Raw genomic sequence first — 72089 nt, 5'->3', positions numbered from 1 at the left:
TTGCCTTTGCATTCTAATATTTACTCATTTGTTTGATGTCTTTATAGATTTGTAAATTTTTTTGACTATTTTCTAATATTTATATTAAAAATTATAATGTTTTATATTGAATATATGCATTGAATTTGTTTACTTGTTGAAATCTGAAATATTATTACACTGTTGAGAGTTTAAAATTTGTTTGATTATTTGAATATTTCTTTAAATTAACTTGAATAATTTCTTTACAATTATTGATAGTGGATATTTTTTGGCATGACTTTTGGACTTTTCTTGCATCTCTTTTAATTAATTTCATATCAAATCTTGAAAATTAGATATTGATTGATTTTGTTGATAAAAATTTTGAAAATCTTTTTATCTCCTTTGAAATTGATTGCTCTCTCACTGACTTATCTTGCTAAAGTTTGAACTAAAAATCTTTTCCAGCAGAGTCGTCAAGCTGTCGCACTGTTGTAATATCCCCTAAAAACGTTGTATACGATGTTTCAATTTTTGCCTAAACATGATACAGTCTCTGTATTTTGGTCATAACTTTTCATAGAAATATCCAAATTGAGTGATTCAAATTTCTGAGTAACCACAAGATCATTACCTACAACCTTTATGAAGACCATATTTTAAGATTCGGAGGTTAAGTAGGTCAAATAAATTAATCTTTGTAAGGTAGGATGCTGTTACGGAAATGAGTATTTATAGAAGAAAAATCATATCTCACTGTAGGTTTATCCAAATTGGTTGATTCTTGAACGATATGAAACTAGACTTCCATATCTACAATTCTTATGAAGACACCAAATCCTAATAAGGAATTTATCTTATTCAAACGCAGCTCCCAAAAAGAGTATTCTGTCAAAGATAACTCATTTCACCTACCATAGAAAGATCTAGATACATTTGACATCACTCATGACATAAATTGTCCTCCATTTAACATCATCCATGACATCAATATATTCCACTAAATTTTCAGATTTTTATTTATAATTATTTTATTTATTGTTAGGTCATCTTTCCCTTCTATAAATACCCACCTTATTTCCTCATTTTATTCATCAAGCTTTCTCAAGCAAATCTTCTCTCTATACACATTCTCAAATATAGTTTTAGTTCTTAGTAGTGAAGAAATACTATTCCGGTGATTCATATATTCCGGGTAGTACACAAAACGTTCCGGCAAGGAGAGAAGCTAGGACTCAAGAGTGTTCATTAAGTCTTCCGGTACCAACTAAAGCTTCGGTTTCCAGGTATGTAAGATTTCAATGAGAGTATTCCTTCCACTCTCATGTCTAAATTATTTTGATTATATGATAAATTATATTTATTTTTTTTAAGCTCTACTCTAAGTTATGTGGGTGTTTATCCATGGGTTCTTTCACCCATGTAGTCCAAAAAAACTCTTTCAATTAAGTCTTTTGATTTCAAGTAATATTTTCTTATGGTAATTCTTATTTTTACTTAATAGTATGAATCATGGTTAAACTAATGATTATTGGTCTATTTTGATGCAACATAATTTTATATATATGAATTGATGATTTACAAGTAATTCCTCTATTTATCTATTTAAAGGCTCTTGAAATTCATGGTGGGTTGTTTAAATCATGATTTTTAATTAATGGATTTCAAAGTATTTATGTATATTTATTTACATACATATTTGCAAGTTAAAGTGATTTGAACCCACCTAGTTTTACTATGTTTTTTTTATAAAGTTTGACTTGAAAGCTTTGACTCCAAATAAATGTTTATGAAAACAATATCTATGATCAAAAAGGGAGTCTTATGAAATGAAAGAATGATGAAATGATATGAATGATGGATTCTTTATGCAATAAGTACAATTCTTGCATATTTGAATTATCAAATGTTTTAATGAGCTATTCTACCTAATATGATGTTTTAATTCTCAAGTTATATGCTATGAATATTTTGAAGTATTAAACTATTCCATGGGATTGACTTAGCACCGAATGAGGCATTGAGGTGGGATTCGGTAAGGGAATCCTAGTAGCAACCCCTTGTCTCATTAACTATGTGCCAACATAGGAGCCCTTGTAGGCTTAGGCTAATGGATCCATAAATAGCCCTTAAAGTTAAAGTTAAAGAAATGAATGAAATTGACGGAGTTCTACCTGGCAAGTAGTCTCCCCGGCCAACGTAGGGGGTTATGTTGGATTCTATGTAATAGCTCGCATGGTCTTAAATGTCGGTTATGGTTAGCTTCCCACAAAAATGAATGTTTTAAAGGATATCCATATGATTTATTATGCATGTATTACATTATGTTCCATATTACATAAATGTTATAATATTTTCTCAATGTTCATGCATCCTTACATACTTAGTACATTCAAAGTACTAACGCATACTCTTTTGCCTACATGATATCACCATGTAGGGATCGCTGCTACTCCTCGTTCTCCTCCACGTGGCTAGTTGATATTCCATTGAAGACTACTTTTGGTGAGTTCCCATGTTCCGAGAACAATACTCCTTTGTCTTTCTAGCTTATGATATGTTAAGATATTTTATTATGGCATTTCTTCTATTATGATTGAGGGTGAGCTAGGAACTTGTCTTAGCCCCATTAAATCTAATAGTTAGAGGTATTGTTGGACATATGTAAGTTGAAGATTTATTATTATGATTTCCGCTTGTCTATTTATCATCATTACCTATGAAAGGCTAAAAGAATGCTAAGAGGCTTGTTTGAGGTACTTTCGGGTTCCTCATTCGCCATGTCACGTCTAGGCCCTAGGCTTGGGTCGTGACAACTGTATTTCGACTAGTCGAAAATAGGGTGCGACAGAACCCACAAATATCTCTCTCCAATTCCATACATCTAAAAATGAGGTATCATTGTATTGTAATATTTACTCATTTATTTGATGTCTTTATAGATTTGTAAAAAATCTGATTATTTTCTAATATTTATGTTAAAAGTTGTAATATTTTTATATTGAATATAGACATTTAATTTGTTTACTTGTTGAAATCTGGATTATTATTACATTGTTAAAATTTTAAAATTTATTTGAATATTTAAATATTTTTTTACAACAGAGTCACCAAACTGTCGCACCCTATTTGGATCAGTTAAAAATAGGGTTTGACAGAACCCCACAAATCTCTTTCTTCAATTCCATGCATCTAAAAATGATGTGTCTTTGTATTATTAGAGAGAGATCAGGCCGACAAGTTCTCTACATTGGTCGAACTTGTCTTTTGATATCACATCGATTATCATATCAACAGATTTTTCACTTGCGTGAATCTTTTTGAGTGAAATAATTCATTCCCCACTTGCTCATAAATCCAATGATATTCGACGTCGATGTGTTTTGTCCTTACATTATTCATAAAGTTCTTGCTCAAATTTATTACACTTTAATTATCATAATCGATAACATGCTTCATTAGTGAGAAATGACATAATGTCCATTGATTTCCCTAAAAAAATATAATTATTACAAAATCAAAGCTCTGATACTGATTTGTTGGGAAAATACAAATTAAAACAAAAATATATATGGTTAAAACAATAGAAATAAAAAAAATAATGACACAAATTTTTTTACCCAAAAATCTTTTAAATAATGAAAAATCACAATCAAAACTATAGACAAAAAATTACACTATTTAGTATTGACAATACTCTAAGTGATTATTACACACTCAAAAGAAAATTACTCACTTTTGATTTTTCACCTTACTAAATTGTCTTTCACAGTCTATTTTTCCTTTAGAAATTAATTTCTTGTAGAGTATGATATAACTCACTTTTCTTTCTAATATTGTTTTTTCCATTTTGGTGTATTTAAGGAGTTGAGGGGCTCCTTTTATAGGTGAAGTTTTTGTAATGACCTTGAAGGTCATTTTTTAAAAATTTATATAAAATTACTATTTTACCCTATCATTAGTGCCCTCGAGTATTATTTGATCGATTTGTATAGTTGAAAGTATCAAAATTCTAATGGTTGGTAAATTGTGCAAATTCTTGAGTTTTATAGAGTTAAAAGGTGAAAAAGTGATTTTTGATACCAATCGGAGCTTCAATCTCTGAATAGAATTTCGTCAATTCCAGAAGCTCCAGAATATTGAAATTGGTCTAGGAGAGTTTATGGAATTAGTTTTGAAGTTGTAACGAAGATTTGAGGTCTTGAATTGAGAATTTAAGGAATTTAAACCAAGGTTTGACTTTGGTCAACTTTAGGAGTTTTGATATTCAGAATGAAATTCTGAAGACTCCGTTGGATTCGATGGATGATTTTTGGTATAGAATTAGTGTTGGCCAAATTTTTAGAGGTCACAAGCCCATTTTGTTATTTTGAATGCCTAAGTTGGTTTAGTTGCGACTTTTTGAGTTTCGGGACAAAGAAACCTCGAATTTGAATTCTAATGGTTCCATCAACTCGGAATGTTCAAATTAGGGTAGTAGCATTATCTTCATGACTATCGAGGCAATCGATACGAGTTTGGGCTAACGCTTTTGGCTTTGAAAGTTAACTTATAATTGACTTTGGTCAACATTTTTGAAAAACGTACTTGGATAAAAAATTTGACAGTGCAGTTAGTACGGAATGTCAATTTTGTTCTAGAAAGATCCTTCATTTTCTTTCCGAAGTTTCTGGTCTAATTCTGAGGCCCGTAGTGAAATTTGGCTTAAAATAACACTTTGATGTGGGATCCACTTTTTATTAAAATGATCTCGTATGATAATTTTGAATGCTCCATTGAGTCCGAAATATTGAATTTAGTGGGGTAGCATATCTGGTTTATTTTTACCGGGTTTCGAACGAATTCCGAAGGTCCGTTCGAAGACTTTATATAATGCAAAAATCATAACAATCTGATGCAAAAGTGTAGATGTTTCAGATTTTTCTCTCAACTTTGAATCCTCATTTTTTGAGCTTTTCAAATCCAAATATGGTGATTCAAGAGGCTATCTGTCACGCCCCGAGAGGGTACCCTATGCGTGGCCGGCACTCAGAAACCATCTCTGGCTTCCGAGAGAACCACTTGGTCTCATTACTCATTTGTTCATCAGCGGAAGACTTAATAATACTAATGTGGGATTGTCATAATCAAAGGAAAAATAGATAATTCTTAGAAGAAGTAGTTTCTAATGAGAACTACTCCGATTACATCATCAGACTCTGTCTATGAAGCCTCTAATACTCTTAGATGGTGCCAATGACATGTCCATGGCTACCTCAAAAGAAACATCACACTCAATAATAATAAAAGGATAAGGAGTTCCTTCGAATACAAGAAGGACTCACCAAATAGCTGAAAAGAAATGATCTTCAATGATGCGCCTGTTGAGGATCTCTAACACCTGTATCTGCATCATAAAACGATGCAGGTCGAATGACGTCAGTACGTGGAATGTACGAGTATGTAAAATGGCAGGAAGGTAAGGACAGATATCAAGAAACTCCTCTCAAGAAAACTCAGCTCAGAACTCAACATCATCTCAACATAAATATGTAATGCAAGTTTAAAATATAATAATAAAAATAATAGTAATAAGCAATGCTTACTCAGTTGGGAGTTTCTCTAACCGACAACCATCACTTATGAGCTAGCGATGATACAACGAAGCGATGTCGTTGCCACATCCATCCAATACCTTGCCAGGGTAAAGGACATCACCATCTTGGATCCATTCATCAAAGTCCTCTTTTTGGGACTTAAGAGGCATAGCCTCCATCCTACGCTGGCTACGTAGTTCTGGAGTTTGAGTCAATTAAACTCTTACCCAACTCGGTGCTCAATACTACTCCCAAAATATGTGCTCATATTAAACTCATCATCTAGTCTCATTGGACTTTAATTTAAATCATCAAACTCATCTCATTTCATGTTCATCAATCATTATACTTCCAAAAACATCATTTACATCTCATCAAAACATCTTGCTCAAAATATCATTTTCTCAAATTCATTCAAATTCAACTCTTTTACTCTTTCAAAACTCAATAAAATACATATATAGTATTAATTCATATAACTCTCTTTTTATCAATAAAAATAATAAAAAGCCAACATCTTTACTCAAAACATATGTAAAAATATTCATGAACATCAAATCAATTAGAATTCATGGGAAAGTAGCCATGAACAATAATTCCAATAATATGAGAGATAACAATAATAATAATATTAATGCATAAATATATCAAACTCAATAGAAGAAGAATTAATTCATCTAGAATTCAAGATTTGAATAAAACTCAACTATAACTCAATTATAATAAATTTAAATATTGGGCGCATGGACGAACTCAATCCAATGCTATGAAAGCCTTACATACCTTAAATCCGAAGGTTTACTCTGAATTGGAATACTCTTGGATCCCTAGCCTTTTCTTCTCGCCGGAGCGTTTTTTGTACTATCCGGAGTATAAGAATAACCGGAGTAGTATTTTTATACTACTAAAACTAAAACTATATTTGAGAAGAAGTATATAGAGAGAAGAAATGCTTAGGAAAGCTTGATGAATAAAATGAGGAAATAAGATGGGTATTTATAGGTGGGAAAGAGGGACCTAACAATAAATAAAATAATTATAAAGAAAAATCTGAAAATTTAATGGAATATATTGATGTCATGGATGATGTTAAATGGAGGACAATTTATGTCATGCATGATGTCAAATGCATCTAGATGTTTCCATGGTAGGTAAGATGAGTTCTTTTTAACAGAATACTCATTTTCGAAGCTACGTTTGAATAAGATAAATTCCTTATTAGGATTTGGTTTCTTCATAAGAATTGTAGATATGGAAGTCTAGTTTCATATCGTTCAAGAATCAACCAATTTGGAGCAACCTACAGTGAGATATGAATTTTCTTCTATCAACACTCAATTCCGTCATAGCACTATATCTTGCAAAGATTAATTTATTTGACCTACTTATACTCCGAATTTGAAGTTATGTTCTTCATGAAAGTTGTAGGGAAGGATGTTGTGATTACCCAGAAATTTGAATCACCTAATTTGGACCAACCTATGAAAAGTTATGCCCAAAATACAAAGGCTGTATTATTTTTGTCGAGAATTGAAATACCGACATACAACATTTTAGGGGTTGTTACACTATCTTCAAGAGAATTTCATGGGGATTCCATTAGTACTCGGAATCTTGATTAGAAGCTTCGTTGGAGGTAAGATTAGATGTTTTAGATGCTGCCTCGACTATTTTCGAATTAGAGTTTTGTAAACTTTGGAAGATGATTTCTTGGCCATCTTAGATCCAAATTTAGTGATTCAAAGCTCTAAATTGTGTAGTTTTTCTGTAGGAATCTAGTGGTGAGTTCAGAAACTTAATTAGGAGTTTCTTGTGAGATAAACCCGCTAATCTAGCTGTTGCCTTTATCATTTTTGAGTTGGAATTTTAATGGATTTTGAAAGATTGTTTCTTGGCCATCTTAGCTCCATTTTTAATGATTCTTGGGTCTAAATTGTGAGTTTTTTCGCTAGAAACATCGTGGTGAAATTATATTTTATCAGTTTCGATAATTATTATCTTTCAAAATATCTTTAAATCAAGATTTCAAAGGTGGGTTATGAGGCTTTCTTCCAAGTTAGAAAATTATATTTTAAAATTTGGAACTCGATTCTTACTCAATTTTAAGGGGGTTTTTAGCCACGAACTCTACTCAATGTGTAGAATATATTTTTTAAATAAAATTCTAGATTGAACATTTTTAAAAATAATTAATTTTTGGACCATTTTACCCCCGATTCTGAAATATATCAATATGGGTGTCGTTGGACTCATTGTGATGTGTATGTTCCATTTTTGATAGTGGGTTGTCATTTTGAGTGTTGAATTCGAGATTTTCTTGTCCGGTGGAGGTGTTCGAGTGCGGTTTCAGCAATTGAGGTAAGTTTGGTTGTCCTTCTTTGAAATTGAGATGGGGTAATTAGTCATTCATATGTTATAGACTTTGGGATGGAATTATAGTATGAGTTGAGAATGTTATATATATATATATTGTGATGCCCATGTGGAAGTTTATTTATGTGTTGCTGTGTAGGGGCTTATTTGTATTACATAGCCCGTGTGAGAGTCTTATTTGTTATCTTATTTGCGTTGAGAGCATGTGATTCATGATTTGCCTGGGAGAGAGGCTTGAGGGTATTATTTGACTATGATGCCCCTCTAAGGGATTGAGTTGGGGGTTTTGAGTATGTGTGAATATTGAAATATTATTGAAAAAGTGGTGAACACTTAAATTAAAATATTTCCTTCTCATTTCTATTTATTGAGGGTGAGTATCATGTGTAGGTTAGGTTTTGAGAACTTTGAACCTTGTACTACATGTTGAGTTGAATATTGCTTCCATGCCATAGGTGTTTTGATGCATTCATCCTCATTTATCATATCATAAAACATGGAAAGTTGAGAAATATGGAAATTCTTTTTGAAAAAAAAATGAAACACCTTTATACCTTTGTATCTTGAGTCCCTAACCGAGACAGTTTTACGGTAGGGTAGTGGATGCATTGTGATCCCTTGACCACAAGGAGGTGGCAAGGATAATAAGATATTGTGATTGAGGTATATGGTTTGCGAGACCCCCATGGTTCCTGCTTGGTAGCACAGCTCGGCAGGTGTATACGACAGGTTGTGCGACAGTCTTGATTCCATCTACCACCACACCATTGCATCATCATATTGCACTGCATTGCATTGATATTTGTGCTGCTTGAATTATTTGATTAATTGTGATTATGAGCTGTTATTATGAGTTTACTTTACTCGCCCCATTATATATATAAATTGGCAGCACCGATGCCGAAGTGGGACTTTTCTGTATGCAAGTGGAAGCGTTTCTTAGTTTATTTCATAGGTTTGATTAATTTCTTATACTTAGTCGGCTAAAACCTACTGAGTACATATGAATTGTACTCACCCCTACTTCTGTGGCTATTTTTGATGCAGCTACTAGTCAGGATACCTCATGTGGCAGTTGATATTCTAGCGAATTGTATATTCTCAGATTAGTGGTGAGGTCTCAGAATTTGGATCGTCACTAGTTTATCTTTATTTCTCAATCTTTTGTATCATTCAGAGACTTTGTTGTATCTTCAGACTCAAACCTTGTATTAGATGATCTTTATACTTATGACACCAGATTTTGGGATAATTTCTTTATTGTCTTTCTTTTCATTTAAATCATGGCATGACTTTTCCTTTGGAAGTCTCGTATGAGTTTTACTTTTAGGATTACACATCAGGTTGGGTTTTGGGATGCATGTCACCATGACCTTGGTTTTTGGGTCATGACAAGTTTGTTCCCATCGATGCTATTAGTGACATCATGGTAACAACAAAGTTTCAACTTTAAAACTTTGTAGCACTTATTGACTTTAAAAATGGGTTGGACTTAGAACATTTGTTGACTTAAAAAATAGGGTTAAACCCTATAAATCTCTCCCTCTAATTACATGCACTTGAAAATGAGGTGTTTTGGTCTTCTTAGAGATAGCTCATGCCGACAAATTCTTTACATAGGTCGAACTTGTCTTTTGGTATCACCTTGATCAATATAACTACAGAATTTTCACCTCTTTGAATCTTTTTAACGTGAAATGTTTCATTCTCCACTTGCTCATAAATCCAATGATATCTGACGTCAATTTGTTCTTTCCTTGTATGGTACAAAGAGTTTTTGCTCAAGTTTATGTCACGACCCAAGTCTAGGGCCTAGATGTGACATGGCGAATGAAGAACCCGAAACTACCTCAATCAAGCCTCTTAGCATTCTTTTAGCCTTTCATAGGTAATGATGATAAATAAACAAGCAGAAATCATAATAGTTAATCTTCAACTTACATATGTCCAACAATACCTTTAACTATTAGATTTAACGGGGCTAAGACAAGTCCCTAGCTCACCCTCAATCATAATAGAAGAAATGCCATAGTAAAATATCTTAACATATCATAAGCTAGAAAGATAAAGGAGTATTGTTCCTGGAACATGGGAACTCACCAAAAGTAGTCTTCAATGGAATATCAACTAGCCACGTGGAGGAGAACGAGGAGGAGCACTGATCCCTACATGGTGATGTCATGTAGGCAAAAGAGTATGCGTTAGTACTTTGAATGTACTAAGTATGTAAGGATGCATGAACATTGAGGAAACATTAAAAGTTTATGTAATATGGAACATAATTTAATGTATGCATAATAAATCATATATATATCCTTTAAAACATTCATTTTGTGGGAAATTAACCATAACCAACATTTAAGACCATGCGAGCTATTACATGGAATCCAACATAACCCCCTATGTTGGCCGGGGAGACTACTTGCCGGGTAGAACTCCATCAACTTCATTCATTTCTTTAACTTTAACTTTAAGGGCTATTTATGGATCCATTAGCCTAAGTCTACAAGGGCTCTTATGTTGGCACATAGTTAATGAGACAAGGGGTTGCTACTAGGATTCCCTTACCGAATCCCACCTCAATGCCTCATTCGGTGCTAAGTCAATCGCACGGAATAGTTTAATACTTCAAAATATTCATAGCATATAACTTGAGAATTTAAATATCATATTCGGTAGAATAGCTCATTAAAACATTTGATAATTCAAATATGCAAGAATTGTCCTTATTGCATAAAGAATCAATCATTCATATTATTTCATCATTATTTCATTTCATAAGACTCTCTTTTTGATCATAGATATTGCTTTTATAAACATTTATTTGGAGTCAAAGCTTTCAAGTCAAACTTTATTAAAAACATAGTAAAATTAAGTGGGTTCAAATCACTTTAACTTGCAAATATGTATGTAAATAAATATACAAAAATACTTTGAAATCCATTAATTAAAAATCATGCTTTAAATAACCCACCATGAATTTCAAGAGCCTTTAAATAGATAAATAAAAGAATTACTTGTAAACCATCAATTCATATATATGAAATTATGTTGCATCAAAATAGAGCAATAATCATTAGTTTAACCATGATTCATACTATTAAGTAAAAAATAAGAAAATATTACTTGAAATCAAGATATTTAATTGAAAGAGTTTTTGGACTATATGGTTGGAAGAATACATGGATAAACACACACATAACTTAGAGTAGAGCTTAAAGAAAATAAATATAATTTATCATATAATCAAAATAATTTAGAAATGAGAGTGGAAGGAATACTCTCATTGAAGCCTTACATACCTGGAAACCGAAGCTTTAGTTGGTACTGAAAGACTTAATGAACACTCTTGAATCCTAGCTTCTCTCCTTGCCGGAACATTTTGTGTATTACCCGGAGTCACCGGAATAGTATTTCTTCACTACTAAGAACTAAAACTATATTTGAGAATGTGTAAAGAAGTGTATAGAGAGAAGATTTGCTTGAGAAAGCCTGATGAATAAAATGAGGAAATAAGGTGGGTATTTATAGGTGGGAAAGAGGACCTAACAATAAATAAAATAATTAGAAAGAAAAATCTAAAAATTTAGTGGAATATATTGATGTCATGGATGATATTAAATGGAGGACAATTTATGTCATGAGTGATGTCAAATGTATCTAGATCTTTCTAGGGTAGGTGAAATGAGTTATCTTTGACAGAATACTCTTTTTGGGAGCTGCGTTTGAATAAGATAAATTCCTTATTAGGATTTGGTGTCTTCATAAGAATTGTAGATATGGAAGTCTAGTTTCATATAGTTTAAGAATCAACCAAATTTGGATAAAACTACAGTGAGATATGATTTTGCTTCTATAAACACTCATTTCCGTCACAGCATCCTACCTTACAAATATTAATTTATTTGACCTACTTAACCTCCGAATCTTAAAATATGGTCTTCATAAAAGTTGTATGTAATGATCTTGTGGTTACTCAGAAATTTGAATCACTCAATTTAGATATTCCTATGAAAAGTTATGACCAAAATACAGAGGCTGTATCATGTTTAGGCGAAAATTGAAATATCGTATACAACGTTTTTAGGGGATGTTACAACTTCATTCATTTCTTTAACTTTAACTTTAAGGGCTTTTATGGATCCATTAGCCTAAGCCTACAAGGGCTCCTATGTTGGCACATAGTTAATGAGACAAGGGGTTGCTACTAGGATTCCCTTACCGAATCCCACCTCAATGCCTCATTCGGTGCTAAGTCAATCCCATGGAATAGTTTAATACTTCAAAATATTCATAGCATATAACTTGATAATTCAAACATCATATTCGGTAGAATAGATCATTAAAACATTTGATAATTCAAATATTCAAGAATTGTCCTTATTGCATAAAGAATCCATCATTCATATCATTTCATCATTCTTTCATTTCATAAGACTCCTTTTTTGCTCATAGATATTGCTTTCATAAATATTTATTTGGAGTCAAAGCTTTCAAGTCAAACTTTATTAAAAACATAGTAAAATTAAGTGGGTTCAAATCACTTTAACTTGCAAATATGTATGTAAATAAATATACACAAATACTTTGAAATCCATTCATTAAAAATCATGCTTTAAACAACCCACTATGAATTTCAAGAGCCTTTAAATAGATAAATAAAAGAATTACTTGTAAACCATCAATTCATATATATGAAATTATGTTGCATCAAAATAGATCAATAATCATTAGTTTAACCATGATTCATACTATTAAGTAAAAAATAAGAAAATATTACTTGAAATCAAGATATTTAATTGAAAGAGTTTTTGGACTACATGGTTGGAAGAATCCATGGATAAACACACACATAACTTAGAGTAGAGCTTAAAGAAAATAAACATAATTTATCATATAATCAAAATAATTTAGAAATGAGAGTGGAAGGAATACTCTCATTGAAGCCTTACATACCTGGAAACCGAAGCTTTAGTTGGTACTGAAAGACTTAATGAACACTCTTGAATCCTAGCTTCTCTCCTTGCCGGAACGTTTTGTGTATTACCCGGAGTCACCGGAATAGTATTTCTTCACTACTAAGAACTAAAACTATATTTGAGAATGTGTAAAGAAGTGTATAGAGAGAAGATTTGCTTGAGAAAGCCTGATGAATAAAATGAGGAAATAAGGTGGGTATTTATAGGTGGGAAAGAGGACCTAACAATAAATAAAATAATTAGAAAGAAAAATATAAAAATTTAGTGGAATATATTGATGTCATGGATGATGTTAAATGGAGGACAATTTATGTCATGAGTGATGTCAAATGTATCTAGATCTTTCCAGGGTAGGTGAAATGAGTTATCTTTGACAGAATACTCCTTTTCGGAGTTGCGTTTGAACAGGATAAATTTTTATTAGGATTTGGTATCTTCATAAGAATTGTAGATATAGAAGTCTAGTTTTATGTCATTAAAGAATCAACCAATTTGGATAATCCTACAGTAAGATATGATTTTCTTCTATAAATATTCCTTTCCGTCACAGCATTCTATCTTACAACAATTAATTTATTTGACCTACTTAACCTCTGAAACTTATAATATGGTATTCACAAGAGTTGTAGGTAATGATATTGTGGTTACTCAGAAATTTGAATCACCCAATTTGGACAACTCTATAAAAAGTTATGCCCAAAATACAGAGGCTATATCATTTTTAGGCGAGAATTGAAACATCGTATACAATGTTTTTAGGGGATGTTACACACAAGCTTTGACGTGCCACCCAAAACACAAAAGTACTCTAGGGTGCCAGTTATGAAGGGGTGAAAGTTTAAGCCTTAAGTTGTGGTATCGAATCTTGCTGGCACTTTTTTTTAATTTTTATTAAAACTGCAGCAACCAGCCTAAACACATTTTTTCGAACTATAGGTACGTTTTCTTTTGTTTTTATAAATTTTTTTTAATTGGTTAATCAATAATTATTTTTAACTAATTAATTTAACTCTTTGACTTTTCTTTTATTTGACTTAACATAAAGAAGAGTTTTGTCCTTTTTTCTTTCCTTTTCTATCTCTCCAAACCCTAACTCCCTCCTTCAAACTTTTTAAAATTTCCATTGCCACTGATCGATAATTCTATTTGGCACCCAGAATCTCTAAATCCTATATCCGTCTCTAACCCCAATTAACTATTACACACTCAAAAGAAATAACCTTCTTTTGATTTTTCACTTTACTAAAATATCGCTTACTCTCTATTTTTTTCTTCACAAACTATTTTTTGTAAAGTCTATGATATACCTCACTTTGATTTCTAATACTTTTTTCTCTCCGTTTGATCTGTTTAAATAGGGAGTTGAGGAGCTCCTTTTATTGGTGAAGTTTATCTGTGACATCATTAAAACAACAAAGTTTAAAATTTGCAACTTTGCATAACTTTTCATAGATTAGTCCAAATTAGGTAATTCAAATTTTTTAATAACTCCAACGACATTACCTACAACTTTCATGAGACCATATCTTAAGATTCAGAAGATACGTAGGTCAAATAAATTAATTTTTGCAAGACATAGTGCTGTGATGAAATTGAGTGTTTATAGAAGAAAAATCATATCTCATGGTAGGTTGCTCCAAATTGGTTGATTTTTGAACGAAATGAAAGTATACGTCTAGATCTACAATTCATATGAGACATAAAATCCTAATTAGGAAGTATCTTATTCAAACGTAGCTCCGAAAAAGGGTATTCCGTTAAAAGAAGGTTCATCTCACCAACTATGGAAAGATCTAGATCCATTTGACATCACCATGATATCAATAGTCCTCCATTTGACATTATCAATGAGATCACAATCCTCCATTGAATTTTCAAGATCATCCTTTGTAATTATTTTTATTTATTGTTAGGTCCCTCTTTCACACCTATAAATACTCACATTATTTCCTTATTTTATTCATCAAGTTTTCTCAAGTAACTCTTCTCTCTATACACTTGTTTATTCATTCTCAAATATAGTTTTAGTTTTTAGTAGTGTAGAAATACTACTCAGGTGATTCTTATACTTCGGGTAGTACACAAAATATTCCGGCAGGGAGAAAAGGCTAGGGGTTCAAGAATGGTCATTGAGTTCTTCAATTCGGAGTAAAGCTTCGAATTCCAGGTATGTAAAACTATTCATAGAATTGGATTGAGTTCGTCCATGCCCAATAATTAAATTCATCATAATTGAGTTATAGTTGATTTTTACCCTAATTCATGAATTCTAAATGAGATAATTCTTCTTCTATTGAGTTAGATATATTTATGCATAGAGATTATTATTATTTTTATCTCTCATATTATTGGAATTATTGTTCGTGGCTACTTTCTCATGAACTCTAATTGATTTGATCTTCATGAATATTTTTATACATGTTTTGAGTAAAGATGTTGGCTTTTAATATTTATTGATAAAAAGAGTGATTTGAATTAATACTATTTATGTATTTTATTAAGTTTTGAAAGAGAAAAAAGAATTGAGTTTAAATGAATTTGAGTAAAGATGTTTCGAGCACGATGTTTTGATGAGATGCACTACTAAAAAACTATCAAAAAATGACGTAAAAAAGCGACGAACTATGTCGCTTTTTTGGTCAAACTCGACAAAAAAGCGATGCAGTCACTTTCATCATTTTTTTGCTCGACACTTTTGAAATAGCGATGGATAGGGCCGTTAAAAGCGACGGACTGGGTCGCCGTTAATTTTTTTAATTAAAAAAAATATATAAAACAAAACAACGGACTCTGTCTTTTTATTTTTTTTAAAAAGAAATTATTTAATAAGAAGCGACATACTTTTAGTCTCCATCCGTCAATTTGTTTATATTGATGTTCTTAAAATTTTGCAAAAAAGCGACGGACATGATCCTTTAGTCTGTCGTTTTTCTAGAAAAATATCAGAAAAGCGACGGACTAAAGGACCCTGTGTCACGACCCAATTTTGTAAGTCATGATGACACCTACTATAACCCTCTAGTAGGTAAGCCAACCCGTCAACCCGGAACTTCAAGTAATGTGTTTGAAGGCTAAAACTATATAAGAGCATTGAATTATAAAAGTAAACAGAATGAATAAGCGGAAGTAAACCAAAACATGTTTTAAATAACTAAAGATCCTTCCCAGAACCTGGAAGTCACAAGTACAAAGCTGCTATAAAATAAAAGATGAGTACAAGTCCCGAAAGTGGACCAGACATATATATACAACAACTGGCTAGTCTCAAAAGGCAAAAGACGGGCCATCCATTCTGAAGGAGACAGAAGTGATCCAAAAATGCCAAGTTATCACCCTAGTCTCCGAATCTGACTGCAACAAGCTCGATTTATTCGTGACAGTAGATGGTACTCGGTCCTGCATCACGAAAGTAGACGCAGAGTGTAGTATGAGTACCAAAACAACAGGTACCCAGTAGGCATCATAGGCCGACTGAGTAGAAAAGGTGAAAACAATATGAAAAAGAGGAATAAGCCTAAATAGGAATCAACATAAGCATCTAAAGTGAAAAGAGTACTATCTATGAGAGCTACAGCTAACTATACCCAACTGGGCCCCCATAAGCCCAGCCAGGACACTCGTACGCAAGTTAAATAAAAACCCGGATGAACCCCCATAAGTTCGCCGAGTACACAGAATAGCTACAACTACCAAGGCTAGGAACCAAGAATCTGCGATGTTAGGAACCGAAGTACTGTATCATTTCCAAAACCCAGAATCTCCAAGAGTCAATCGATCTAGGGGTGACTTAGGGGTCGAGGCCGGGACTGGGACCCAGATGCTCGCCCGAATGTTCAAAGTGGCCAAGGCCGGGACTGGGTACCCGGATGCTTGCCATAATACATCAGTACGGTCGAGGCCGGAACTGGGTACCCGGATGCTCGCCGTAATACATCGGTGCAGTCGAGGCCTGGACTGGTACCAGGATGCTCGCTGTAATACATCGATATGATCGAGGCCAGGACTGGATACCCGGATGCTCGTCATACTAGCAAGTCGGCGGAGGCTGGGACTGAGTACCCGGATGCTCCCCGATAATTTATCCCATGGTTTCGAATATATCCTTTCCAACTAATCAACAACAGTACCGATAATTTCCTCCACAATGTGTCAACTGGTATGCCGCCAAAACTTGAACCAGAGCCGAAGCCAAACGATCATAAATTCTAGTATTGCCAACGCATCTCAAAAGTTATGACTATACCGAGTTATGGGTGGGAGTGTTATTAAGAGCAAGGGTATCGCCTAGCTAAGGCCAACTACTAGGCACTAGCCCGCTACACCATTCTACAGGGATCTAAGTCCACCGGAGCGATGCCGGGCATATAAAGAAAGTTTACATCCTATACTAAGGCCAACATACTCCACAGTATCAATAACATGCTCATTCAACTCTCCTTATAATACTAACAAATAACGATAAGATACACATGCTTCTAAATACCTGAAAAACCTAATAACAAGCCTAAAGCATGATTTCTAACACCTATACTAAGGCCAACATACTCCACAGTATCAACAACATGCTCATTCAACTCTCCTTATAATACTAACAAATAACGATAAGATACACATGCTTCTAAATACGTGAAAAACGTGATAACAAGCCTAAAGCATAATTTCTAACACCTATACTAAGGCCAACATACTCCACAGTATCAACAACATGCTCATTCAACTCTCCTTATAATACTAACAAATAACGACAAGATACATCTACTTCTAAATACCCGAAAAACCCGATAACAAGCCTAAAACATGATTTCTAACACCTGAGATATACAATTAAACTACCTAACCAAAATCCCAACTATTTCAACATGCTTTCACACATTCCAACTCAATCTAAAGAAAGGTAAACCGTAGCCTACCTGTAGGCTAAACACGCGAGCTTCAAATCACTGTGCTGGAGCTTTTCCCTTTTGAACGACCTCGGAACGCTGCCAAACTGTCAAAAATAGAACCACAACGTCGATACGGTCGTTTAGACACTAATTTTATTATTTTTTTGAAATGGACCAATTTTTGGGTCGAAAATAGGAATTGTGGGGCCCACATACGAAATTCCGGATTTGACCCCCAAAACAGGTTCTAAACGTCACCCCAGGCTCACAAATCAGATTTATAACACAATTCGGGGTGGAAAATTACGCAAGACGATCAAACAACCAAAACTCATAAATTCGGACTAAAGGACTAAAAATGGCAGCATCAAAATCAGTAAATTCTGGAAATACGAGACTCTTTCAACCCAAACAAATTGCGCTATGATGATCCTTGCGAAAAACCCCACAATCTAGCCTCAAGAATCACTCAAAACGAAGTTATATTGACCAAGATACACTCTTTCAAAATTCAATAAAATTTCATTCCGAAAATCACTAAATCTGCAGCTAAAAATCAATTTATTACCTCGAACGACGTGCCAAAAACAGATTCTGAAACTTCCACGATGTTCTCCTTAAATTTCCACGCAAGATAGCCTCTGGAATCACCCAAATCGGATTTATATTGGTCAACAAATAACTTGTCAAAGTTCTTCAAAAATCCATTCCGAAAATGGATACTGCTGCAAATAAAATCACGATTTTTACCTAAATCGAATGCTCCAAATCAGTTTTCAATCTCTCTAATGCGTTCTCCACGAAAAACCTCACAATTTTGCCTTTTGAATCACCCAATTTGGAGCTCTAGAACTCAAGAAATGAGGGTTCAAAGTTGAGGAGAAAAATCTGAAAATCTGGTGCAAAATCTGCACTATTGCACCAGATTTTTCTGGTTTTCCATTATTTAAAGTCTCCGAATGGATCCTCGGAATTCGTTCGGAATCCGATAAAAATAAACCAGATATGCTACCCTACTAAATTCGATATTTCGAACTCAATGGCGCATTCAGAATTCTCATACGAGGTTATTATAATAAAAAGTGGGTCCCACATCCAAGAGTCATTTTAAGTCATATTTCACAGCGGGCCTCGATATTAGTCCGGAAGCCTCAAAAAGCGAACGAAGGGTCGTTCTAGACCAAAATCAACATTCCGGAACTAACCGCGCTGTCAGAATTTTTATTCGAGCGCATTTTCCAAGAATGTTGACCAAAGTCAACTATAGGCTAAGTTTCAAAGTCAAAAGCGCCAAATAGCCCCAAACTCGTATCGATTGACTCGATAGTCATTCCAACAGTGCTACTAGCCTAATTTGGTTATTCCGGAGCTGATGGAACCATCGGAATTTGAATTCGAGATTTCGTTGGCCCAAAACTCAAAAAGTCGCAACTAAACTAACTTAGGCCTTTAAAATACCAAAATGGACTCGGGACCTCTAAAAATTCAACCAATACTTCTTCTAGACCAAAAACCATCTCTTGAATCCAACGGAGTTGTCGGAATTCCATTCCGAGCATCGGAACTCCAAAAGTTGACCAAAGTCAAACCTTGGCTTAAAGTTCCTCAAATTCTCAACTCAAGGCCTCAAATCTTCGTTACAGCTCCAAAACTGATTCCGTAAAGTCTCCTAAGCCTATTTCAACATTTTGGAGCTGCTGGAATCGATGGAATTCCATTCTGAGACCCGTAACTCTAATTGACCCCAAATACCACTTTTTAACACTTAAAGCTTATGAAACTCAAAATTTCCAAGGACTTAACTTTTAATAGGATTTTCTAAAAATCAACACCCGGTAACAATTAGAAATGACTCAGGGCATCTAAAGGGAGGGGTAAAATGGTCATTTTACAAAAATTCCAAAAATGACCTTGAGGGTCATTACACCTTGTCCGTCACTTTTCTGCAACACTTTTGACAGCAGAAACCTACAATTTTTGTTGTCCATCTGCAATCAAAATTCAATTCAATTGTATTCAATTCACCCCATTCAAACACAAATAACAACAAATAAAATCTGCAAAATACATAATAACAAACATAATTAAACACTTAAAATGAAAAAAAATCATAATTTAGAACGATTTAAAGTGTTTCAAAGTTAACAAAAAAATTCAAAATATTCATAAACTAACATAGGGAACCCTAAGGACTATTTGTTATATATTCATCACTATCGTTGGAATCATCCGGAGTGGACCCTCTTGAATAACGGGGTGGAGACTGGCGGGCGAGGTTGAACACTTATTCTTTAATTTTCTCAACTAAGGACCAATGCGCGTGTAAGTTCTGCAATTTGCTGAGACATTGCAGCTATCTGAACCCCGTCAATGGCCTCGGCTTGACACGATGATCCAATACCTTCTAAATTTAATTGGAGTCATCATACATTATTCCTAGAGGTCATTCCATATATTCGGCCCTTGTAGCTGCCTCCAACCATTTTTTCTGTCCAAATTTGAGTGGACTGTTCAGGCATTAGATGAACCGAATTTCCCATCTCACGTACGTGCCGCTCATAATCTTACTGCATATTAGAAAATAAAAGTTATAATCAATATATATATATATACATATATATATATATATATATATATATATATATTAAAAATAAAACTTAGAATTAAAATATATTATATTATATTTTAAATAACTTACATAGGCTCGTTCGGCCCTTTCTTCCACCCACTCATTCGAATCCAACTCATTAGCCTTTTTCTTCACATGAGTCTTTTTAAAGACTTCATGGCGATAGAGAGTGAGTCCCAATTCTTTTTCCTATAAATAAAAATTCAATTAGTGAAATAATATTTTGATTCAGAAAATAAATTTAAACTTAAAATTTAAAAACCTTTCCATCTACCTTTGAATCGTACCAACACTCTTTGCCCCTCCGGTGTGCAACGAGCCACCCTTTAGGCTGACTCTTGCTTTTTTTCCTTGATCAGACAAAATCTTAAATTCTTCGATATCCCAATACCGACATAATTCTTCAAATATATGAGGCAGCATCCAACTCGAAGGTGTCCGATCATCCCTAGCCTTCTTTAGACAGCTAGACAGTCTGGCGCTCATTTTTCTTTCAAAAATGGTCACAATGACCATATTGTACCTTGGCTTCCAAGTACATAAAATCTGAAAAAAATGAATAACGTTAAATAATTAGTTAAGTAAAGTATAGCAAAAATATTAAATGTAACTTAAAAAAATAGATTTAAACATACATATACCTTGCATTCATTAAACATTGCCTGGCGGATTCTGTTTGGAATCTCCCGCCAAAAGTGATAAGGCTCAGTATATAGCCTCCTAAAACTCTTTTGAAGAGCCCTAGCAGCCTCCTTCGAAGGATTCCACCTGCAAGACACATAATAAATATGTAATTATATCATTAATAAGTTATTAATGTAGCAAAAATAAATAAATAAAACATTAAACTTACAAGGATCCATCAGACTCAATCATGACTCTCCCAAGTCTGTCCCTCTGCCGAGGAGCTAACTCAGATACATCATGTACTTCTTCTGTTCTAGCAGTAGAAGAAGGTGTAGGTGATGCTGTAGGTGTGTCAGTCTTTACACTAGAATCTCTAAGTCTCAGAGTAGATATGTGAGGAGACTGAGATTCGGGAGATAGAGTAGAAGAAGATGAGACTCTCGAGGGTCGAGAAATAACCTTTATGGGTACCTGGTAGGTCTGATCATATGAAGTATATTTGACCTGTGAAGAAGAAGAAGTGCCGCGTGGTCGGCGAAACTGACTATGGTAAACTAAAGGATCCATAGTCCCAAAAGGCACAACATGAATATGTGTAGGACTAGCTCGGCAGTGCTTCATCTCCGGCGCTGAAGAAATATGTCCTAGGATATCCTCAGGATCAACAAGTCTCCTAGACTTCTTTTTACTTCTAGCAGAATGGCTAACATCAAGATGATCCCGGGATCTATCACCATCACCAGATGACATCTGCATATAAAGTAACAATACAATATATAAAAAATATAAATTAAATAAATTTAGGGTTAGGAAAATAAATAACTTACACACTAGTGATAATCTACCACTCTATTCCTCATCACTTATTTCATTTTTGTCATCTTTCCATTCCTCCTCTTCAGTTGTTTCATATTCATTGTCAATCCATTCCTCCCCCTCAAATGATTCATATTCCTCGTTTACTTCTTCCTTAACATTTGGCATTATAAGTTCATCATCGAAAACCTCTTCTACTATGTGTTGAGGATGTTCTAGTGTGGTTTTCAACTCAACATTAACTTGTCATTGAACAAGTGCAACATCATTTTGGTATGCCAGATCTAATACATTCTTAATTTCAATTCTTCCCACATGCTTTGTCTTAATAACAACCCAACAATCAGCCTTATCTCTACGCAATCGATATGAAGCGTAATAGACTTGCTTAGCATTTTGGGCAATAATAAAAGGATCATAACTTTCGTATTGTCTGGTGTGCTTAACTTCAATTATATTATGTTGTTGGTCCACCCTTGTGCCTCTGTGTGATGGGTCAAACTACTTACACCAAAACAATACTATCTTTTTTTAGGCCAACTTGAATATCTTACTTCAATAATCTCTTGAATGACACCATAATATTCTACAATTTGGCCATTACCATCGACATCACCTTGAATGCACACACCACTATTATTGGTTTTCTTGTGTATAAAAACTTCTTCAGTTTGAAACTTAAAACCATTCACACAATATTTATTCATTGTATGAATATGAGATGCAGGCTCGAGTGCGATCTCTATCACAAATATTGAATGTTCGACACTTGAGTATTCATCATAAACCTACAAATTGATCTCAAAATAATACAATTTACTATAAAGTGAAAATATTATACCTATTGATTCAATATAAGCTTTCACACTTACATAATCCTTTAGCCATTTGAAAAACCTCGTATATATGGATGAATTACTATGTGATTTGATAGTTTAATTTCACACTTACTTAAGATATGGCTGAATTTCTGGACAATTAAGCAGAACATGGGTCACAGCTGATTGTCTTTCCATGTTAGTGAAGCTTCGTCTTCCACGTTATTTAGATCCTCGATCACAATGATTAAAAATTAAAATCGATGGATACATCGAATCACTATCACCTTCATCATTGCGATTGGCCTATTTCTCCTGCATGGAACTTCATCCCCAAAGTAATAGAAATAAAAATTACCAGTTTCTCTCGCAATATGAGCTTGAACAATTGAGCCTTCGATTTTTCCTCTCTGTTTAATTATTTGTTTGCAGCTTCCAATTTTCCTAAATAGATGTTAACTAATAATTATAGTATATATAAGAAAAATAAATTAATTACTTATATAAGAAAATTATTACCTCTCAAATGGATACATCCACCTTAGTTGAACTGGACCTCCAAGGCGGGCTTCTTTAACAAGATGAATAGGAAGATGCTCCATCACATCAAAAAAACCACATGGAAAAATCTTCTCTAGCTTTGTAGTAATAACAATAATATTTTCCTCCATCCTGTCTAAACTATTTTCCAATAACTTTCCAGAACATAAATCTCTAAAGAAAAGACTTACCTCTATGATTGGCTTCCATATCTTGTCAGGTAGATGACTAAAAGCGATAGGAATCAATGTTTCCATGAATACATGTCAATTATGGCTTTTCATACCTATCAACTTTCCTTCATTCAGATTTGCCCGCTTACCCAAATTCGAAGCATATCCCTCTGGCATTCTCAAATTTATAATCCACTCACATATGTCATGTTTCTCATCCAATGTGAATGAATAACTGGATTTAGGCTTCACAGTTTTACCATTTTGTAGTTCTTGCAACCACAACTTTTTTCTCTAACAGTATTCCTATAAGTCCATTCTAGCTCATGTGTTGTCTTTTGTCTTGCCCTTAACATCCATCACTGTGTTAAACAAATTATCAAAATAATTTTTCTCAATGTGTATCACATTAAGATTATGTCGCAGGAGATTATCCTTCCAATACGGCAACTCCCAGAATATGCTCTGTTTGGTCCAATTATGTTCAACACCATATCCATGAAGTCTAGATGGTGGAGTTTCTGTAACTTTAGGCAATTGAGAAATTCTCTCCCAAATTTGATGTCCTTTCAGTGATGGAGGTGGAGAGTCATTTTCAACCCTATTTTTTAATGCACGTTTCATCTTTCTAAACTCATGGTTCATTGGCAAAAACTGACGATGACAATTAAACCATGAATTTTTTCTGCCATGCTTTAAGGTGAATGCCTTACTATGTTCCATGCAATGAGGACAAGCAAGCTTTCCAGCAGTCATCCAACCAGACAACAATCCGTATGTAGGAAAATTATTAATAGTCCATATTAAAACAGCACGCATAACAAAATTCTGCTTAGTTGATATATCGTAAGTCACTACTCCGTCAAACCACAATTGTTTAAGCTCATCTATCAATGGTTGTAGATAGACATCAATCAAACTTTTAGGATTGTGAGGACCTGAAATAACACAACTTAGAAAGATGTACGGACTTATCATACACATTTCAGCAGGAAGGTTGTATGGGGTAAAAAATACAGGCCAGCAAGAATACGGTGAGGCATCATTAGAGAATGGTGTGAAGCCATCTGCACACAACCCCAATCGTACATTTCTTGGTTCACTAGTGTCACGACCCAAGCCTAGGGCCTAAATGTGACATGGCGAATGAGGAACCCGAAAGTACCTCAATCAAGCCTCTTAGCATTCTTTTCGCCTTTCATAGGTAATGATGATAAATAAACAAGCGAAAATCATAATAGTAAATCTTCAACTTACATATGTCCAACAATACCTCTAACTATTACATTTAACGGGGATAAGACAAGTTCCTAGCTCACCCTCAATCATAATAGAAGAAATGCCATAGTAAAATATCTTAACATATCATAAGCTATAAAGATAAAGGAGTATTATTCCCGGAACATGAGAACTCACCAAAAGTAGTCTTTAATGGAATATCAACTAGCCACGTGGAGGAGAACGAGGAGGAGCACCGATCCCTACATGGTGATATCATGTAGGCAAAAGAGTATGCGTTAGTACTTTGAATGTACTAAGTATGTAAGGATGCATGAACATTGAGGAAACATTAAAAGTTTATGTACTATGGAACATAATTTAATGTATGCATAATAAATCATATATATATATCCTTTAAAACATTCATTTTATGGGAAATTAACCATAACCAACATTTAAGACCATGCGAGCTATTACATGGAATCCAACATAACCCCCTATGTTGGCCGGGGAGACTACTTGCCGGGTAGAACTCTGTCAACTTCATTCATTTCTTTAACTTTAACTTTAAGGGCTATTTATGGATCCATTAGCGTAAGCCTACAAGGGCTCCTATGTTGGCACATAGTTAATGAGACAAGGGGTTGCTACTAGGATTCCCTTACCGAATCCCACCTCAATGCCTCATTCAGTGCTAAGTCAATCGCACGGAATAGTTTAATACTTCAAAATATTCATAGCATATAACTTGAGAATTCAAACATCATATTCGGTAGAATAGCTCATTAAAACATTTGATAATTCAAATATGCAAGAATTGTCCTTATTGCACAAAGAATCCATCATTCATATTATTTCATCATTATTTCATTTTATAAGACTCTCTTTTTGATCATAGATATTGCTTTCATAAACATTTATTTGGAGTCAAAGCTTTCAAGTCAAACTTTATTAAAAACATAGTAAAACTAGGTGGGTTCAAATCACTTTAACTTGCAAATATGTATGTAAATAAATATACAAAAATACTTTGAAATCCATTAATTAAAAATCATGATTTAAAAAACCCACCATGAATTTCAAGAGCCTTTAAATAGATAAATAGAGGAATTACTTGTAAACCATCAATTCATATATATGAAATTATGTTGCATCAAAATAGAGCAATAATCATTAGTTTAATCATGATTCATACTATTAAGTAAAAATAAGAATTTACCATAAGAAAATATTACTTGAAATCAAGATATTTAATTGAAAGAGTTTTTGGACTACATGGGTGGAAGAACCCATGGATAAACACACACATAACTTAGAATAGAGCTTAAAGAAAATAAATATAATTTATCATATAATCAAAATAATTTAGACATGAGAGTGGAATGAATACTCTCATTGAAGCCTTACATACCTGGAAACCGAAGCTTTAGTTGGTACTGAAAGTCTTAATGAACACTCTTGAGTCCTAGCTTCTCTCCTTGCCGGAACGTTTTGTGTATTACCCGGAGTCACCGGAATAGTATTTCTTCACTACTAAGAACTAAAACTATATTTGAGAATGTGTAAAGAAGTGTATAGAGAGAAGATTTGCTTGAGAAAGCTTGATGAATAAAATGAGGAAATAAGGTGGGTATTTATAGGTGGGAAAAATGACCTAACAATAAATAAAATAATTAGAAAGAAAAATCTGAAAATTTAGTGGAATATATTGATGTCATGGATGATGTTAAATGGAGGACAATTTATGTCATGAGTGATGTCAAATATATCTAGATCTTTCTATGGTAGGTGAAATGAGTTATCTTTGACAGAATACTCTTTTTGGGAGCTGCGTTTAAATAAGATAAATTCCTTATTAGGATTTGGTGTCTTCATAAGAATTGTAGATATGGAAGTCTAGTTTCATATCGTTCAAGAATCAACCAATTTGGATAAACCTACAGTGAGATATGATTTTTCTTCTATAAATACGCATTTCCGTCACAGCATCCTACTTTACAAAAATTAATTTATTTGACCTATGTAACCTCCGAATCTTAAAATATGGTCTTCCTAAAAGTTGTAGGTAATGATCTTGTGGTTACTCAGAAATTTGAATCACTCAATTTGGATATTCCTATGAAAAGGTATGCCCAAAATACAGAGGTTGTATCATGTTTAGGCGAAAATTGAAATATCGTATACAACGTTTTTAGGGGATGTTACATCTAGCAAAATCAGGATATATATTATCAAAATGTTTCCATGCTTCTCCATCAGATGGATATGACAAGCCATCCGACGACCTTTTATATTCACGGTGCCATCTCATATGTAGGGCAGACCTCATCGATGCATACAACCTTTTTAATCTGGAAATAAGAGGTAAATAATGCATCGCCTTAATTGGGACCATCTTTCCAGCAGGAGTCCTCTTATAATGAGCTTGTCCACAAAACTTACAATTTTCTAATTCACTATTAGTCTTGTAGAACAACATGCAGCCATTAACAAAGCAATGAATTCTATCATACGATAATCCTAACTTGGAAACCAATCTCTTTGCCTGATAGAAGTTCTTAGGTATGTTAAACTCAGGATTAACCAGTTCGCCCAAAAGATCAACCATTGAGTCCATAGCCGCATGAGGAACACTCCAATCTAATTTAATATTCATTAACCTAACTGTAACTGACAAAGCAGAATGCAGACTCCCTTCACATAGTGGATGACTAGCCTCTTCTAAATGTTGATAGAAACGTCTTATTTCTTCATTAGGAGTTTCATCAAAATATTATTCGAGTTTCATCCCACCTTGAACCCCGAACGCATCATTAACCATTTTATGAACTCTATTATGTTGAAATATATAATGTTGAACTCTATCAGTAGAACCCTATTGTAACAACCCCTAAAATGTTGTATGTCGGTATTTCAATTCTCGACGAAAATAATATAGCCTCTGTATTTTGGGCATAAATTTTCATAGGTTGGTGCAAATTAAGTGATTCAAATTTTTGGGTAACCACAAGAGCATTACCTACAACTTTTAGGAAGACCATATTTTAAGATTCGGAGGTTAAGTAGGTCAAATAAATTAATTTTTGTAAGGTAGGATGCTGTGACTGAAATGCGTGTTTATAGAAGAAAAATCATATCTCACTGTAGGTTTATCCAAATTGGTTGATTCTTGAACGATATGAAACTAGACTTCCAAATCTACAATTCTTATGAAGACACCAAATCCTAATAAGGAATTTATCTTATTCAAACGCAGTAGGTCAAATAAATTAATCTTTACAAGATATAGTACTGTGACAGAATTGAGTGTTTATAGAAGCAAATTCATATCTCATTGTAGGTTGCTCCAAATTGATTGATTCTTGAACAATATGAAACTAGACTTCCATATCTACAATTCTTATGAAGACACCAAATCCTAATAAGGAATTTATCTTATTCAAACACAGCTTCGAAAAAGAGTATTCTGTTAAAAAGAACTCATCTTACCTACCATGGAAACATCTAGATACATTTGACATCATTCATGACATAAATTGTCCTCCATTTAACATCATCCATGACATCAATATATTCCATTAAATTTTCAGATTTTTCTTTATAATTATTTTATTTATTGTTAGGTCCCTCTTTCCCACCTATAAATACCCACCTTATTTCCTCATTTTATTCATCAAGCTTTCTTAAGCATTTCTTCTCTCTCTATATAATTCTTCTCAAATATAGTTTTAGTTTTAGTAGTATAAAAATACTACTCCGGTTATTCTTATATTCCGGATAGTACACAAAACGCTCCGGCGAGAAGAAAAGGCTAGGGGTCCAAGAGTGTTCCAATTCGGAGTAAACCTTTGGATTTAAGGTATGTAAGGTTTTCATAGCATTGGATTGAGTTAGTCCATGCGCCCAATACTTAAATTCATTATAATTGAGTTATAGTTGAGTTTTATCCAAATCTTGAATTCTAAATGAAATAATTCTTCTTCTATTGAGTTTGATATATTTATGCATTAATATTATTATTATTATTATTATTATTATCTCTCATATTATTGGAATTATTGTTCATGGCTACTTTCCCATGAATCTTAATTGGTTTGATGTTCATGAATATATTTACACATGTTTTGAGTAAAGATGTTGGCTTTTTATTATTTTCATTGATAAAAAGAAAGTTATATGAATTAATACTATATATGTATTTTATTGAGTTTTGAAAGAGCAAAAGAGTTGAATTTGAATGAATTTGAGAAAATGATATTTTGAGCAAGATGTTTTGATGAGATGTAAATGATGTTTTTGGAAGTATAATGATTGATGAACATAAAATGAGATGAGTTTGCTGATTTAAATTAAAGTCCAATGAGACTAGATGATGAGTTTAATATGAGCACATATTTTGGGAGTAGTATTGAGCACCGCGTTGGGTAAGAGTTTAATTAACTCAAACCCCAGAACTACGTAGCCAGCGTAGGATGGAGGCTATGCCTCTTAAGTCCCAAAAAGAGGACTTTGATGATGGATCCAAGATGGTGATGTCCTTTACCCTGGCAAGGTATTGGATGGATGTGGCAACGACATCGCTTCATTGTATCATCGCTAGCTCATAAGTGATGGTTGTCGGTTAGAGAAACTCCCAACTAAGTAAACATTGCTTATTACTATTATTTTTATTATTATATTTTAAACTTGCATTACATATTCATGTTAAGATGATGTTGAGTTCTGAGCTGAGTTTTCTTGAGAGGAGTTTCTTGATATCTGTCCTTACCTTCCTGCCATTTTACATACTCGTACATTCCACGTACTGACGTCATTCGACCTGCATTATTTTATGATGCAGATACAGGTGTTAGAGATCCTCAACAGGCGCATCGTTGAAGATCATTTCTTTTCAGCTATTTGGTGAGTCCTTCTTGTATTCGAAGGAACTCCTTATCCTTTTATTATTGTTGAGTGTGATGTTTCTTTTGAGGTAGTAATGGACATGTCATTGGCACCATCTAAGAGTATTAGAGGCTTCATAGACAGAGTCTGATGATGTAATCGGAGTAGTTCTCCTTAGAAACTACTTCTTCTAAAAATTATCTATTTTTCCTTTGATTATGACAAGCCCACATTAGTATTCTTAAGTCTTCCGCTGATGAATAAATAAGAAATGAGACCAAGTGGTTCTCTTAGAAGCCAGAAATGGTTTCTGAGTGCCGGCCACGCCTAGGGTACCCTCTCGGGGCGTGACACCTATCATGTTCAACCCTAATTTGATTATGTGGTGCAATAATATTATATTCATTCACGGGTAACAGATTATAATATATATTATTTAATCCGTCTATTTCTCCATGATCAACCCATAAAAAATATCTAGGCTTAAATCCATTACCATACAAATGAACCATAATTATATCTGGATTAAAAAATTTCAAGCACCTAAATTCACGATAAGGACACCTAACCAATCCATTTTGCTTAAAAATATCAAGTGTCATTGCATGCTCGATGAAACTTCTTACACCGTCAATAAATTCAGGTTTCAAACCACCACCAACTTCATAATGCATGTTATACATCCACAAACGATGATCCATCTACAAAATTACATATATTCAAGCTTAATTAGTTCATAAAGACTACAATTCATCGAGACTACAGCTGTCATTAATTCAAGTTATAATTAATTAATTTATATAATAATTCAGTTCAAGTTATAATTAATTTAAGTTATAATTAATTAATTTATATAATAATTAAGTTCAAACTCTACTTTATTCAAATTTTAATTAATTCAAATTATAATTAATTGAATTTATAATTATTTAATTCATATAATAATTAATTCAAGTTATAATTAAGTTCAATTTCTAATTAATTCAAGTTATAATTAAGTTCAAGTCCGAATTAATTCAAGTTATAATTAAGTTCAAGTTCTAATTAATTCAAGTTATAATTAAGTTCATATTCTAATTAATTCAAGTTATCATTAATTTCATGTTCTAATTAATTCAAGTTATAATTAATTTCAATTTCTAATTAATTCAATTTATAATTAAGTTTATATTCTAATTAATTCAAGTTATAATTAATTCAAGTAAAAATTAAGTTTCAAACCTCATGACATTCAGGTTGAAGTTCTAAATTAAAATATTCTAAAATTCAAGTATCTAAGTTATTCAAATTAGATATAAAGTTTAAAGAGTTCAAAATTTATACAAACCTCAAAAAGTTCTAATTAGTATCTAAGTTATTCTAATTATAAGTTCTAAATTAAAGTCCTATATATAATTCAAGTATCCAATTTCCAATATTTTTTTAAGTTTCAAACTTCAAAATTTCCTATATTCAAGTATTTAAGTTATTCTAAAGTTCAACATTAACTTAATTAGTTTAAAAGAAAGTTTAACCTCAACAAAATTTCTAAAGTTAACAAAAAATTCAACTTCAAAGTTCTAATTAGGTTCAACTTCTAAATTTAAGTATCCTAAAATTCAAGTATCTAAATTATTCTAATTATAAGTTCCAAAGTCCTAAAACTTAAGCCTCTAATTAAGTTCCAATATTTTTCTCTAAGTTTCAAACTTCAAAACTTTCTAAGTTATAATCCAATATACAAACAAACTACAACAAACTAAATGGAATAAACTAATTAAGTAACTACTAAATCAGAAATTACTATCCAATTTACAATCTAGTTCAAAAGACTCAAATCTAACTTAAAGCTTAAAATCAAAACTATAACTACATTCACTAATTTTACAATCCAATATACAAATAAACTACAATAAATTAAATGGCATAAACTGATTAACTAACTAACATCACAAATTACTATCCAATTTACAATCTAATTTAAAAGACTCAAATCTAACTTAAGCCCTACAATCAAAACTATAACTACATTCACTAATTTCACAATCCAATATACAAATGAACTACAACAAACTAAATGTAATCAACTAATTAACTAACTAACATCACAAATTACTAAAAAATTTACAATCTAATTCAACAACTCAAATCTAACTTAAGCCCTAAAATCAAAACTAGAACTATATTCACTAATTTTACAATCAAATATACAAATGAACTACAACAAACTAAATGTAATCAACTAATTAACTAACTAACAAATGACAAATAAAAAAAATTAAAATTTACTTTTAGGTTTAAGACCTAACCTCTTAAAAATGAATAATACTCCTAAAGCACCACAAGACGGCGGTAGAGCAGTGACGGACGACAGAGACGGGGGTGGGGGGATGGCGGTGGAGGCGGAGCGGCAGAATTGTAGAGAGAAGGCAGAGAGAAAAGAGAGTTTCGAGAGAGAGAACTGAAAAAATATGTTCTGTGTTGTACATATTTTAACAAAAAGTGACGGACAACATCTCTAAGTCCGTCGTTTTTAAAAAAATATTTGACTGCCATTTCCAATAAGACTAGATGATGATGTTAATATAAGCACATATTTTGAGAGTAGTATTGAGCATCGAGTTGGGTAAGAGTTTAATTGACTCAAACCCCAGAACTACGTAGCTAGCGTAGGATGGAGGTTATACCTCTTAAGTCCCAGAAAGAGGACTTTGATGATTGGATCCAAGATGGTGATGTCCTTTACCTTGGCAAGGTATTGGATAGATGTGGCAACGACCTCGCTTTGTTGTATCATCACTAGCTCATAAATGATAGTTTTTGGTTAGAGAAACTCTCAACTGAGTAAGCATTGCTTATTTTTTTTTTAAACTTGCATTACATATTGATATTGAGATGATGTTGAGTTCTGAGCCGAGTCTTCCTGAGAGGAGTTTCTTGATATCTGTCCTTACTTTTCTTTTATTTTACATACTCGTACATTTCATGTACTAACGTCATTCGACCTACATCGTTTTATGATGCAGATACATGTGTTAGAGATCCTCCACAGGCGAATCTTTGAAGATCATTACTTTTCAGCTATTTGGTGAGTCCTTCTTGTATTCGGAGGAACTCTTTATCCTTTTGAGTATTATGTTTCTTTTGAGGCAGCGATGGACAAGTCATTGGCACCGTCTGATAGTGTTAGAGGCTTTCATAGACAGAGTTTGATGATGTAATTGGAGTAGTTCTTCTTTGAAACTAATCTTCTAAGGATTATTTCTTTCATTTAATGTTGATGATGGCGAGCCTATATAAGTATTCTTATTTTTACTTAAGTCTTCCGCTAATGAATGAATGAGTAATGAGATCAAGTAGTTCTCTCGGAGGCCAAACATGGTTTTTAAGTGCCGGTCACACCTAGGGTACCCTCTTGGGGCGTGACATTGTTGACTTAAAAAATAAGGTTGGACCTTGCAGTATTTATTGACTTAAAAAATGAGACCGAATCCCACAAATCTCTTCCTCCAATCTCATGCACATGAAAATGAGGTGTATCTGTTTTCTTAGAGAGAGTTCATGCTCACAAGTTCTCTACATATGTTGAAATTGTCTTTTACTATCGCCTGATTAGCATATACACAAAATTTTCACTTGTGTGAATCTTTTTAACGTGAAATGATTCATTCTCCACTTGCTCACGAATTCAATGCATCAACGTATTTTTTCATTGTATGATACATAAAGTTCTTGCTCAACTATATTTCACTCTGACTATCACAATATACAACATACTTAATTAGTGAGAAAGGACTTGATGTCCATCGTTTTCTCCAAAAAATATAATTTGCAAATCAAATCTCTGATACCACTTTGTTGAAAAAAATATGGACCAACAAAAAAAATATATAGTCAAAATAATGAGAATAAAAGGAGAAAATAATGACACCCCAAATTTTTTACGTGAAAATCCTTTTAAATAAAGATACAATTACAGACAAAACTATAACAAGAAATTTTATATTATGTAGTCACGAGTACAAAGCTCCAAGTGAATACTACACACTCAAATGAAATACTCTCATTTGATTTTTCATCTTACTAAAATATCGCTCACATTATTTTTTTTCCTTGACAGATTATTTTCTTATATAGTGTTATGATATACCTCATTTTACTCTCTAATATTTTCTCTCTCTCCATTTTGGTGTGTTTAAATGAGGAGTTGAAGAACTTATTTTATAGGTGAAGTTTGTTCCTATCGATATTATTCGTGACATCATGAAAACAACAAAGTTTCAAACTTGGCAAATTTGCAGCATTTGTTGATTTTTAAAATGAGGCTGGACCTTGCAATATTTGTTGACTTCATAATGAGTATGAATTCCATAAGTATTACTATTAAGTAATGAATGAAATTTACGAATTTCTGACTTATATTGTCTCGAGGAAATGATCTCGTATGATAAGTTACAATTTTAAATAAAAAAAATAACTTTTAGATTTCTTGTACGCTATTTTCATATCTAATCGTTATATTTATTAAAATAATATATATAATACTATATATTATGAAATATATGTAACAACCATTCAAACAAGATTTCAAAAGTTGATGGATCCCAAATTATTTAACCTTCTTAATCAACTTTAGTTTTTGTCATCTTCAGCCAAACACACTTGTTTTTCCTCTATTTTATGACATAAATTTTTGTTATGCAACCTCCTTATGGACATAATTAGCTTAGTTTAGAAAATAGATGAGTCACAAATAGGTTAATACTTACTCACCCATTATTCTATGAAGGTTGACTTCTAAATACTTCCTGCTTTTTAATTTTTTATCTGATTTTAATTAGGTGCGAAATTGAAAAGAATAAAAAATATTCTTTGAATTTTATGGTCTTAAAATTATGTGGAATAAATATCTATCAAAATATTTGGTCTTAAATATGTCACACAAAATGCTAAAATTTTAAAAGTTGCCATGAAATAATTTTTTTTTGAAATAATAATTAAAAAAAACATAAAACAAATAAATTGAAATGAAGAGTATATCATAAATGCGATTAGATAAAACTTACAAATCAAAATTAAGCATAGCAATAGGAGGTCCTTAATACAGATAACAAAAAAGTGAGGTCCTAAAATGCACTTTCCACTTTTACTTTCCATTTTCCAAGAACCCCTTTTCCCTGTTATTAACTGTATTACCCGAATTGAACCTTTTACGTTTCCAAGACCACACAAAAATGGAGCAAAAATTGCTCCAATTTTTACAGAAATCCAAAACTATCAAACAATTGAAAGAGAGCCATCTTCAGATTATTGTCAATGGCCTCATGAATAGCAACTTTATAGTGCCAAAGCTCATAACTTTTTCCTCAAACTTCATTTCACTTGATTATGGACTTCATGTCTTTGAAAGCTTACAAAATCCAACTCTTATTTCCTACAACACTTTGATTCAATGCTTCATTGGAAAGACACTGAAATATGCATTATATACTTATAACCATATGAGGGTATCAAATATTACACCTAATAGTTTCACATTTACCTTTCTCTTGAGGTGTTTTGTGTCTTTTGAGGCTTTACAAGCTGGAGAAGTAGTTCATAGTCAGATTGCAAAGTTGGGTTTTGAGTCCAGTGTGTTTGCTAAGAATACCCTTATGGATTTTTATGCTAAATGTGGTGGGAATTTGGGTTCTGCTCGTAAGGTGTTTGATGAAATGTCTGATAGAGATGTTGTTTCGTGGAATACAATGATTGGTGCTTATATGATTCATGGTAATCAAGAATATGCTATTTGTTTGTTCGATGCTATGCCGGAGAGGAATCTAGTTTCGTGGAATTCGGTTATTGCTGGGCTATTGAAGGCTGGGAACATGGAGTTGGCTCGTTCTGTTTTTAAGCGTATGCCGGAGAAGAATGATGTTTCTTGGAATACAATGATTTCTGGATATGTAAAGTTGGGTGACGTAGAGACTGCTAGAGCTATTTTTGATGAGATGCAGGAAAAAAGTATAATATCTTGGACAGCAATGGTGTCTGGATATGCCACAAGTGGTGATGTGCAATCAGCAAGAAAGATGTTTGATCGAATACCAGAAAAAAATGTTGTTTCATGGAATGCCATGATTGCTGGATATGTAAATAACCACATGTTTGATGAAGCTTTTTCAGTGTTTCAGCTTATGTTGATTGAAGGGAATTGCAAACCCAATCAGACTACTTTGATTAGTGTACTCTCAGCGTGTTCTCATTTGGGATCTCATGAGCATGGAAAATGGATTGAATCTTTTATAAGAAAGAACAAATATGACTTATCAGTTCCACTAGGAAATACTTTAATCGACACATTTGCAAAATGTGGAGATATGGAAAATGCAAAAGCAGTTTTCTTAAGGATGGCCCAAAGATGCATAATTACTTGGACTACAATGATTTCAGGATTAGCAGTGAATGGGCATTGCAGAGATGCCCTAGAACTCTATGAAAAAATGTGCTTGGAAGGAGTAGAGCCGGATGATGTTGTATTTATTGCTGTTCTTTCAGCTTGCACTCATGGAGGGCTGCTGGAAGATGGGAAAAAGGTATTTTACCAGATGGTGAATAAATTTGGCATTAAACCACGGATTGAGCATTATGGATGCATGGTTGATCTTCTTGGCCGAGCTGGAAAGTTTGAAGAAGCACTGAGTTTCATTAAGAGCATGCATTTGGAACCTAATACAGTCATTTGGGCCACTTTGCTTTCTGCTTGTAAAATTTATAGAAACGGGGAGTTGTTAGAATCCTTAACCAGGAGGATCCTGGAGAAAGAGCCTAACAACCCAAGTTATTTAACATTGATAATGAATTTAAGCTCTTCTGTTGGGCGGTGGCAAGATGTCTTGAACTTCCGTATAGCTACTAGAGACCAGGGAATAGTAAAAATTCCTGGTTGTAGCTCAATCCAAATAGGAAATAATGTCCATGAGTTCTTAGCTAAAGATACAAAGCACCCACAGAGGAAGGAAATCTATAGAGTTTTAGGGTGTTTAAATGGACAACTTAAAATCATGTGAGGTCGAATGAATTTTAATGGCCATGGCTTCTTAGAGAATCTAAAGACAGCAAGATTTTGTAGTGTCCATTGCTCAAAGGCTACTTTTGAATATGCATTATTCTGACATGGGTGAAATCTTACATTACATGTAACTGAAGCTGCATGAGCACAGAGGTTGGACTACTGATCTGAATTAAGTACTCTCGTGAAATGAAATATGATAATTCTCAAAGTACGGCTGCAGGAGAGGAATCAACTCGGAGAAACTGTGATGTCCAATCACGACAGTAAATTATTGCATTGAAGATTTTGGGCAAGATGAGATGCATGAAGGTACTTTTCTCAGGAGGTGGAAGACTTGCTGAAGTATGTTCCAGAACAAATAAAGGAGCAGCATCAAAGGTTGCTCTGCTTTCCATATTTCCTCTGCTTAGTCATCTTGCTTCCTGATGAACAAATATAATGAGCATTTAAAATTTTTGGAGGGGGGGGGGGGGGAAGAGAACCCTGGATTAGCTTAAGTTGAAGCTAATCCTATTTTTGGGCTTTGGAGGATTATGTGGTCTTAATGCAAAAAGTAACCACCTTAAGGAGAAAATTAACTTTGTGGTAAACTTGTATGCGCTTAGCAGAAAGCTTATAGTCCTTTTTTAGAATATACCTACATTTTCCAACAATTTAATAATTAGTTCCCGAAGATCTTCACTAAAAGATACGATATGTTGGAGTCAAATGTATCTGAAACACTGTTCTTTCTGCTCCAAACATTTTAATGCATGCACTTGTTCAATATTTTCTCCAAGTATATTTCTTAGCTTGTTGAATCTACTATTTCTGCTCCAAATCCATTTTATACCTGTTGAGTCTTCCCTTTCTGCATCATTCCCACTCTTTAACTTGTTGAACTCACTTTTTCTTTTCCAGGCACACCCTAACTAGTTGAGTCTTCTCTATATGCTCCACGCCCACGCTTTAGCCCGTTGAGCTACTCTGAACTTTTGAAAGATTTGGGCCTATCAGAAAAAATAGTCTTCAAGTCCTCAAACCCTAAACTGGTCACAGGTGTGGGAGGATGTCAGCGTACACTTTAAAGGAGTTTATAATGGTCCTATTTCACTTATTGCCTTAGTTTGAATTGGATGCTTATAGTCTTTCATAACATTCTTTAATGTGAATGAAAAAGAATATCAAAAGGAGATTATATTGGAGCATATAAACAACGGGTCAAAACAAAGGGCTCTTTGCTCAAATAACCGGCCGGATTTCCTCTTTACTTTTCCTAGCCGATATACGTAGATTATACTTTGGTAATCTGGTTACACATGACTATACTCATAAGATACATGGATTATATATATAGTATACCTAGTTCTTGTTTAAGCAGTTTGGTGGTGGCTATTTAGGTTAATTCTTCAAAAAAGAAAAAAAGGGTGGTTGGTAGATCAGAAAGTTGAGACAGATCTACCGGATGGGAGGATGGTGGGTTGGTCGGGGAGGTGTTGAAGGATGGCCAGATTTGGAGGAAATCTAGAGTTTAGGGGATGGATCTACTGCAAGATTCTCATTTTATTATTTGTTTCTGTCAAGACAACACAACTACTGTTACTACATCAATAGTTTCAATTAAAGACACCTTTTTCTTACAACTCTTCATGTTATTTTTCTACAGTACCAATAGTTACTTAATCAATATACTGATACTATCGTCAGTGTACTTATTAAGATATAAGACATGTACAAGATTCCTTCCGAGAAGTTAAGCACAAAGTTGCGAAGTGTTCTGGTAGGATGTCCACATCTGGATTGTATCTCTGTTAATATTCACCTCTTGATTGTTTGTTTCCATATTGATATGCTTTGCTTTGAAGATGCTGTCTTTTTTTCTCCTGTGAATCCAATCCATTTCCACATATCAAACAACAGTTTTTGTGTGCAAATGCAGTCTCTTTTGCGTGCTGTACCTCCAACTTTCTGTTGAAAATTTAGTGCTGAAAATCAAGCTGGTTGGAATAGAATGTGATGCCGGAACTAGTATATGGAAGTTGAAGTACTTTCACTGGTTAGTATGCTGCTGTTCACCAAGGTAATAGTAAGTCACAAATGTTTTTAGCTTTAAAACCATCTGGTTTTGACGCTGGAAGTGCATTATAAACTACCAAACTGTGATGCCTGGGCATATTCTTCATCATGTGAAGCCTGATACTTACGTCAGTGCACTGCTATACTTACAAGCGAATGTAGGTTGCAGCATTTTATCTCCAGACAATTAATATTCCTGGTAAGTCAAATTGATTAAGAAGTTATAATATAACTGTTTCCTCCTTCTGTAAAAGTACTCATCCACTCCCTAGGCCTTCCTAAATTAATTACTATAAAACTGAGGTGACAAAAGAGTCAAAAGTAAAAGAGAGGATAGTGGTCGGAAAGAGAGAATGTAATCCTTTCCTTTCATTAACTGAAAAATAAAAGAAAATTATTGGTAATTTTTGATATAGGTTCCATTAGTGGGCATCTTTTTTATTCTTAGTACATCTTAATGTGGATTCCTTTTGTTGAGAATAAGTATCACCCTCCAATAAATCTCTTTTCTTTGTATTTTTTTACATGTTCTCTGAATCCAAAGATGCTGAAGAAGCAAAGAAAAGGGGATACTTTAAGATCTATTAAACAAGTATGTTTAAAGGTCAATCTCTTGTTTCACCTAATTAGGAAAAATGTTAGTGATCATAAATTTGTAGTTATTTAAATAAGAAAATTGGGTTGCAACTCACGGGCGTATGAAAACTTTTTGTCAATCTCATGGCATATGAGAATATTTTATAACAAAATATCATAAGTATCTTGAAAAATAGTTTTTCGATGATGACAAAAGTTATATATCTCATTATTCTATGATTCTTTTAAAATTCGAGATTAACTATTCACCCAGTTGTAGCACCCAAGGGTGTGTTCTAGTGGTCAATGGAGTGGGTTGAGTACCATGAGGTCTCAGGTTAAATTCCAAGTAGAGACAAAACACTAGATGAAGATTTCTTCCCATATGTTCTAGCCTTCGTTGACAGAGTACCTGTTTGGTGGGAATGACAAGCATCCTATGGAATTAGTCGAGGTGAGCGCAATCTGGCCCGGACACCACGGTTATAAAAAAAAAGTGTTCACCCAGTAGTAGAAAAATACTATCACTGTTATGTTATAAATACTTTTTCAGTTAATTCTCTGATGATTATTGTTGTAATACCTGATGCACCTATATTTCACCCTTTACGATCCTTTCTATTCACGGGCAACAAAATTTAAAAATAACTTGAGTAAATCTTGGGAGGACTGAGCCCCTGTTGAAGCAAACTATCTTGGTCTTCATTCCCTTGGCTCGACTTTCACTCAAAGTCTTAGTTGGACTCACCTACTTTGGAATGACCTGTAAAAGTAAACATATATAAAACTCATGATTAGAGCTTGAGTTGCTTGAGTTCATGATGGATTAAGAATATGGATGAATTATATGTAGATCACGAGTTAAGGCTTGACTCATGATGTAAGATTCTGAGTATTTTGAATTTGCAAGCAAGATTTGTGGAGTTTATGACCCCCACCTTCTGTGCCTCCCAAGGTAGGGGTAAGTTCTACGTACACTCTACACTCCTTAGACCCCACTCGTGGGATTACACTTGGTATGCTGTTGTTGTTGTTGTTATTGTTGAATTTGTGGAGTTTATGAATCCTAACTGATATGGGTATTAAGGATTCTACAAGAGTTGGTTGATAACTTGCTAATGATGAGTTTTGTTACAAATTTACAGTCACATAGGGTTTGAACCAATAAACTGGTATCAGGTATAGTGAATCCTATGGTATTACATACTAGATAAACTTTTTGAGTTTTATCGGTTGTTAATCCTTAGATATGTATTGTCTCCATAATTTGATGAAAGAGTTGAAATTGAGTAAATTGGATGAGATAATATGAGTGATAACTTAACATATTGGACTAGCTTTCATTAAAATTGCATTTTTGACATAATCATAAGCTTAAGAAAAGGTTGAGAATTTCAAGAAGATATGTTTTCGTGAGTTTAATTGCAACTAATATTTTTTGACAAAGTATGCTTTCTTAGAACTAATGTTTGAGTATAGATGAAATGATTTTTGGTATATGTCAACCATGTTTGACTATATGAAATGAGAATTGCGCATAAATGCTATATACTTTTTGCTGTTTTAAAATATGCTGGCTAGGCGTGTATTTCAACAAATTAAGAGTAAGATTTAATATCAAGCTAGTATATGCTTTGCTTAACTGGATAGTATGGATTAATTAATACTTTGAGTGAAAAACGTGGTGGGAATATATGTGTAAAGAACCAAATTCCTGTACTATTACTAGTTTACTACTGCTCAATGAACAAACAAAAGCCAGTTATTCTTTCAACAGCAAAAGGACCCTTTTTAGCTCTATATTAGACATACTCAAAAAAATTTGCTGGCCTGCAGCATATGCTAACCTTCTCGGGGACATTTCCAGTTTTCTAGCTTGAAAAAAGCATTTCTTCCATGGGAGACATTAAAGTTCTCCGTACTGCTTTTGGAATTTTAGGTTCATGCATCTTAGTTCTTGTTGTCATTCCTAGTTTTCTGTGAATATTGGTTATTATAACTCTTTCTTTTTTCTTCTTCTTCTTGGAATAGGAAATGTTTTTGGTGTATTACTCTTCATGGCGCCCATGTAAGCCTTCTTGAAATTTTTGTATTTTGTTACATTTGTACCTGTGTTCTTTTCGTCTTCTTTTTCGATCTATTTTTCTCATCAAAACTAATAGAACACTTTAATGATTAGATTTTGACACTACATACAGGATTACATTCAAAAGGATTATTAGGAAGAGATCAACAGAACAGTTTTCTAGCATTCCTTATATAATAGCTCTGCTCAATTGCTTGCTCTCAGTTTGGTAAGTTTCTTCAATTAGTTCTATTGTTACTTGAAACCATCTGTTTTTTTTTCTATCTTCTTTAATCTTTCTCCTAGTAATACTTATTAAAGAGCCTGTTTGAGTTATCTGATAAACATCAAGTGCTGAAAAGCACTTTAGGTACTGAAATTGACTTTCCAAATAAGCATTTACATATTTTAATAGAAGTACTGAAACTGATAATAAACATTTAGCATGTTTAGTAAAAAGGTGCTGATATGCTCTTCTTTTGTTAAAAAGGCTGAAATATCCTTAAGTTATTTACAAAAATATATAAATTTGAAAGTACATTTTACATAAAAAAGAATGAATGATGGAAATAGAATAAAGAGATAATTAAAAGTTATGTTATAGGACAAGTTATTTCTAAAACTACAAAAGATATTAGGGATAAATTGTAAAAGGTTTGGTTAAACCAAAAGTTCGTATAAGTTATAAAACCATAAGTCAGGGGTGGACTAGCTTATGACTTCTTGCAGATCTTGGCTTATAAGCACTATTGATGTTATCAAATGCGTAGATAAGCCAATAAGTGTTTATAGGCCAGTTTGATCAGCTTATAAGCTTAGCCAAACACCTTCAAAATAATTTTATGTAGGAATGATTGACCATGATTAGGTCAGAGCCATTGGTAGGGGTGCTTAATCTTCTGAAGCGGCAAAGTTACTGTAACACCCCTCAAAATTTTCCCTAAGATTCGGACCCTTCTTGTATTCGGGTAGGGTCGAACTCGAGTATTGTGGAGCATTTGCATGAGTTAAGGTGAGTCTTTGAGAACTTGTGCAGCGTTAGAGGTGATGTGGGGTCATGAAGGACCCCTAGGACCAAGCTAAGTCCAAAAGGTTCGTCGTGGCTACGTTTTTGGATGAGTTCATTTAAGGGGTCGACTTCTAACGATCCTATCTTTTGAAAGACGACAATCTGGGTGGCCCATGACCTATTAAATTAAAGGTCGTCGAGTCTTCTTTACAACGCCACCAAGAATGTAATTTTTGGAGTTCGGAGTCGAAAGATATGACGATCCTAAGACGAACTAGCACGACAGGGATTTTCAGGCCTGGGTTGCAATTGCTGGAAAACTGGCTTGGCGCCGCAGTGGCGTGACGCGCCACTATCGCGCCAGGAACATGCTTTAGTAGTTTGTCCCCTGGCGCGACGCGCCACTACGAGGTGTGCAGGGTTTTCAAGCCAATTTCCAGAACCCAGAAAGATTTGGTCTTGGCGCTGTAAGGGCGCGATGTGCCACTATCGCGCCAAGAATGTGCCTCAGTAGTTCGGTCCTTGGTGCGGCGCGCCACTAACCATGTGCAGGTTTTAGGCGTAATTGGCCTGGCGCTGCACTGGCGCGACGCGCCACTATCGCGCCAGGAGCATTTTTGCCTATTTTTCAGAACTTTTGAGAAGGGGCAAATTGGGAATTGTCCCAAATTATATATGTATCACCCTAGACCATTTTGGGAACATATTTTCAGCCCCCTCTCTCTCTAAAAGCCCTAGAAGTCTCTCTCTCTCTCTTCTTCTCCTCCATTTTGTAGCAAAGAGTTGTTCCAAGAGCTTCAAGATTCAAGTTGCCATTGAAGACCCAACAACAAGGTTTCTTCAAGAATCTGTTCTAAGGTATGTAAGGCTATCCAAAACATGGGTTGAGTCCACCCATGTGCCCTACTCTTGCTTTGAGGTTAGATGTCCATGAAAATGGAGTTTCTTGGTATGGTTTATGTTTGAATGAGTTTTGTCCCCTATTTAATTGATTCTATATGTGTTGATGTTGTTGGGCTAAGAAGTTCCTAAAAGAGCCTTGATGTGAGTATGAGTTGATGAAGATGAGTTGTTAAATATGCTTTATTGATCTTCTTAATTATATAGATTATGATAAAGGATGCTATTTTCTTAAAAATGATGCTTATCTTGAATTGTTGATTTAAAGCCTCGGAGTTGTGATGAGTTTCAAAGATTGATTAAATGGATAGAGGAAATGATTGGTTATGTTTACATGTTGCTATAAATGTGCCTTTAAATTTCTCTTGAAAGATATGATTTAGAGATGATTGATTGTGCTAGAGTGGACGAGTTGACAAGGTTTAAATGAGACTTGTCGATATGATTTGATTGAGTCGATTGGATGGAGTTTTATGAGCATTGAGTCTTGGGAGGAGTATCGAGCACCGAATTGGGTAAGAGTAAAGTCCATACTCGAATCCAATAACTACATCGCCAAACGTAGGAGGGGATTGAACCGTTAAAGTCGGATGTTTCCCCAAAATGTTTGTCCTGACATTATAAGACTTGGTTGGATTGGATCCATGATTGGTTGATTCGTTCATACCCTAGCAAAGTATGAACGGACGCGGCAATAACGTCGGTTTGTTGTACTTTCACTGGCTCATAAGAGATAGTTGTCGGATAAGAGAAACTCCCAAATAGGTCTTGATAGTACTCTGAGTCAGACTGAGTTGAATTGTATGTGATTGGTCCCATCTAAATTATATTCTTGTTTAGACTGAGGACACTTGATTGAGTTGTTATTTCTCCTGAGTTGAGATTCCGAGTTGATTTGATTCTTCCTTGATGTTCGTCTCATTCGGCCATTTTACATACTTGTACATTTCATGTACTGACGCCATTTGGCCTGCATCGTTTCATGATGCAGCGACAGGTACTAGAGATCATCAACCGGCGCTCCGTTGAAGATCCCCATACACTTCCAGCCAGTTGGTGAGTCCTCCTAGTTTCCGGAGGATGTTGAACTTTCTTGTATAGTTTAGTTGTCGCTTCCTTTATTTTGATTGTTGGTAGCCATGGGCTTGTCATTGGCACCTCCTAGACTTTGATAGAGGCTTCATAGACCGGAGTGTAGAAATGTTGAATTGTTCTTTTGAGTTGCCTTTTTTTAAAAATTTCTTGTCGAATTGATGATTGTTTGGCCTTTGGCCCTAATTTATGAACAGTATTTCATTAATTGAGTTTTCCGCTAAGAGAATGTGATTGAAGGAATGTGTGACTGGACCAGGTGGTTCGCTCGGAGGTCAGAAATAGCCTTCAAGTGCCGGCCACGCCTAGGGTACCCTCCCGGGGTGTGACAGTTACGTTGGGGAAAATAAATATCCAATTTTCGCTACCAAAGCTGTAGTCTAGTGGTGCTGCTCTAAGTTTTACAAGCATCAACCTTCATTGTTTTCTTTCCCCTTTAGCATCCTTGGTTCAAAGGAAAAAAAGAACAATTTTCTATTTCAACTTATATACTACTAATAAAAGGTTTTTTTTTTCACTAGTCAAATAAGGACACGGAAACAAAACCACATAGGGTGTGTTTGGTATGAAAGGAAAATATTTTTCACGGAAAATATCTTCTGGTGTTCGGTAAGTAAACAAAATGTATTATTCCATGAGTATTTCTATATATTTTAGACAAACACTGTGAGGTCAGGGGTCAGGGTGGGTGTTGAGGAGGGGTTGGGGGTTTAGGCGTGTGTAGCGAGGATGAGTTGAAGGGTATGAGGTAGGGTAGTGAGAGTCGAAAGGTATTGGGGTTTTTTTTTTGGGGGGGGGGGAGGAATGAGGATACATTTTGGGTGGAATACCACTTAAGAAGCTCGTATTCCTAGAGAAACATTTTGACCAACCAAACATGAGAAAATTAGGGAAAATGTTTACCTCCATACGAAACACACCCTTTGAGAAGTTGGGTGCTATCAAATGCAATATTTTTTTAACTCTGAAGATTTCCAATGAGTGTAATTTCTATTTGTGATACAATCTAGTTAGAGAATTAGAAATAAATTCTATAATAAATATTAATATGCTAACCTAGTAAAAATGGTAACTAACATTCTATCACATATTAAACTACACTAATAGTGTAAAGAACTTATAATTGTTGGTGTATATAATTCAGATCCAAACATAATAGTGTTGTTATCTTTTCTTTTGCCTTTTCTTCTTAAAATAAATATTGAGTTTAATTTAGAAATTGGCTTTTGGTGAATGAAAACAGGTACAGTTTGCCTTTTGTGTCACCAGACAACCTGCTGGTAACTATCGTCAATTCCATAGGCACTGGTCTGGAGGCAACCTATGTGTTGATTTTCCTCATATTTGCCCACAAGAATGAGAAGGCCAAACTCTGCGGATACCTCTTTTTGGTCCTTTCCATCTTCTCATGCCTGGCCTTGATTTCTCTGTTGGCATTTCATGGCAATAAAAGGAAGCTCCTTTGTGGCTTTGCTTTTACTGTTTCTTGTATTATGATGTATGGTTCTCCTCTCTCTGTAATGGTAAGTTATTTAATCTTCCTCATGTTTAGTAAAGTAACTAGCTGATTCAGTTTTTGGTATACTCTATAGGTACTAGAAGTAAGGAATTTTTACTTTGTCATCTTTTATGAAGTATTTTTTTTTAGAATTTATTATGAGTTTAGGCATTTCATTTACCTTGAGATTGTAAAGAGTCTCACATTTAAGGGATGGGTGATCTATTTAATATGGTTTGGACAATCCTCACCTATTGAGCAAGCTTTTAGGATTGAGTTTTACCCAAGATCCATTTGTTTACATGGTATCAGAGTCATGTCCATCCCAATTCATTGTTTCTAATGTTGGCCCTCCCGTCTTATATTGTCCATGCTCCAAATGTCCAGTCTTGGGCATGCGGGTGTTGGAGTTCCACATTGGTGGGATAAGGAGTCCTCTGATCTTCTTATATGGTCTAGGACAATTCTTCCCTCGTGAGCTAGATTTTGTGGTTGAGTTAAGCCCAAGATCCATTTCTTGAAATAGATGTAGGTCAGTATATTTACTGAATGGATCCATTGTGATGGACAGCTTACAAAAGATATATTCATCTATAATCTATTTTTGTGTTTGCCAATTTATCCATTTTATTCACCTTTTGCTATACGTTCGTCAATCTATTAGATATATTGGTCAATTTGTCATGTAAGTAACTTACTGATTGAATTCACATGTTTTTTCCAGTGGAATAAGCCCCATTTGTTTTTCTATTAAGATTAAAATATTTGAATCTGAACACATATCAAATTATTAGGATGTTTTCTCTCATATGTGCACAAGATAATTTAGATTGTTTATTCCTCAACGTTTGAGTGTGTTTAATTGTTTGACTAAACACGCTCTAAAAGCTAGTGATAGTGGTAGTTGACCGTAATGGTGGTCAATATCGATGGTTCATATGTGGTACCTAGTGGTGGTTGTATTTAGTAGAGGTGTCCAGCAATGCTGATTGACTGGTTGTGCAATGATGTCTAGGAGGTGGAAGTTTTGAGGTGGCGATTGGTGGTGGAAATGCTTGGCAATGTTGGTACTTGTGAGGTGGAGGCTAGTGATAGAGGCCCAAGGCCGGTAGGAAAACTTTACGTAAACATCTTCTTTATGATTTTGCACATAATCTGTCATTATGAAAAATTCAGAGAAAATAAGTGATTGTAAAAGAAAAAAGAAAACAAGTGCACTTAATATACTGAGATTTGAATGATTCAGATTTAGACATTCATTAAATGAAAACAAATATGGCCCAAATGATCACTTTGAAAATTTCCCCTTTCAAGAGTATGTTTCTCAGCAATGGTACTCTCCTTACAACAAATCCTAGTCTCATCATAGTTCAATCTTCCGAATTCTATTTTGAAGTATTCGACATTAGAGCTAAAATCATAATTTGGGTTACAAAGTAAGCTTGTATTAGCAGTAAAACAAAATTCTCTTTTATGTTCTTTTATAACTTTATTCCTTCTCTCCTTTTGTAGAGGATGGTAATCAAATCTAAAAGCGTGGAGTACATGCCATTCTTCTTGTCACTATCTGTTTTCATCTGCAGTACTTCATGGTTTATCTTCGCCCTGATTGGAAAGGACCCTTTCATTTTGGTGAGTAGCTTTTATTTGAAGTATTCAGTAACTTTTACATTGGTCATTTCATGTTTCACGACTAGAATTTTTGTAAAGTTTTCAGAGAATCAGGATACTTAAGTCAGTACCAACCAAATAAAGGAATAAAAGATTGATTTAATAACAATGACAAATCCCAAGAATAAATCTCAGAGAAGTGTTTGTTTAACAGGTACCAAATGGCTTTGGAACTTTATTAGGAGCAGTGCAGTTGCTTTTATACGCAATTTATCGTGATAACAGAGGGGAAGTCAAGAAAGATGAATTGAATGAATCATCAGTAGTAGAGATGAGAACTGGAGAACTCCAAGACAAGAAGCTAGCTAACACCGAAGACGCATGAGAATGGCAATCCATAACATCATTCAAATGTATGCGAAGTTTCTGAACTTTTATACCTACTTATAGAGTATTATCCTGTAGCTCCATTTGGATCAAAAGTTATGGTTGCTTCTTTCAACTGCAGAGGAGCATATTCAAGCACTTACCTTTATTTCTCTGTATGCTTTATAAATGTAGTACAATATGGCCTTCTAAAGGCAAATTTCTATGTTCTGATTCGTTGTATCTTGCTATATTGAATTCTAAATCAGCGGGCACTACCTGGTCATTACACAAATGTTTTTAGCTTTAAAGCCATCTTGTTTTGACGCTGCATGCAAGTGCATTATAAACTACCAAACTGTGATGCTTACTGCTATACTTACGGGAGAATGTAGGTTGCAACATTTTTTCTCCAGACAATTAATATTCTAGATCAATCAAATTGATTAAGAAGTTATTGTATAACTTTTTCCTCCTTCCATAAAAGTACTCATCCACTCCCTAGGCCTTCCGAAATTAATTACAATAAAACTGACAAGACTAAAGAGTCCAAAGTAAAAGAGAAGATAGTGGTGGAAAAGAGAGAATGGAATCCTTTTCTTTCATTAACTGAAATTGGTAATTTTTAGTACAGGTTCCATTAGTGGACATCTTTTTATTCATCCTACATCTTAATGTGGATGCCTTTTGGTGAATGAAAACAGGTACAGTTTACCTTTTGTGTCACCAGACAACCTGCTGGTAACTTACATCAGTTCCATAGGCGCTGTCCTGGAGGCAACCTATGAGTTGATTTTCCTCATAGTTTCCCCGAAGAAAGAAAAGGCCAAATTCTGCGGATGCCTCTTTGAGGTCCTTTCCATCTTCTCATGCCTGGCCTTGATTTCCCTGTTGGCATTTCATGGCAATAAAAGGAAGCTCCTTTATGGCTTTGCTTTTACAGTTTCTTGTATTATGATGTATGGTTCTCCTCTCTCTGTAATGATAAGTTATTTAACCTTCCTCATGTTTAGTAAAGTAACTAGCTGATTCAGCTTTTAGTATACTCAATAGGTACTAGAAGTAAGAAATTTTTACTTTGTCATCCTTTATGAAATTTTTTTTTTAGAATTTTTTGAGTTTATGCATTTCATTTACCTTTAGATTGTAAAGAGTCCCACATCCACTCTTTAAGGGATGAGTGATCTTATTAATATGGTTTGGACAATCCTCACCTATTGAGCTAGCTTTTAGATTGAATTAGGCCCAAGATCCATTTCTTTACATGGTATCAGACCCATGTCCATCCCAATTCATTGTTTCCAATGTTGGCCTTCCCATCTTATATTGTCCATGCTCTAGATGACCAATCTTGGGTGTGCGGGTGTTGGAGTACCACATCAGTGGTATAAGGAGTCCTTTGATCTCCTTATATGTTCTTTCTCCCCTCATGAGCTACCTTTTGAGGTTGAGTTAGGCCCAAAAAAATGGATAGATGTAGGTATATTTATTGAATAGATTCATTGTTATGGATAAGTTACAAAAGATATGTTCATCTATAATCTATTTTTGTGTTTGCCAATTTAAGCATTTTATTCCCCTTTTGCAATACGTTGGCTAATCTATTAGATATATTGGTTAATTTGTCACGGTAGTAAATTACTGATTTAATTCACAGGTTTTTCCAGTGGACTAAACTCCGTATGTTTTTCTTTTAAGACTAAAATATTTGAATTTGAACACATCAAATTATTAGGATATTTTCTCACATATGTGCTCGGGATATTTAAGATTGTTTATTCCCCAATGTTTGAGTGTGTTTAATTGTTTGACTATGCACGCTCTAAAAGCTAGTGACTATGGTAGTTGACAATAATGGTGATCAATTTTTATGGTTCAGATGTGGTGCCTAGTGGTGGTTGTATTTGGTAGAGGTGACCAGCAATGCTGATTGACTGATTGTGCAATGGGGTCTAGGAGGTGGAAGTCTTGAGGTGGCAATTAGCGGTGGAAGTTTTGAGGTGGCAATTGGCGGTGAAAGTGCTTGTGGTGGTGGTTGGCAATGGTGGTGCTTGTGAGGAGGAGGCTAGTAATAGAAGTTGTTAGGGCTGTGGTGGCCGGCAAGTTGAGATGGAGGTGGTCGGTAGTGTTGGCTAGTGGTGGAAATGGTTGGCGGTGCTAGTTGTGCAATGGTGGATGTGTAGTGGAGGCTAACGGTGGTTGTTATGCGGTAGTTAGAATAATTCCAAAAGTCCCCTTCACAGAAAACTTTGGTAAACATTGTCTCAAGTCAGTACCAACCAAATGAAGGAATAAAAGATTGATTTAATAACAATGACAAATCCTAAGATTAAATTATTGGGGTGAGGAAGCACCACAACTAAAGTTTGATATGACAAATAATGAAAATAAATTGGACACAAGAATTTTACGTGGAAACCCCTCTGACTTATAGAAGGGAAAAATCACGAGGTAGAAGGATCTCACTATAAAAATATGGAGTACACAGCTCTCAAATACAAGGAGAAAACAACAATTAACACTTCTCTCTTGTAAAAAGAACAACTACTAAAGAGGACACTCAAGACTAAAATATTTATTTTGGTGTATAACTCTCTTTGTATTCTTACTCTCTCTTTCTGGGATGGGATAAATGAGGGCAAGAGGTCTTCTATTTATAGGAAACTAGAAACGCGTTAAATTCGCGTATTGAACTTTCCCTTTTTGACTACGCGTTCAAAACGTGTTTTGTTCCTTTTTTGACTACGCGTTCAAAACGCGTTTTGACTATCTTGCATTCTCCCACTTGAAGATTTAATTGAGAATCAATTAAGTCTTCACACCATCCTTTCTACCCAATTACTGCAATGTTACGTTTCTGCTAGGCCAATAGAAGATCGACACCATATGAATTTGTTACTGTTGATCGGCTTCGTAAACATATTTGCCAGGTTGTCATTAGTGTGAATTTTCTGAATATCCACACTGCCTTCTTCCACCTTCTCACGGAAAAAGTGATACTGAACTCGTATGTGCTTTGTTCTTGAATGAAATGCCGGATTCTTTGCAAGATGCAAAGTGCTCTGACTGTCACAAAACAAAGCAACCTTCTCTTGTTTGTGCCCGAGCTCCTCCGGTAACATCTGCATCCATATTGCCTTTTTGCTAGCTTGTGTAGCTGCTACATATTCTGCTTCCGTCGTAGATGTAGCCACGATAGATTGTAGTTTTGAAACCCAGCTTACAGCTCCTCCAGCAAGAGTAAACACATAACCTGTGGTGGACTTACTTTTATCAAGATCACCTGCATAATCTGAATCAATATAACCTTTAACAGTAAAGTATGATCCTCCATAACACATTGTAACATCTGAGGTACCCTTGATGTATCTCAGGATCCTCTTAACAGTATTCCAATGCTCTCTTCCAGGATTAGCCATGTACCGACTAACCACTCCCACTGCTTGTGCAATGTCAGGTCTTGTACATACCATGGCGAATATTAAACTTCCCACTGCTGATACATACGGTACTCGAGACATCTCCATCCTCTCTGCTTCATTGCTAGGACTCATAGTTGAGGATAACTTGAAATTAATAGGAAGTGGGGTAGAAATTGACTTACAATCTTGCATCTTGAAGCGTCTCAAGATTTTCTTCAAGTAGTTCTTTTGAGAAAGCCAAATCTTCCTATTATTTCTGTCTCGGTGAATTTGCATCCCTAGAATCTTGTTTGCTGGTCCCAAGTCCTTCATTTCAAACTCCCTAGCCAACCGTGCCTTTAAATTTGTGAGACGATCTTTGTTGGGGCCTGCTACCAACATATCATCAACATATAACAGCAAAATAACAAAATCTTCATCACCAAATCTCTTGTAATAAACACAAGGATCTGAACTATGTCTGTTGTATCCAAGGCTTATAATGAAGGAATCAAATCTCTTATACCAACATCTCGGCGCCTGTTTGAGACCGTATAGAGATTTGTTCAACCTGCAAACCAAGTTCTCTTTTCCCTGTTCTTCAAAACCTTCTGGTTGGAGCATATAAATTTCTTCTTCAAGTTCTCCATGAAGTAATGCAGTTTTGACATCTAACTACTCCAAGTACAAGTCAAATGTAGCACACATCGCCAGGACCACTCGAATTGTTGTGAGTCGAACCATCGGAGAAAATATCTCATTGAAGTCTATACATTCTTTCTGAGCGAATCCTTTCGCCACCAATCTTGCACGATACTTCTCCACTTGATCATTACCATTGCGTTTGATCTTGTAGACCCATTTATTTCCAATGGCCTTCCTTCCTTGTGGTAATTGAACAAGATCCCATGTTTTATTTTTATGAAGAGCTTCAATTTCTTCTTGCATTGCTGCTACCCATAGAGATGATTCTTGGCCTTTCATAGCCTCGTGAAAAGTTGAAGGCTCTCCATCTTCTGTTAGTAGACAGTATGCAAATTAATCTCCATAGAATAATCTGAGTGCCAAGCTGGTTCTCTTCTCTCCCTAGTTGACCGTCGAACTTGTGGAGTTTCGATCTCAGCTTGCTCTTGTTCTTCGTGCTCTGGTGCTGCTTCAGAAGAAACTGGAACTTCTTCTATTTCTTCAACTTCAACTGTAGTAGTCTCTGATTTTTCTTTTAAAGTGCTATTTTCTTTTGCTTGTATCTTGTTTTCAACAAATACAACATCCCTGCTGATTACCACCTTACGGGTTGTGGGATCCCACAAGCGATACCCCTTGACTCCATCAGCATACCCTAAGAAAATGCATTCCCTAGATTTTGGATCCAACTTCGATTTGTCTTGGGTGTTGTACATAACATAAGCAGGACTTCCGAATATATGTAAGCGAGAATAATCAGCTGGTTTTCCTGTCCACATCTCCATTGGTGTTTTCAGATCAATTGCGGTTGATGGTGACCGATTGATCACATAACAGGCGGTTTAGACTGCTTCTGCCCAGAATGGTTTTTCCAACCCTATAGTTGCCAACATAGCTCTTGTCCGTTCCAACAAGGTTCTGTTCATCCGCTCTGCTACTCCATTTTATTGTGGAGTATATGCCACTGTGAACTGCCGTTTAATACCTTCTTGTTTACAGAAGTTATTAAATTCATCACCAGTGTATTCTCCTCTATTATCTGTCCTCAAACACTTGAAAACTGGAAAAACATCTGTCTTTCTCTTGATTGGATACACCCAACTCCTCCTGGAGTAATTGTCGATGAATGACACAAAATATTTCGCTCCTCCTAGGGACTCCACCGGTGCTTGCCAGACATCAGAGTGGACCAGATCTAGTATTTCCTTGCTTTTAGCAGAGGAACTGCTAAACTTCAGTCTATTTTGCTTACTGGTAACACAATGCTCACAAAAGGGTAGTGAAACCTTTTTGAGCCCTGGAAGAAGTTTTTACTCAGCAAGAATCTTCAAACCTCGTTCCGACATATGGCCAAGTTTATGATGCCACATCATCGTTGATTCTTCAAATGAACTTGCTGACGCGGTTGATGCTTCTCCTTCTTGGTGTGTTTCACCTTTAAGCACATATAGGTTTGCCGCAAGTTTTTCCGCTTTCATCACTACAAGCGCTTCTTTGGATATTCTCATGATTCCACCATGAGTCTTATATGAACATCCATTATCATCTAGTTGTCCTAAAGACAATAGATTCTTCTTCAAGTCTTTTACATATCGTACCTCCTGGATGGTGCGAACCATGCCATCATACATCTTTATTTTGATGGACCCAATACCAATAACATCCAAAGCATGATCGTTTCCCATGAACACAAACCCTCCTGAGATAGGATTATATTGATGGAACCATTCTCTCCTGGAAGTCATGTGCCATGTTGCTCCTGTGTCCATGATCCAGACATCAGTGAAATGTTTTCTGCCTTCATTATTTGATATTGCCTCACTACATAAAATATCGCCATCATCCGAGGTACATGCAACATTCCCTTGAGCATTTGATGGCTCAGGGTTTTCACTCTTCTTCTTGAACCGACAATCTTTCTTGAAGTGCCCTTTTTTGTCACAGTTATAGCACTTGATATTCTTCTTACTTCTTGATTGAGATCTGCCATGATTGTGACTCTCACTAGGGCCACGTTTCGTTGGTCTTCCTCTCACCATCATCAAGGCTTCAGCTTGCTGCGAACTTGCTTGTCTGTCTTCCTTATTTTTGCGCCGATTTGCTTTTTCCAAGACAGCGGCTGCAATTTCATTGAAAACTAGACTGTCTATATTGTTCGTCAGGTTGATGATGAGTTGATCATACGAGTCAGGCAGACTTTGAAGTAGAAGCTCCGCACGTTCAGTTCCCTCTATTTTGCAACCCATTGTTGTAAGTTGCGAAAACAGAGTATTCAAAGTATTGATGTGTTCAGTAACTGACATGGACTCTGCCATTCGAAGAGTATACAATCTTCTTTTGAAGAAGATTTTATTATGTAAAGACTTGGCCTCATACAACCCCGTAAGAGTATCCCATATTTCCTTCGCCGTCCGCTTTTCCGCCACACTAGACAACACTTGATCAGCTAGTGCCAAGTGTAGATCAGCAACTGCGTTGCTGTCTATGTCGTTTCACTTGCTGTCATCAACAAAGTCTGTGGGCCTGCCTTCAATTACAGCTAAGCAATTGTTTTTTCTCAGTATTGCTTTTATTTTCATTTTCCATAATGAGAAATTAGTCCCATTGAATTTTTCAACGTCAAACTTTGTTGTACTCGACATTGTTATTTGCTTTACACCCTTCTAGATCATTTCTGAATATTTTTGCGAACAATTGTGACAAACTGTACCGTCACTGAAATTTACTATTCACGTGAATAGTACTATTTACCAAATTTGACTATTCATGAAAAGTTACTATTCACAGATAGTACCTTCGCATAAAATAGACAGAATAACCGAGGGCTCTGATACCACTGTTGGGGTGAGGAAGCACCACAACTAAAGTTTGATATGACAAATAATAAAAATAATTTGGACATAAGAATTTTACGTGGAAACCCCTCTAACTTATAGAAGGGAAAAACCACGAGGTAGAAGGATCTCACTATAAAAATATGGAGTACACAGCTCTCAAATACAAGGAGAAAACAACAATTAACACTTCTCTCTTGTAAAAGGAATAACTACTAAAGAGGACACTCAAGACTAAAATATTTATCTTGGTGTATAACTCTCTTTGTATTCTTACTCTTTCTTTCTGGGATGGGATAAATGAGGGCAAGAGGTCTTCTATTTATAGGAAACTAGAAACGCGTTAAATCCGCGTATTGAACCTTCCCTTTTTGACTACGCGTTCAAAACGCGTTTTGTTACTTTTTTGACTACGCGTTCAAAATGCATTTTGTTCCTTTTTTGACTACGCGTTCAAAACGCGTTTTGACTATCTTGCATAAATCTCAGAAAAGTGTTTGTTTGACAGGTACCAAATGGCATTGGAACTTTATTAGGAGCAGTGCAGTTGATTTTATACGCAATTTATCGTGATAACAGAGAGGAAGTCAAGAAAGATGAAATGAATGAATCAGTAGAGATGAGGACCGGAGAACTCCAAGACAAGAAGCTAGCTAACACCAAGAGGCATGAGAATGGCGATCCATAACATCATTCAATTGTACGCCAACTTTCTGAACTTTTATACCTACTTATAAAGTATTATCCTACAACACCTTCTTTCAACTGCAGAGGAACATATTCAACCACTTGCTTTATTCCCCAAACTCCCATGTTATGATTTGTTATATCTTGCTATATTGTGTTCTAAATCAGCGGGCACTACCTGGTAAGGTCCTTGAGAATTGTTTTTGTTCAAAACTTTTTCAAAAGTATTCACAGAACTTTGCATAGGGCCCAAATTAAAGTCTCAAGTATTCATGATTAAGATTTTAATGAGAGCAAATCTCACTAGGGAATTAACATTTTTAATTTGTTTAGTTTAGGTTTTTCAATCTTTGGGATGTAATATGTTTTTTTTCAAGGGTTTTTGTGTAATGACCTAACCCATCATTACTAAAAAATATTTGCGGTAAAGGTATACGAATTTCATTTGTCATAAAATTAGGATCAATTCCTTGGTATGTCAGTGCATTAGTTGTGAATAAAGGTCTTACGATGCCCCTATCTCAAAGCTAAGTTGAAAGTGTCTTTCCGATTTAGTTTCAGACTAAAGCTTAAACTAGGGCTAACTTCAAACGACCATAGCTCTCTTCCTATAATGAATTAGGTAGCCCATGATATATCAAATTAAATGTCTATGAGTCTTCTTTCCAACGCCACCAAATTTGCCTCATTTGGAGTTTGGAGTAAAATGTTATGCCCATTTTACTAAACGTTGTCCGTGTTGGGCCGCCAGAGCAGGATTTGACGGGCCAAAATGAAAAGATAGCATATTTTTATTATCTCCTTATTTCCTTAGGTGCCAAAATAGATGAGGGTTACCTAAGAAACCCCCAAAAAGTTGCTCTAGGCTTGGAGAGAAGGGAAGAAGAGATTCCTAGCGCAAGGAAGGCTACAACCTACGGATTTTAGGCCCGTCACCATAGTTTCTCCTTCCAGAAGCCAGGGATCATACATGTTATAATCCTTCTACAATTGCTTGGTGCTCAGGTAGGCTACGTTTTCTAAATTAAGAAGTTATAAATTCTTTCCATTACTTAATATAATGTAGATTGACGGGAGATTTCATGCCTAAGCCTTCGGGCGCGGAGTCTGGATGGTTAAATGATTGTCAATTATTGTTTAGAGTGAGAATGTATGATGTGGACCATGATTATTATGTGACTAGTGATGAATGTCCAATCTTTGAATGATCTTGGTGAAACATTTTAGAAGGCCAATGACTCTTGTGAGGTTAAGTGTAGACAATAGCTGGGTCATAATGAAATCATGAGGCTTGGGGATTATGGGCCATTGATGTATATAGAGGGATGTGTTTATACAAATAATTATGTGTTCATGTTGATTATTCCCTGTGAATTACTTGAGTAGTGCAAATTATGAAATAAAGGGTGAATGTGAATGACTTAATGTTGATAGATCTCATGCCATAAACCTATTTAATTACATGTGGCTGTAGGTTATGGTTTAGTCTATATCATAGAGAGATTCTTAATAGTGATTGAGTAATGTTGTGATATTTACCATGCATTTAATTATTTTGGTTGAGTGATTGATATATTATTGTGATTGGTCTACAATCTCAAGACCGTGAAATTCATAATCTTGAACTTGCTCTACTAAAAGTGATGCCTTGAATAAGCAAAGCTTGATAAAATATTGTTAATGAAGGGAAAGATAGAATGAAACCAATAAAATGACTATTTGTGAACAATTGCATGCAATGAACCTGTTACTTGATTATGCAAGTATGTGAACTATTCATTGTAGACTGTGATTGTGTTTGTGTTTGTGATATTGAATAGGGTGTCACGTTCCGACACATATATAGAATTGGGTTTCACGTTCTGACACATATATAGGATCGGATGTCACGTTCTGACACATATATTGGATCGGGTGTCACATTCCGAGATATATATATAGTTTAGGTATGGGTTCCATGAGAGAACAATGGTGTAGCTATAATATGTGAATTGATCTTGACTATATAGGTGATGATAGATAAACTGACTCGATTATAATTAAGCATGCTCATCTTGTGTAATAATTGAAATGAAAGGACTGAAGGTCCAATTGTTATCATGTTAACTGTTGTATTTGAGATTTATATTGTGAAACTGTATATTGTTTTTGAAATGCTAAATTGGTAATTTGCTTTTGTATATGTTGTTCGAATTATGTTATGGTGGCTAGATGCATCTGTATCGTAGGTATGAGGCCATGGATAAATAAGTGAAGAGTATTCGATGTGTGGTTTAGTAAGATCAGTGACTTAGAGTTAGATATTAATGATGTATTATTGGTACATGTGAAAAAAGAGGGATTGGGAGAGAATTTAGAGATTCTGTCTTTGGGCAGGCCGCCCTGGCGGGAGGAAACCTGTTGTGGCGAGGCCATTAGAATGGAATAGGTCCCGCCATGGCGGGCCAATACGATTACCAGAGGAGCCTTAGTCCACCTAAATGTTTTCCTCTTTCAAGTGAGATATTAGTTATTCTAGGGTCAAATATTGGTGTGAAAACTTAAGAAAATAGACTGGTTAGACAGTATTAGTGGTGACCCGTAGTTCAAAGACTCTTCTATGTGTTAGAATGGCTAGGTTTTGATCTGTATTAGTGTTGGAAGCAGACCAACTAGAAGGGATAAATATTAGGCTTCAACGACAAAGAGGTAAATAAAAATGATAAAAGCTTGTGCATAAAGTTTTGACAGTGTATTTTCTTAAAGAGCATGATATTTTTTTGTTGATTTCTTTATATTATGCGGTGGGTATCAGATTGACCGATGAAGACTACCAGTATGTGTTGTTTGTACTGATACTATTCTTTTTATGTCATTTGGCATAGTCTGGTTGCAAGGTCAGTGGTGTTTCTTAGGTGAAGACGAAGATGCTTCTCCAACAGCTTTTACACTTCCTTCCTTATGGTTGGAGTTGTGTCATTACTTTATTTATACTTTGTATCTTTAGAAGTTCTTGTGCCTGTTTAGATTAATATCTTTGGGGGTGTTAGATTGTTTCTTGTTATAAACCTTGGAGTTTTCAAGTTAATGTAAAGTGATTGCATAACTTTTTTAGCCTATTATTTGTATTTTATTAAACTTCTACATGATATTTCTATAAATGATTCTCTTATCTGGGTGTTAGAGTAGGTGCCCGCATGACTTGGTGGTTGGATCGTGACAAGTTGGTATTAAATTCCAGGTTACTGGTCTCTAGTACAAGAGCAAGTATGGAATAGACTCATACAGATTAGTCTGTTGACGTCTACATCTAATCTTTGGAAAGCTATGAAGCATTCTAGAAAGTAGTTCCATTTATTCAGTCCTTTCGTGTTGTCTGTCGCTTGTAGTATGGATTGAGTCTAATTGGTATCTCAATGAAGTAAACTTGATGTCGATGTCGCGGTTGAAGGGACATAAGCAAGAAAAATTAAAACCGAAAATGTTCCAATTGATATCTGACCATAGAGGCTGTGTAAGTGCATGGATGATTAATGAATGGTCATCCATGAAATGAATTAAGTTAATGAGTTTGACTTGCTTGTGTGATATGGTTTCAAATTTGTGACTATGTTGTAATATCCCCTAAAAACGTTGTATACGATGTTTCAATTTTTGCCTAAACATGATACAGCCTCTGTATTCTGGTCATAACTTTTCATAGAAATATCCAAATTGAGTGATTCAAATTTCTGAGTAACCACACGATCATTACCTACAACTTTTATGAAGACCATATTTTAAGATTCGGAGGTTAAGTAGGTCAAATAAATTAATCTTTGTAAGGTAGGATGCTGTTACGGAAATGAGTGTTTATAGAAGAAAAATCATATCTCACTGTAGGTTTATCCAAATTGGTTGATTCTTGAACGATATGAAACTAGACTTCCATATCTACAATTCTTATGAAGACACCAAATCCTAATAAGGAATTTATCTTATTCAAACGCAGCTTCCAAAAAGAGTATTCTGTCAAAGATAACTCATTTCACCTACCATAGAAAGATCTAGATATATTTGACATCACTCATGACATAAATTGTCCTCCATTTAACATCATCCATGACATCAATATATTCCACTAAATTTTCAGATTTTTATTTATAATTATTTTATTTATTGTTAGGTCATCTTTCCCACCTATAAATACCCACCTTATTTCCTCATTTTATTCATCAAGCTTTCTCAAGCAAATCTTCTCTCTATACACATTCTCAAATATAGTTTTAGTTCTTAGTAGTGAAGAAATACTATTCCGGTGATTCATATATTCCGGGTAGTACACAAAACGTTCCGGCAAGGAGAGAAGCTAGGACTCAAGAGTGTTCATTAAGTCTTCCGGTACCAACTAAAGCTTCGGTTTCCAGGTATGTAAGGTTTCAATGAGAGTATTCCTTCCACTCTCATGTCTAAATTATTTTGATTATATGATAAATTATGTTTATTTTCTTTAAGCTTTACTCTAAGTTATGTGGGTGTTTATCCATGGGTTCTTCCACCCATGTAGTCCAAAAACTCTTTCAATTAAATATCTTGATTTCAAGTAATATTTTCTTATGTTAATTCTTAATTTTACTTAATAGTATGAATCATGGTTAAACTAATGATTATTGCTCTATTTTGATGCAACATAATTTCATATGTATGAATTGATGGTTTACAAGTAATTCTTTTATTTATCTATTTAAAGGTTCTTGAAATTCATGGTGGGTTGTTTAAAGCATGATTTTTAATTAATGGATTTCAAAGTATTTATGTATATTTATTTACATACATATTTGCAAGTTGAAGTGATTTGAACCCACCTAGTTTTACTATGTTTTTAATAAAGTTTGACTTGAAAGCTTTGACTCCAAATAAATATTTATGAAAGCAATATCTATGATCAAAAAGGGAGTCTTATGAAATGAAAGAATGATGAAATGATATGAATGATGGATTCTTTATGCAATAAGGACAATTCTTGCATATTTGAATTATCAAATATTTTAATGAGCTATTCTACCGAACGTGATGTTTGAATTCTCAAGTTATATGCTATGAATATTTTGAAGTATTAAACTATTCCGTGGGATTGACTTAGCACCGAATGAGGCATTGAGGTGGGATTCGGTAAGGGAATCCTAGTAGCAACCCCTTGTCTCATTAACTATGTGCCAACATAGGAGCCCTTGTAGGCTTAGGCTAATGGATCCATAAATAGCCCTTAAAGTTAAAGTTAAAGAAATGAATGAAGTTGACGGAGTTCTACCCGGCAAGTAGTCTCCCCGGCCAACGTAGGGGGTTATGTTGGATTCCATGTAATAGCTCGCATGGTCTTAAATGTCGGTTATGGTTAGCTTCCCACAAAATGAATGTTTTAAAGGATATCCATATGATTTATTATGCATGTATTACATTATGTTCCATATTACATAAATGTTATAATATTTTCTCAATGTTCATGCATCCTTACATACTTAGTACATTCAAAGTACTAACGCATACTCTTTTGCCTACATGATATCACCATGTAGGGATCGGTGCTCCTCCTCGTTCTCCTCCACGTGGCTAGTTGATATTCCATCGAAGACTACTTTTGGTGAGTTCCCATGTTCCGGAAACAATACTCCTTTGTCTTTCTAGCTTATGATATGTTAAGATATTTTATTATGGCATTTCTTCTATTATGATTGAGGGTGAGCTAGGAACTTGTCTTAGCCCCATTAAATCTAATAGTTAGAGGTATTGTTGGACATATGTAAGTTGAATATTTATTATTATGATTTCCGCTTGTCTATTTATCATCATTACCTATGAAAGGATAAAAGAATGCTAAGAGGCTTGTTTGAGGTACTTTCGGGTTCCTCATTCGCTATGTCACGTCTAGGCCCTAGGCTTGGGTCGTGACAAACTTGGTATCAGAGCCCGAGGTTTTGAATGATCCTTGGAGTCCAACATACCGCGTCGATTAGGGTCTTGTTCATGGTTGTGAAGCGCGCCACAATTATGAATAAGAGACTATGAGGCGTTTAGGAAAATTTTCACTTCTTTCAAATTCATGTCCTGCCTTAGAGTGTCCTAAGCTTTCCTTTAACTAATTACCCATTTTGTGTTCTCTAGATAATGACTCATGGAAGACCACCTCAAAGAGCAAGGATTGACAATGAGGACCAAACTCCTCCGATTCCTAATGCCCAACATCATGAAGATGGGGTAACCCATGCCGAGTTTCGCAGTGTTATTACTTTGTTAGCTCAAGTCGTAGCTAACCAAGGGAATCTAGGTGTTCCTCCTCCCCAAATGCAAAATCCAGCCTCTAGGATTCGGGATTTCCAAAGGATAAATCCGCCCGAGTTCGATGGTTCTAAACTAGATGAGGACCCTATGGAGTTCATTAATGAGGTGTACCGGATTGTGGCTATCATGGGTGTGCCACCAAATGAGAAGGCCGAGCTAGTGGCCTATCAACTCAAAGGTGTGGCTCGAGTGTGGTACGAACAATGGATTGTTGAGAGGGATGAAGAAATAGGGTCGATAGGATGGGAAGAGTTCAAAGGTGCCTTCCTAGACCGCTTCTTCCCATTGCAGCTAAGGGAGGCCAAAATCCAAGAGTTCATCAACCTCCGTCAAGGAAGTATGAGTGTGAGGGAGTATGCTCTCAAATTCACTATGTTGTCAAAGTATGCTCCCTTCATGGTCTCTGACCCAAGAGCTAGAATGAGCAAGTTTATTTCTGGTGTCTCAAGCTTGGTGTCCAAGGAGTGCAAAACGGCCATGTTGATCAAGGAGATGGATATCTCTCGGTTAATGACTTACGCAGAACAAATTGAAGAAGAGAAGCTTAGAGAGAGATCAAGGGGGTTCAAAAAGGCTAGAGTGGATGGTGGAGGGTTTAACCCTCAAAGGTCCGATTATGGTAACAATGGCAAAGGCCAAGGTGGGCAACGATTTATGGGGCAAGGTTCCACCAATACTCCTCCTCCAAGGTTCAACAAGGACAAGAGTGGTAAACCAATGATTCCCAGAGAGAATGTTGCTACTCAAACTTTCCCTGCTTGCAAGAAGTGTGGAAGGACTCACAAAGGGGAATGCTTAGCTGGCTCTAATGCATGCTTTAAGTGTGGCAAGTTGGGCCACCATGCTAAGGATTGTAGAGATGGTGGTGGTAGGACTCAAGGCCAAATTGCTCATGGTCAACAAGTCCAAGGAGGTGTCCAACGCACCAACCGCTTTTATGCCTTGCATGGGAGACAAGAGGTTGAGGATGCACCCAATGTCATTACCGGTATGTTAAAGGTCTTTTCTTTTGATGTGTATGCACTATTAGATCCGGGTGCAAATTTATCTTTTGTTACTCCATTCCTTGCTAATAGATTTGATGTTTTACCTGAAATGTTATTAGAGCCTTATTTGGTGTCTACCCCCGTTGGTGAGTCAGTTATTGGTAGAAAGGTCTATAGGGGTTGCCTTGTGTCTATCTTGCATAAAGTTATTCCTTGTGATCTCATTGAGCTTGATATGATAGATTTCGATGTCATTCTTGGGATGGATTGGTTACATGCATCTTATGCTTCCATAGATTGTAGGAATCGTCGAGTCAAGTTCCAATTTCCAAATGAGCCTGTTATTGAATGGCAGGGTCGTGATTCGGTGGTTAAGGGTCAGTTTATTTCTTATCTTAAGGCTCGCAAAATGATTTCTAAGGGATGTATTTACCATATTGTGAGGGTTAGGGATGTCAACTCCAAAAGTCCTTCTCTTGAGTCAGTTCCTATAGTCAATGAATTCCCCGATGTCTTTCCTGATGACCTTCCCGGTGTCCCTCCTGAAAGGGAAGTTGATTTTGGTATTGATATCCTCCCCGATACCCAACCTATCTCTATTCCTCCTTACCGCATGGCCCCAACAGAATTGAAAGAGCTAAAGGAACAATTAAAGGACTTGTTAGAGAAGGGGTTCATAAGACCAAGTATTTCGCCATGGGGTGCTCCCGTTCTATTTGTAAGAAAGAAGGATGGTTCACTTCGAATGTGCATAGACTATCGGCAATTAAATAAGATGACCATTAAGAACAAGTACCCACTCCCTAGAATAGATGACTTGTTTGATCAATTATAAGGGGCAAGTCACTTCTCCAAGATCGACCTTCGGTCCGGCTACCACCAACTACGGGTAAGGGAGTGTGATATTCCCAAAACAGCCTTCCGAACAAGGTATGGTCACTATGAGTTTGTGGTGATGAGTTTTGGGTTGACGAATGCACCGGCGGTGTTTATGGACTTGATGAATAGGGTGTTCAAACCTTACCTTGATACCTTTGTAGTAGTCTTCATTGATGATATTTTAATTTACTCTCGGGGTGAGGAAGAACATAAAAATCACTTGAGAGTTGTGCTTCAAACATTGAGGGATAAACAATTATTTGCAAAATTTAGTAAGTGTGAATTTTGGTTAAAGGAGGTAGCATTTCTTGGTCACGTAGTGTCCGGTGATGGAATCAAGGTTGATCCTAAGAAAATAGAGGCAGTCAAAAATTGGCCTAGACCATTATCTCCTTCAGACATTAGGAGCTTCTTAGGTCTAGCCGGGTACTATAGACGGTTCGTCAAAGGCTTTTCTTCCATCTCATCTCCTATGACAAAATTGACCCAAAAGAAATCCAAATTCATATGGACAGATGAGTGTGAGAAGAGTTTCCAGACCTTAAAAGATCGACTTACCTCTGCTCCTATTTTGACTCTCCCAGAAGGATTAGAAGGGTTTGTAGTTTATTGTGATGCTTCAAAGATTGGTTTAGGTTGTGTCTTAATGCAAAAGGGCAAGGTAATAGCCTATGCTTCTAGGCAATTAAAGGTGCATGAGCGCAACTACCCTACCCATGACCTTGAATTGGCGGCTGTTGTTTTTGCTTTGAAGATTTGGAGGCATTACCTTTATGGGGTGCATGTGGATGTCTATACTGATCATAAGAGTCTTCAATATGTGTTTACCCAAAAGGACCTTAATCTAAGGCAAAGGAGGTGGCTAGAACTCCTTAAGGACTATGACATGAGTGTGCACTATCATCCAGGTAAAGCCAATGTGGTTGCTGATGCACTTAGTAGAATATCTATGGAGAGTGTGGCCCATGTGGATGAAAGGAAGAGGGAGTTGGTGAAAGATGTTCACCGATTGGCTAGATTAGGGGTGAAGTTGGGTAGTACTAATGATGGGGGTATGGTTGTTCAAAATAGTTCTGAATCCTCTTTGGTGGTGGATGTTAAATCAAAGCAAGATCTTGACCCAAAGTTTATCGAGTTAAAGAAGTTGGTAAAGGAAAAGAAGATAGAAGTCTTTTCCCAAGGGGGAGATGGGGTTCTATACTACCAAGGTCGGATATGTGTTCCAGATGTTGATGGCCTAAGGAGTTTGATCTTGATGGAGGCTCATAATTCTAGATACTCCATTCATCCCGGTTCAACAAAAATATACCGAGACTTAAAGGAGTTGTATTGGTGGGGTGGCATGAAGAAGGACATAGCAAGGTTTGTGTCCGAATGTACAAATTGTCAACAAGTGAAGGCTGAACATCAAAGACCGGGTGGCCTAGCCCAAGACATTGAAATCCCAACTTGGAAATGGGAAAATGTGAATATGGATTTTGTAGTGGGTTTGCCTCATACCCGGAAACGTCATGACTCGATTTGGGTAATTATTGATAGAATGACTAAGTCAGCTCACTTCTTACCGGTTAAAACTTCCTATAGTGCCGAAGACTATGCCAAGTTGTATATTCAGGAGTTGGTGAGGTTGCATGGTGTGCCATTATCCATTATTTCGGATCGTGGTACCCAATTCACTTCTCACTTCTGGAGATCATTTCAAAAAGGCCTCGGTACTAAGGTAAAGTTGAGCACAGCATTCCATCCTCAAACGGATGGGCAAGCCGAAAGGACGATTCAAACACTAGAGGATATGTTAAGGGCTTGTGTGTTGGAGTTTAAAGGGAATTGGGATGATCATCTACCTCTCATCGAGTTTGCCTATAATAATAGGTACCACTCAAGTATTGAGATGGCACCGTTTGAGGCTTTGTATGGGAGACGATGTAGATCACCGGTAGGTTGGTTCGAAGTAGGTGAGATGACCTTGTTGGGCCCCGATTTGGTACTTGATGCTTTAGAGAAGGTGAAGATCATTAGAGAAAGGTTGAAGACGGCTCAAAGTCGTCAAAAGTCCTATTCTGACACTAGAAGAAGGGATCTTGAGTTTAATGTGGATGATTGGGTGTATCTGAAGGTTTCACCCATGAAAGGTGTGGTTCGATTTGGTAAGAAAGGGAAATTGAGCCCTAGATATGTAGGGCCTTATAGAATCGTGAGACGTGTTGGTAAGGTTGCATATGAGTTGGAATTACCATTGGAAATGGCCATGGTTCATCCGGTGTTTCACGTGTCTATGTTGAAAAAACATGTGGGTGATTCTAGTTCCATTGTACCTATGGCAGTAGTGAATATTGAAGAAAACTTGACCTATGAAGAAGTTCCTGTGGAAATTTTGGACCGGCAAGTTAAGAGATTGAGGAACAAAGAAATTGCATCTGTTAAAGTCCTTTGGAGGAATCAACAAATAGAAAGTGCAACATGGGAAGCGGAAGCGGATATGATTAAGAGATACCCTCATCTTTTCCCCTCTACCCAAACCTAAGGTATTAAGTTGTCCTTGATCAATTATTTGAAATCCTTACATCTCAACTTTTCTTGTCACATGCTTGCAAAATTATGAAATATTTTTTTAAACGATATTTTAAATTACACTGTTGCATTAATGATAGGTTGTTTGTTAATACTCTACTCTACTCAAGCTAAGTCTTTTCTCATTCGAGGACGAATGTTCCCAAGGGGGAGATAATGTAATATCCCCTAAAAACGTTGTATACGATGTTTCAATTTTTGCCTAAACATGATACAGCCTCTGTATTTTGGTCATAACTTTTCATAGAAATATCCAAATTGAGTGATTCAAATTTCTGAGTAACCACAAGATCATTACCTACAACTTTTATGAAGACCATATTTTAAGATTCGGAGGTTAAGTAGGTCAAATAAATTAATCTTTGTAAGGTAGGATGCTGTTACGGAAATGAGTGTTTATAGAAGAAAAATCATATCTCACTGTAGATTTATCCAAATTGGTTGATTCTTGAACGATATGAAACTAGACTTCCATATCTACAATTCTTATGAAGACACCAAATCCTAATAAGGAATTTATCTTATTCAAACGCAGCTTCCAAAAAGAGTATTCTGTCAAAGATAACTCATTTCACCTACCATAGAAAGATCTAGATATATTTGACATCACTCATGACATAAATTGTCCTCCATTTAACATCATCCATGACATCAATATATTCCACTAAATTTTCAGATTTTTATTTATAATTATTTTATTTATTGTTAGGTCATCTTTCCCACCTATAAATACCCACCTTATTTCCTCATTTTATTCATCAAGCTTTCTCAAGCAAATCTTCTCTCTATACACATTCTCAAATATAGTTTTAGTTCTTAGTAGTGAAGAAATACTATTCCGGTGATTCATATATTCCGGGTAGTACACAAAACGTTCCGGCAAGGAGAGAAGCTAGGACTCAAGAGTGTTCATTAAGTCTTCCGGTACCAACTAAAGCTTCGGTTTCCAGGTATGTAAGGTTTCAATGAGAGTATTCCTTCCACTCTCATGTCTAAATTATTTTGATTATATGATAAATTATGTTTATTTTCTTTAAGCTTTACTCTAAGTTATGTGGGTGTTTATCCATGGGTTCTTCCACCCATGTAGTCCAAAAACTCTTTCAATTAAATATCTTGATTTCAAGTAATATTTTCTTATGTTAATTCTTAATTTTACTTAATAGTATGAATCATGGTTAAACTAATGATTATTGCTCTATTTTGATGCAACATAATTTCATATGTATGAATTGATGGTTTACAAGTAATTCTTTTATTTATCTATTTAAAGGTTCTTGAAATTCATGGTGGGTTGTTTAAAGCATGATTTTTAATTAATGGATTTCAAAGTATTTATGTATATTTATTTACATACATATTTGCAAGTTGAAGTGATTTGAACCCACCTAGTTTTACTATGTTTTTAATAAAGTTTGACTTGAAAGCTTTGACTCCAAATAAATATTTATGAAAGCAATATCTATGATCAAAAAGGGAGTCTTATGAAATGAAAGAATGATGAAATGATATGAATGATGGATTCTTTATGCAATAAGGACAATTCTTGCATATTTGAATTATCAAATGTTTTAATGAGCTATTCTACCGAACATGATGTTTGAATTCTCAAGTTATATGCTATGAATATTTTGAAGTATTAAACTATTCCGTGGGATTGACTTAGCACCGAATGAGGCATTGAGGTGGGATTCGGTAAGGGAATCCTAGTAGCAACCCCTTGTCTCATTAACTATGTGCCAACATAGGAGCCCTTGTAGGCTTAGGCTAATGGATCCATAAATAGCCCTTAAAGTTAAAGTTAAAGAAATGAATGAAGTTGACGGAGTTCTACCCGGCAAGTAGTCTCCCCGGCCAACGTAGGGGATTATGTTGGATTCCATGTAATAGCTCGCATGGTCTTAAATGTCGGTTATGGTTAGCTTCCCACAAAATGAATGTTTTAAAGGATATCCATATGATTTATTATGCATGTATTACATTATGTTCCATATTACATAAATGTTATAATATTTTCTCAATGTTCATGCATCCTTACATACTTAGTACATTCAAAGTACTAACGCATACTCTTTTGCCTACATGATATCACCATGTAGGGATCGGTGCTCCTCCTCGTTCTCCTCCACGTGGCTAGTTGATATTGCATCGAAGACTACTTTTGGTGAGTTCCCATGTTCCGGGAACAATACTCCTTTGTCTTTCTAGCTTATGATATGTTAAGATATTTTATTATGGCATTTCTTCTATTATGATTGAGGGTGAGCTAGGAACTTGTCTTAGCCCCATTAAATCTAATAGTTAGAGGTATTGTTGGACATATGTAAGTTGAATATTTATTATTATGATTTCCGCTTGTCTATTTATCATCATTACCTATGAAAGGCTAAAAGAATGCTAAGAGGCTTGTTTGAGGTACTTTCGGGTTCCTCATTCGCTATGTCACGTCTAGGCCCTAGGCTTGGGTCGTGACATATGTACGCAGTGTTGTCTGCCTTATTGACAACGTGTGGAGTGCACTTATATGAATAATATGATGTATAAATTATGCTTGCACAAATAATATGATGTGTTGTGAATTTTTTATTGTCTGAGATAAATGTCTGCGCGTGAAAGGTACTTGCCTGAATGTTTAAAAGTATGTGAGATATGATTATTCAGATTTTGGTAAATTTGTGGTTAGAAAGAGAGTTGTAACTTGGTTACGTGCAATGGTCTAGTGATAAACCACAATGTGATTAATGAAAGAATATCTGACGTGTTAAATGATATGCTTATGTGAGGAAATACAACTCTTAATTGTGCATAGACTTATCGTTGGTAAAGATGGTAAGGAAAAAGAATGATTTATGACTGTAGAGAAATTCTGATTTTAGGACAGTCAAGATTAATTGGGAACCATGTGAGAATAGGGCATTGTTGCATAATCGCGAAATTTATTTTCATGAAAGATTTCCTTAACATGTTTCATAACCGATTTTAAACAATGTGATGCTGAAATGTTGTTTATGCATTTTTTGGGTTGATCTTGAAATTATGTTAAAGGCCTTAATACGATGTCTCATGTTTATTAAGTCAAGACTTGAGACTGAGAGTTCGAGCTATGTTGTACTTATGATCATGATTGTTTTAACTATTGAATTGAGTTTATGGGGACTCAATGTTTTAGTTGTTGCTAAATTGTGTGTCTATCTGTCATAATTGTTTTAACTATTGGGTTGAGTTTATGGGAACTTAATGCTTTAGTTGTTTCTAAAATGGTGTTTCCATTTATCTAGATGTTATTGGTTTAACATGGGTGATGAATAGATCCATGTAGTGTGCATGTTTGTTTATGCTAAGATAATGGGAAAATTCTTAAGTTTGTGACTGATCATGGTTGTCTAGTGTTTTTAGAACTTAGTTGATAATGGGTATAAAGGTTATTGATTTGATATGGGTAATGTTGTCGGATTAAGGTGATAAGTAGTGTATTCTATGAATTGATCTTAATAAATGAGTGAGGTTGATAAAAAGGCAATGTGTCGTTATGATGGTGATTGAAAAGTGTGAAATGCTTGATATTGACATTGATGTGAATCTTATGGCATGTCTTGATAATCCCACTGTGATTGTGAATTGCTTGAACTTGTCGTTTCCTTATTATTGTGTGAACATGCTGAATTGCATTTTGTTCTTGAACACTGTGATGAGATGGAGAGTGTGATGCCGCGATCATTTTCGGCGATAGTATGATGTCGAGGTCAATTTTGGTGAGAGTGTGATCTCGATGTCATTTTTGGCAAGAGTGTGATGCCGAGGTCATTGTCGGTGAGAGTGTTGCCGTGGTCATTTTCCACGAGATTGTGATGTTGAGGTCAGTGTCGGAGAATGTGACTGATGCTCCATTATTAATTGTGAATGAGCACCTATGCATACTTAATTGTGGTGTATTGATTTTTGTGTTTGATTCGTGAGATACTTTATTCAATGGGGATGATGTACTCGTTATAGCATTGGTTGGGTGTAAGTACCTGAATAAAGTTCCTCCTAGTATGAGAATTGACAAGATTCCAGTTAGAATAGATTCCAATGAACTTTATGAATTGTGTGGTTTAGAGGTATTTGATGTCTCGATGTGTAGAGTTTGAGAAGATTAAGGTGGTATCATGATATGTGAGGGACATAGTATCTCAAGACCATGTTTTCTTCTTGTTGATTTCTTTATATTATATGGTGGGTATCGAGTTAACCGACGATGCCTAGCAGTACGTGTTGTTTGTACTGATACTACTCTTGCTATGCCATTTGGCATAGTTTGGTTGCAGGGCCAGTGATGTTTCTTAGCTGAAGACGAAGATGATTCTCCAATAGTTTTTACTCTTCCTACCTTATGGTTGGAGCTGTGTCATTACTTTATTTATACTCTATATCTTTAGAAGTTCTTGTATCTGTTTAGACTAATATATATATCCTTGCGGGTGTTTGATTGTTCCTTGTAATAAATCTTTGAGTTTTCAAGTTAATATAAAGTGATTTCATAACTCTTTTAGTCTATTATTTGTATTTTGTTAAACATCCGCATGATATTTCTATAAGAATTCTCCTATCTAGACGTTAGAGTAGGTGTTTGCACGGCTCAATGGGTTTGATCGTGACACTTTGTATATTCTTTACCCAATCTAGTCTCAAGTATGTTGTTATAATGCATTTAATTAGTTATTAGTAATATATTTCTATCTCTTTCCACACACAAAAAGGAGGACCTTTTAAAGAAAGAAATTGGAAACTTCTTCTATTCTCCTATTCATTCCAAAGGCAAAAGATTTTGGAACATTAGATGGTGCTTTTACCTTTTTGTAGTCTTGGATGTTCTCGAGTTTTCATGTCACCATTATGTGATAAGAAATAAATATAGTCAATTCTTATGATAAAAACTTCAACTTACCCAATTCGTACAATTGAGCTTCTAAAAAAAATTAAAAATTAGCTATGAGCTTCGTCGCTAAGCTATTGCTAAATTTTTCATAGCTATTAAAATTATTTGATAATTAATCTCTCACTAAATAGAATTAATGACAGATTTTGCTATTTAGCTATAGAATTTTTCCGTCGCTCATTTCTGTTTTACTAATTTTGAGGGAGCGGTAGGATTTGGAACAAGGAAGGGAATAGTGGCCTTGGCAACTGTTTAGATACATATTATCAAACTCGCAAAAATAATGACAGCTCTAACAAATACATTTTGCAACAATGTGGTATGCCATAATTTTAAGTTTTTCCAACAATACTAGTTTATTTTCAATCTTCTCAACTGTTTCTTCTCTTCCTTTTGTCTAGTTTCTGAAATGATGTATCATCTCCCAACAACCCCCTCTTAAAAGAAAAAGAAAATGGAAACTCATCCCACTCATGTTATGTATTGGAGAAAAACCTTCTAATATATATTGGATGAGGTTTTCTTGTTTTCCATCGGGTGCCCGATGGTATTTAATTGATATTTATATTGGAATTCAATTAAATTCATATTTTTATTGAAGTCCCATATTGAGGATAATTCGCCTTCTGATAATGGTGACTTCATATCCAAGACTTGAACTCTAGACTTTTGATTAAGGATGAAGAAGTACTTATTATTCCACCATGTCCTTATTAGTTATATGTATAAGCTACAAATGTTTTTATTGGTGGGAAAATATAGCTTTAGTAGAATATTCTTTACTCACTATATATATTGTCATTGTTTCCTACAAGGATAGCACTTTCTTTCTTCCTTTTCTTTTTTGTTCCATAATTGTCCTAGCTTAAATACATATAAAATGTAAAGTAAATGTGTTAGTGGGATTCCATGTCATAAATCATAGTAATATATATTTTCAAAGATTACAATTAATTAGCTGACGCCATTGCGTACCTGTTAATTATCCAGTACGTTTAATTTCTATTTGATGGTTAATCTAGTCAATTTAAGGTGTAAGATAAACACTGACCTACATAAGCGGAACTAATGTCAAGTGAAATTAAATGAGATTATGGAGAAACAAATAAGGAAAAAAGGTCCGTTGATTGGAATAGAAAATTTA

At 35.0% G+C, this 72089-nt stretch overlaps 2 protein-coding genes across 7 annotated transcripts; both read left to right on the top strand.

Annotated features, from left to right (window-relative positions):
- Window positions 1-34617: 34617 nt before the first annotated feature.
- On the top strand, window positions 34618-48480 carry LOC129902352 (bidirectional sugar transporter SWEET1-like). 6 transcript variants are annotated; one of them, XM_055977570.1, is made up of 7 exons: window positions 38791-41086; window positions 41179-41215; window positions 41346-41441; window positions 45457-45736; window positions 47224-47343; window positions 47537-47735; window positions 48393-48480. In XM_055977570.1, exons 1-6 carry the CDS (start codon window positions 41044-41046, stop codon window positions 47705-47707), a joined length of 747 nt encoding a protein of 248 aa, XP_055833545.1. In that variant the 5' UTR covers window positions 38791-41043; the 3' UTR covers window positions 47708-47735; window positions 48393-48480. The 6 variants fall into 6 exon arrangements, 3 of the variants coding, with proteins under 3 accessions (XP_055833546.1, XP_055833545.1, XP_055833544.1); XM_055977571.1 differs by lacking the exons at window positions 38791-41086; window positions 48393-48480 and adding an exon at window positions 38584-38770 and having other exon boundaries at window positions 47537-47963; XM_055977569.1 differs by lacking the exon at window positions 48393-48480 and having other exon boundaries at window positions 47537-47963.
- On the top strand, window positions 47710-55400 carry LOC129903558 (bidirectional sugar transporter SWEET1b-like). The gene is made up of 4 exons (XM_055979109.1): window positions 47710-47735; window positions 47884-47970; window positions 48393-48540; window positions 55116-55400. Exons 1-4 carry the CDS (start codon window positions 47710-47712, stop codon window positions 55293-55295), a joined length of 441 nt encoding a protein of 146 aa, XP_055835084.1. The 3' UTR covers window positions 55296-55400.
- The last annotated feature ends 16689 nt before the right edge of the window (window positions 55401-72089 follow it).

The sequence above is a fragment of the Solanum dulcamara genome, chromosome 9, assembly GCF_947179165.1.
Source record: "Solanum dulcamara chromosome 9, daSolDulc1.2, whole genome shotgun sequence".
Classification (NCBI taxonomy): domain Eukaryota; kingdom Viridiplantae; phylum Streptophyta; class Magnoliopsida; order Solanales; family Solanaceae; genus Solanum; species Solanum dulcamara.
Note: the sequence above shows the minus strand (reverse complement) of the source record. Positions and strands in the feature narration are given on the sequence as shown.

Coding starts and splice junctions, on each gene's coding strand:
- LOC129902352 (XM_055977570.1), top strand. CDS start 41,044: ATGGGAGACATTAAAGTTCTCCGTACTGCTTTTGGAATTTTAG. Junction 41,087..41,178: donor TACTGCTTTTGGAATTTTAG/GTTCATGCATCT, acceptor TTCTTGGAATAG/GAAATGTTTTTGGTGTATTA. Junction 41,216..41,345: donor TTACTCTTCATGGCGCCCAT/GTAAGCCTTCTT, acceptor CACTACATACAG/GATTACATTCAAAAGGATTA.
- LOC129903558 (XM_055979109.1), top strand. CDS start 47,710: ATGGCAATCCATAACATCATTCAAAT. Junction 47,971..48,392: donor AAATCAGCGGGCACTACCTG/GTCATTACACAA, acceptor GAATGAAAACAG/GTACAGTTTACCTTTTGTGT. Junction 48,541..55,115: donor TCTGCGGATGCCTCTTTGAG/GTCCTTTCCATC, acceptor TTTGTTTGACAG/GTACCAAATGGCATTGGAAC.